Consider the following 61,414-nt stretch of genomic DNA (forward strand, 5'->3'; position numbering starts at 1 on the left):
CAGAAAGTACAGTATCTATAATCCTTTCCATTGGTATTTCATCCAAAAAGCTTATACTTACATTATATTTAGAGGTTATAGTGCTTCTGCCATTCAAATTGTATCCATCCTTACCTAGCACTGTACAGGTTTACAATTTAGGTATTTGAAGCAGTTATGTTGAATAAGACTGACAGACTTTTTTTTCAGATGAGTTTTCCAGCTGCCAGATATTTCTAGCCATGGGAGCTTTACCACAAATGGGAGGAAATACAGCCAAGGAGAACAGTAACCTGTTTACCATACTGACAAAAGCTTCATTGTGGTCGGCATGGGAAAACATGAGCGGTCACATTCTGGTTTTGCAGGAAAGAAGATTTACCCCAGATTTTTAAAGTACATTCAAACAACTTCACTTTGGGAGATGAAGCATGCTCCAATTGCAGTTTCTATTTTCAGTGCTGAAAAAATACAGTAAAAGAATCTGTTTTATATCCAGGCAAACTATTAATCAAAATACGGTAGTCTTTGTCTAGACTAAAATGTGGATGACTTCTTTGGGGCTGAGAGTGTTGTATGAACTTAACCTCTGAAGATAGCTGCCTATCCCCGCTCTACCATCTACAGTATTAAGAAGAGCATCTGGTCATACTATTTTTACCACTAGGTGGCACTTTGTCAAAGGCAAAAAGAAAGTCAGGAGGCAGGTATTTTCAAGGTATAATTGCCACATGTGTAACACACATAAAGATTCATTGTGTCAAGCTTTGATTACACTGTTAGAGTCACTATCTTGACATTTTTACCTTACCCTGCAACCACTCCTGCCAAGGGAACAGAGCTGTCCATGTGGGTGGGATGACACAAAAAAGTGAAAATGGCAGTCATAACGATGTAACTGAAATCCCACTCATGTTGACTTCTGGGGAGGTTTGGAGAACTGTTGCAGAGCTGATGACCATGGCAAAGATCAAGGAACTATTGAAGAGTTCCCTGGAGTTTCTCTGGATAAAGAAAAGACAGGAGATTACCCCCATGTGCTCTGGACAGCTGCTTTTCAAGAGGAGATTGCAGAACAGCTGATTTGCATGGATTTGAACTCAAGGAGAGGAAGAGATTAGCCATTTTGCTTGCAACCATAGCAGTCTTTTTAAGGACACTAAGTTCACAAACCTCACTTTCTAATCTCTTACAGAAATTGCCTATTAACCATTTTAAAGCTACTGGAGACCTTCAGAATGACAAGTTTTTAAAAAGCTTCAGCAAATTAATTTCTTCAACTCTGAACAAAAGAAAACTTAATTATAAGCCTAAGAATTAAAGCATATGAAAGAAATAGCAAAAAGCCAACTATTTTTTTATCTTAGAAAGTTATAAACAAACTAAGGATCCAGATAAATTTGGAATATCGAACATTTTACAATAAACTTTTTTTATTAATTATAAAGAACAGCTTATAGTGGGGAATAGAACTGTTTTGGGTTTTGGAAAATGTAACAGAGATAAGTAATTTCATGATTTAAAAACTGGACACTAGAGATGACTAAAGATTTTAGATAGAGGAAATATTTACAAGCTGTAAAATACTACAAAATGTTCCCTTTCTTGGTTTCAGGCTGTCCTATTTGGACCATTGTTACCATAGGCAGTAGAACTGACTTGTGTATTCTTCTGGTGCTTGACCCAAATGACCAGGACCAGGAAAGCAAGAAGCAAACCTTATCTTTCTCATGGCAGATCTTTGAGGACATGTGGTTTCACCTAATAGATCTTCATCAGTGCTCCTTGGTTGACACTTTTGCATTCCTTCCCTTCTGATGCATCTACTGATAGATCAGTTAGAGAAGGGAATGGTGGTGGTGGGTTGCTAATTTTTTTACTACTGGTTCAAGTATGCTCCTGCATGCGCACAGAAGCATCAGGGCAGGTGGTGGAGCCTCCCACCACCATTACTACCGGTTTGCCTGATCCAGGCTGAACTGGGAGCAACCCACCTCTGGAAGGGAAGGGACACTTGGTTTACCATTCTTCCTGTCACTTGAGCTAGGAGGGAAAACAGACAGCACTCTGTTTAATTCTACCTGTTTTTTTTAAAAAAATAGTCCATTGTTTACCACTCCATAAGTGAATTTGTTAAGAAAAAAAAATAAGCCCAGTCTTTCATCATTCCAGCAGCCCAAATCACTCTCTCGGTCTTTGGCTCCTTTTCCACCCAAACTCATAATTAATCACTGGGGATGCAAACTTACTGCAAGCAGATGGCTGAATGGAGCAGAAGTGAGGGGGAGAGAAGGCAGGCATAGGAAAAAAAAGCTGAAAGGCTCACCATCTCACTGGTGAAACGCAGATTTTTTTTAAAAAAAATCCATCAGGTTTGGTGATCAAGGTCCCTTTGGAAAGGGGCAGAAAGCCTAGCAACACCCCAGGAGAGAACAAGCATGGAGGACAATGACAATGATTGGGATAAGGGGCTTTTCTACCACAGTAATCAATTTGAGTGGAAATGTTTGGTTTCCAATGAAATGAAGCATTGTAGATGACCAAACAATACCATTTATACAGGCAAAATCATTTAATGTTCAGCAGAAAAAAATGGGTAGAGGTGGCATTGCATGTGGGCTAGGAATGTGGAGAGATAATGTTCCTCTGTTCTTGGAAAATGGTTAATGGCCTGGGATTGCACTGGCACAACCAGATAAAACAGACACGCCTTAAAGCCTTTCCTGTCTTTTCACACAGGAAAAGGAAGGAAAGCTAGAAGATGTGGAAAGCAGGTGGCCATGATCCTCGGGGAAGCTACCACTCTCTCTAAGGGCTCAGCTTTCAGTGAATGTTGCTGCTGCTAAGAAGAATGGCAGCAGAAGAGGTGCTACCAGCCACAGTGACAACAACTATTGTCTTGCTTGCTCATTCCTTCCTTTTGAACTGCTTTTTAGTTATGGCTCCTCTTGCCCACTACATGAATGTATCTAAGTTGCAAACAAAAAACAAAAAACCCACCACTTTTTAGCTGCAAACCCAGAAATCTTATGCTGTTTCCTTCCTTCCTGTGGTTATGGGAACATCTGCAGCCCAGGTGCAAAAGCTCATTTGGTGTGATCAGGTATGTTGAGAGCATACATAAGGAGTGGGCAGTAAGAGGGACTAAACATGATCCCTGTGTCTGCAAAACCCAAAGCAGTTGTCTTTATATCAATGGGCTTCATCTATAGTGCAAATATGGCCTTTACTAAAAAAAAAAAAAAAAGTATGGGGGAAATAATACATCCTAGCTTTACCGTATTGTATGGTATCTAGAGGCTCTCCATATTTTCATTGTTCAGATGTGATTCTTCTATCTTATTCCTTGATTTGGTGTTCAGGTAAGTATCATTTTGGAGATTTGGCCTGAAGTTCAGTTGTCGTGATTCCACAAACAATTCCCAATACTACTTCCAGTAACACCTGCTCTTGCTGTTACCAAAAACAGCTCAGCCTTGTCAGGGAAATCAAGGAAACTGTGTTGTCAGCCATTTGTTACTAAAAAAAATCTATTTGTGGTGAGAATTCATTAAAGGAAATACAGACGGTTTCTAGGCCCCTGCCTCTTAATCTGGCAGCAAAAGCTCTTCGTTTCAACAGCACAGTCCACTAGGGCCTCTTCATGAATACCACCATCAATGGTTTTCTGATTGGGGGTAATCCTAGGATTATACTCCTTGCCAGAATCCTCTAGCAAAGAAGCAAATAAATCTACAGGGAAATAAGTGATTCTCACGATATTTTTCTGATTATGTACAGAATACATAATAAGCTTGATGTAGTACGAATTAAGCTTGTTCTGGGAAAAAGAAATCTTATAGTCTCTTTTAGATTTGAGAATTAACAGTGGCTGTTCCCATGCCTCTAAGTCCAACATGGTTTGTCCTGTTTCCATGTAGGCAAAAGCTTGCTGCCATCTGGTAAAAGTTTGATTTTATCGGGTCGCATGGAGTCTGCTACAACTAATATGCTAGTCTGGTGCTATCCAAATGTCCAAGACCATAACTTCCTGCACATCTGGATACCTGTTTTTTTCTGTAGACTACATTTTCATTAATGTCTACAGTTACATTGGTTCATCTTTATCAGCATTTAATTCCCATAACAAAATGAATTTTTCAATCCTGACTGGAACTAGTTTGAAATAAACAACCAGCCATATATCTTTCATTCTCTTTAAAGCTACATAAGCTACTAGCTACCATCAGAATGAAACTGGCAAGTTCTAGAGAGACATAGCATTGGCCTGTTTACGAGGCAAGAATCAATTTGCTTATACAATAGGCTGCCCTCCATGGAAGACCTTACCTATTATTTCACTTTAGGTACTCAAGTCTTTTCCACTCTAGGGCAGACCCCACTTTTTAAGCCAAATGAGGCAACCATCTTAAGCAGTAAATGCAGGGAGATTAAAGAAAACAATGATGCAGCTCTCTCCTTATTTCCCATGCACTGGACTGGAGGCAGTATAGCACATTCTGGGCAGTCTGCTTTGCATCCCTGCCACTCTCAAGCATGATGAATGAAGCTGTTTGATTGCCAGAGCCGAAGTTAGACTCAATGGGTAGACAACTAGTGAAAACAACACTTTTTCAAAAAGCTTTCCATGATTAATCACACTCCCTAATTTTAGGATTCATATTTATTGCAATACACATATTTGGGTGTCACTCTCCCAAACTTGTTGTGTTTTATTTTACTTTTTGTATTTTTAGGGTAGGGATCCTCGTGCTTTTAGAAATGGAAAGATGATTCAGAAATACATTAAATAATACACTTGAGTCAGCATTATTCATATTAAATGCATATTGCATATAGGAATGGCTGTGAGTTTGCAGTGGAAAACAATTTTATGAATGGTTTAGTCATTGTTTTCGAGCTTCCTAGAGAGGGGAACATGTCAGGCATTCAGCAGTAGGCACCCCAGCAAAGTAAATAAACATTCCTTTTTCAGGTGGAGCTTCAAATTAATGTTTTGGCATAATAGAAAAGGAACAAGGAAAAGGAACATTATGATCAGAAGGAATCTTTCAAAAAAACAAAAAACTTGTGTTGCCGGAAAGCTGTTGATGAGAAGCTGCAGTCTTCAAAGATATGACTGTCTAGTAATCCTTCACACCTCAGCAGGGAGTTTAGGTCATAAAAATTGTGCCCACATATGTTGTGGCAAGCACTAGAAGACTAGCTTTCGCTCCAAAACAGATGTAAAAGGGTCAGAAGAAGAGCTGGCATGAACTATGTAGGGAAACAGAAAACAAATGGTTTTGAGAAACAAGAAAAGTTTTTAAGGAAAATGTGCTGGGACTCACAAGAAGACAGCAACTATAGGGTAGACTAGAGCAGTGTTTTTCAACCTTTTTTGTGCAAAGGCACACTTTTTTCATGAAAAAAATCACGAGGCACACCACCATTAGAAAATGTTTTAAAAAATTAACTCTGTGCCTGTATTGACTATAGGCAGGTGTTTTTCCCACGGCACACCTTACACTATGTCACGGCACACTAGTGTGCCGCGGCACAGTGGTTGAAAAACACTGGACTAGAGATAATAGACTTCTACGCTTTCTAGATCAGCTCCAGTCACCGTGTCCAATAGCAGGGCTGTAAGATGTTGTCTTCAAACTGGGAAGGCTGCTCAGAACATTGATATTAAGAAGTTTACAATAGTAAAAAACAGACGTGAATAATATAGACCGGTTATCTCAAGAATTGCTGGAAAATTGCTCCATCGGCCTAAAGCAGCTTATTCCAGCTCCTCCAAGCAGAGGTGGTTTTAATTCAGATGGCAAGACACTGAACCACAAACTAGCCAATCACATGTAAATAGGGCTGTCATGTCTATATCTCAAAACTCCCAGCAACTAGGAAATAAAGCAAAGTTTATTTTATGTTCTATTCCTAAAGGTAATTTTACTAAATCTGGAACCAGAAGCCTTGAAAAGATTGCTTCAGCCTAAAACTCAAAGGAGGTAAAATATCTTTCAGAGGCTGTAATGGAATGTATGGATGACCTGGACGAATGAGGGGAAGAGAAACTGCCTAGGTCTAGGAAACCATCAGACAAAAGAGGCAAGATCCCCCAGTAGTTTAACAGACAGAGAAAGAAACTTAGACCTAATTGCTGTTAATTGCCATGTGACTGGGGTATTATGGGAATTGAAGTCCACCCATCTTAAAGTTGCCAAGTTTAAAAAACACTAGACTAAAGGCTGCAGCTGGTCTTATATAATACAATAGCAGAGTTGGAAGGGACCTTGGAGGTCTTCTAGTCCAACCCTCTGCCTAGGCAGGAAACCCTATACCGTTTCAGACAAATGGCTATCCAACATCTTCTTAAAGACTTCCAGTGTTGGGGCATTCACAGCTTCTGGACGCAAGCTGTTTTGGAGGAACATCCCAGAAGTTGGCTCCAATCTAACAGAGTGGCACAGGGAAACAACCAATAACTCTATTAAATGGAATAAATAATATTCCTTCTGTCAGACTGAATGGCAATTTTGGAGGAACCTTGGAACCATAATGCAGCACAGCATCTGCTCCAAAGACCCCATTGGTCTTGTTTTTTTTAAAAACACATTTTGATTGAGTTGTTTCTCGTGAGATTTGACACTTCAGACAGAATATTCATTTTTTCCCATCTGATTATAGTGTAATTAAAAATTATAAAGGATTATGGTGACCTGAGATTGTCCGGATTCTGGTAGCCTAGATATATTAGTTCTAGATTCATATGACATGTTACATCTAAAATTAACTGAATAAGCCATGCAAATTTGTCTACTGGGTTTTTTTTTTGCAATCCCTTGCAGAAATGTACAGATTGAATAATTTCTTCTAAACTGCACAGTGCCTTTATTAAAACAATAGATTTAACTTGGTTTGCTAAATTAAACTCTTTTCTGGGTTTGCATAATAAGCAAAATTCCCATCAAGTCTTGCTATTGCATAGATCTATCTACATGGTTATCTTAATATAATCAGAACAGGTTTGCTATTTTATTCAACTTTCCAGATGAGCCTACAGTACTGGACTTCTCAAAATGCCCCATCCGAGTATTAATCAAGGTTGACCCTGCTTAGCTTTCCAGATTAGCCAGGTTTGGCTAGTGTTGTAGAATAACAATTTCCTGATCAATGAGTAAAGGCAAAAGCTAAAACAAAAAATGCATTCAACAATCATTGTCAGATCTGATCCACAGTGGCAGATAGAATGCTTACAGTGCTTTTAATCATACGTAACATGATGTGTTCATTTCTCATTGATTTAATGTATGCTTTTTACCTTTTTATGATCAAACTTTACATTTTTGCATTTACAAAGGTACTTTATTCTCTGTACGATCTTTTAAAATACTGATTGGTCCCTTCTCCCAGAATGTCCTTACATATCCATTGATGTTATGACCTTCATTTCCTTGTCTGTGACCTGTCATTCAGAGGTAATGGAGAAGAACCTTTTTTGTTGTTGTTGTTGTGACACAAAATGCTGTTCCTAATTAGGCCCTAAACTCAACAAATGGCTGGATTCACACAGCACAATAATTCTTCCAAGAGGTAATTATAGTTAAGAGTAACCAGCATGTGAAAATAAGCCATTATGCTATTGTGTATAATTATTAAGTGCTTCTGTGAACAAAACCAAGTCAAATACAGGAAAGATTGTAGCCCCTTTTAGCTATTATTAATCTTTGCATTGGTCAGCCCTTTTTTCCAGCCACTGAACATATGAAATGGCTGCTTCTAAATTTGCTGTTTCCTATAAACATCCAGGATACCAGAAAACCAATCCTATTTCTGTAAAGGTCACTGGTGTCTTAGTGGAGTCCTTTGTATCTTTTGAAAAGAAGGTTTTTTAAAAAAACTAATATGGGAAAAAAGGTTTTACTTAGCAATTGGTCAGTAACTTTTCATCATCGTTTTGTTTAGTTAATTTTCCTGCAGTAACAAGTTCAGAAGAGAATTTTTAAAGGAACAAAATCTGGTAAACAGTTACTGACTTGCAGCAGGATGAGCTGTTCTGTTTATGCAATTATAACTGCGCCTCTATAAAGAGAGCAATTCTATCTTCTGTCAAGAGAGCTCAAAATAAATAAGATTATGCCCAGGTTCTTCTATTTTCGCACAGCTTCAGTTTCCAGATTGCCTCGGCTGCACCCTGTGCTCAAGCAAACTTCAAAGGCTATATGGAGATGCAATCCTATACATGCACTTGCACTTCTCCTAGAAAATAAGTTCCCTTGAACAATGCAACCACAAAACATTCCTTTTTCAATAAATATAGAAAGAGTTCCACTTGATGAAGTTGATCAGCAACATAATTTACTTCAATATAAGGCATTTAAGGCATTATTTCTATTAATATACAGTAGAACTGTGTCCCACTTCTCTGTTTTAAATGAAGAATTGTATCGAAAAAAATTAAAATGTAGATATTACACCTTGATTTGCATATTGGTTCAAAAGCTAAACATTAGACAGATTTGTATTAAAATGATAAGAAAACTAACTTTCCTCCCCATTTCTACTAATCGTCCCACTTTTTCCCCAAGAAAAAAATACTAGTGATACTAGATTATTCTAGCTTCACTACACTATAGGTAGTACTTGACACAGCTATTCATTTTGTGACCAAAGTTATAATGGCACTGAAAAAAGGGACCTATGACTGGTTCTCACACAACAGTCACAACATTCCCGGTCACATGTACAAAATTCAGGTACTTGGTAACCAGCATGTTACTGTATGAAGAATAATACTATATGATACTGTATGAAGAAGAACATATGCAGAAACGGTTGCAGGAATTGGGCATGTCTAGTCTAGAGAAAAGAAGGACTAGAGGAGACATGATAGTAATGTTCCAATATCTAAGAGGCTGCTTAGAAGAAGATGGGGGGGACAACCTATTTTCCAAAGCACCAGAAGGCAAGGCATGAAACAATGGATGGAAACTAATCAAGGAGAGAAGCAACCTGGAATTAAGAAGAAACTTCCTAACAATGAGAACAATTACAGTAACTGGTGGGATGACTTACCTTCAGAAGTTGTTCAGTCACTGAAGGTTTTTAAGAAGAGACTAGACAGCCACTTGTCTGGAATGGTATAGGGCTGTGATGGCGAACCTTTGGCACGCATGCCAGATGTGGCACGCAGAGCCCTCTCTGCTGGCACGTGTGCTGTCGCCTCAGGTCTCCAGGGAATTTCTTTTGTGAGCTTCTGTTTCCCTGCAAATGATGAAACAGAAGCTCACAAAAGAAAAAGATCTCACCTCTTGCTGCGCTGCCGGTGTTGGGATGCCCCGCCTCCCACCAGCCAGCTGGTCTTCGGGTCTCTGCTGTGCAGATGCACATGTTCGTGGATGTGCACATTCGCGCATGTCCGTGCATCCACACGTTTGCACACACACGCACACCTTTCAGTTTGGGCATGCACATGTGGAGTTTGGGCACTTGGTCTAAAAGGTTCGCCATCACGGGTATAGGGGCTCCTGTTTGAGCAGGGGCTTGGACTAGATGACCTCCAAGGTACCTTCCAATTCTGTTATTCTGTATGTTTGTGCTAGGAGGGAGGTTTAAAAAGTCAAGAGAGTGTCCATGACCACATGACAGAACCCTCACCTCTTTTTGTTTAGTGAAAGGCAAAAAATGTTAAAGGGTGGCTTTCTGTTTTTGCAAATATCATCTTAATTTTTTGATCCTCCTATGGATGCCCTTGCTGCACACTACACTAAAATGTACATGACATTCATATTTCTCATAACCCTGTGGTAATTTTCCTCATCTTGAAATTATTCTGCGTCAAAACACTTGACCACAGAGATTAATTGAAAGGCAAAAAGAAATCTGATTTTTTATTCATGGTTGCAGTTCTATTACAAAAGCTATAGGATTACAATTAGCTACCCATATAGAGACTATAGGATGAGTCTCAATATGAGTAACTAATTGTAATTAATCTAATTGGACATAACAAGATCCTCAGCAGTGTAGTGGCTAGATAAACTTCGTGCCTCTATTAATTTGGATTACTGTTTTATAAAATCCAGCCAGCATGGGCAATAATCCAAAATATTTGCTGAGCCTCAGAATTCTTGTTTCTTAGAGTTTCAGCTTTGCATTGTGCAAAAGCTTATCAAATGACCTTGTTCCTGTTTGCTACTTTTCAGTCAGAGCAACATCTTGAGGTTCGTGTAAGATTAAGATGGGAGGGAATTCCCATGTACACTTTAAGCTTCTAGGAGAAGGAGGAGGAAGAGATGGAGGAAGAGATGGAGGAGGAGGAGGAGGAGGAGGAGGAGGAGGAGGAGGAGGAGGAGGAGGAGGAGGAGGAGGAGGAGGAGGAGGAGGAGGAGGAGGAGAGAAATATAATGGGGATAAATATTCAACGACTGGATTGGCTCAGCAGTATCTTTAGGATCTTATCACTATTGTCAAAATAATGAAAGTGGTGTAGCAACGTTGTGCTGCAAAATCTACACTTTTGAGTGGATGTTATATGTAGAAAAGGGTGAAACTTGTGTTGTAACACTATGGTCACATCTCTATGAACACTCGTGTGCGTCCCCCAGACATCACCGGACTGGCTTTTACTAATAGTGTAATCAGTAGGCAGCAGCAACATAAACATGTGGTAGGAGCAATCATTACAAATGGCAGGAATTATGCAACACATGCCATGTGCATGATGAGACTATGATGCACATGACATCATTTGTTATGCCCAGCTGCATCTTCCTCCACTGTTTTCTTTTCTCCTTCTCCCATTAACGTCTGGCAAAGAAACGGGTGACTTGCACTTTTTAAAATTTTGTTTCTTGCTAGAGTCCAAAGCTGCTGCTCTGCATAATCCAACTTCTCATTTGCCGACCAATTCTGTAGGTTGCTTTGCTACTTGTTTACACAGCCATATGGTTTGTTCATTTCAGCTAATATGAAACAGAAGCTTCCATTGGGATTCAGATCAGGAACTTCTGGGTTGGCAGTACATCTTCCAAGATGGATAATAGGAGTGGATATTTTTTGCTAGTTATATCATAGCAATTGTATAATAATAAAAAAAAAAACAAATCTGGGCAGGGAAAATCTTAGTAGCAATCATGGAACAAAAATCAAATGTCTAGATTTTGTTTTCTTTAAAAATATTTTCATTACTTCTGTCTGAATTTAGGGAATGTAGTATGTCTATAATGGTTTGAGCTCCAGCCTCTTGGTGATATATAAACAGCTTTCATGTCAGCTTCAGACAAAGAACTCGTCCTTATGTATGCATTTATGTATATTCCTGCACTTCTTGATTAGCAAAAAAAACCCTCCACATGCTGATGTATATTGTGCTGTTCTGATGGCTAAGCCCTACTCTATCAAAATGATGGGGCAGGAGGCTGATGCTGTCCTTAGTTCAATGCAAGCCAATTTATGGGCAACAACTGATGGATTTCCATGGCTGCATCATATCCCTTTCTGCCCATCATCACTTGCCTATGGAGAAAACAATTGTTAATTGCTATCTTTATGTTGAGTGAATGTGGTTGGGTGTCTAAGATGGAAGCTTTCAAGTTACTTCAACACTAAGTCACTTATCTGCTAACTTATCAGTTGGACTTTTTTTTTTAAAGAGGCCTATCATTCTTCAAAAGCAGAGGTGTCAAATTCACATCATCACGGTGGCTTCACACGACGTATCAGGATTTCCCCCCCCTTTGCTAAACCAGGCATGGGCGTGGCCTGAGCATGACACATCTGGCCTGCGGGCTGGGAGTTTGACAGCCCTGTTCTAAAGGATTGGCAACCCTGCTAAACAAGAGCTTGGTGGACAAATGATGGAGAAGAGAAAGAGATGACTGTAGAAAAAATAGAGCTTACTGAACACATCTGGTAATGTTCCCCTCAACACACACACACACACACACACACACACACACACACACACACACACATCATTTCATTTCCAGGGAAATAGATAGAACTCTTATTAATTTCACTGAAGCAAAATATAACTAAAATTGATAAGTACTTAAGGGAATCCCAAAAGTGCTTTTACCTGGATGACTGAGAATCTCCATAGACCCTTAAGGAAATGGTGGTGGTGACAAGGGATCACTTTGGGTAGAGCACCCAGTATGCTTCTTAAAAATGAAGGCTAGCAAAAGTTTAAAAATTTAGAGCCAAATCAGGTTCTTGACCCAAGATGCCTAATGCCCTATAGCTTTTGCAGGAGAGAAATATATCTCTTAATTATAATTAAAGTTAATCTGTAGCTAGCCTCAGTCTTGGGATATAAAAAGAAAGTACATGTTCAACGTACATGTTCTGAATTTTAAATTGGAATTGTATGTTAATTAAAACAGAGCTCACCAAGGTGACCCATATTAGTGGATTTAATTGCTGGGATAGTCCAGCTTTGAAAACCCTTTTAAAATATTTTAAAATATTTAATTAGTAGTTTAAAATATTTAATCTGATACCACAACCATGATTCCTGAATACAAATAACATAAAATTTACAACAACAAAAATAACATTGTCCATATTTCTGTCCAAGAACTATCCTGCCATATCCAGATCAAGAAGAATAAAACAGTTCTGGAAAGGGTTTGTTTATTTGTTTGTTGCATTTTTAAATTACTCTTTTACAGAGGCAGAAAATAGTTAACAGGAAAGAGAAAATCCTAAACCTGGCCTGGTATTGTTTTATGAATAGGATTTAAATCTGTCCTGAAGATTAAAAGGACCAATATCCCTAGCTAGCTAGTTTGGGAGATTTGCCTCCTTCTAGGTAAGAGACTCATTGTTCAGGGGGTTATTGTCCTGAATATATAATTCTGGTAAGATTGTGTACACTTTGATACAAAAATTAAAATCTTTTGGATTAGAATCAGCAGATTGTGATGCTGTTAAGACCAACTGTACTCCATGATGTCTCTGTTGGGCCAGCACTTAAGGCCAGTTCTTCTTGGTTTGATAAAGCCTATTATCTATCTTGCTGAATGTAATCCTATGTTTGTATATAGGTAGTCCTCGACTTACAACAGTTCATTTAGTGACCATTTGAAGTTACAATAGCATTGAAAAAAGTGACTTAGGACCATTTTTCACACTTATGACCATTATAGCATCCACACGGTCATGTGAATAAAATTCAGATGCATGGCAACTGATTCATATTTATGACAGTTGCAATGTCCCAGAGTCAAGTGATCCTGTTTTGCAAGCTTTGACAAGCAAAGATTCACTTAACAACCCTACTACTAATTTAACAACTGCAGTGATTCACTTAACAAATGTGGCAATTTGTAAAATGGGGCAAAACTCACTTAACAAATTTCTCACTTAACAACATAAATTTGGGGTTCACTTGTGGTCCTGTATTGTTTTGCTCTGCTTATTTTTTAGTATAATTTGACTTCAGTTTTGTAGTCTGGTTTGTTACAGCATAAGTGCTACATGCAAACATTTTTAAACCAAGCTGAATTGGGATAGGAAATTACGCCCCCCAAAATAAAAATAGTAAAACATATAGCCACACAAAACTCGTTCTCAGCAAAAACAGTGACAAATACGCAACGTGCTAATTTGGGACAGAAGTTACAGTGGTTGGGAAAACAAAAGGAAGTATTTCAAAGTAAGACAAAGAAAGATCAGATTGAGGTTTCAATCTTATTTGGCAGGATTTGTCAACCTTGGCAACTTTAAGATTTGTGGACTTCAACTCTCAAAATTCCCCAGCTAGCCTTTGATAAAATTCAGGCAAGTAATTTGGGGAAAGAAAGTTCAAACCATTCATAGAACTCCAGTATAATAAGATCATAAGTAAATGAAGGCTGAAGTTTTAGTTATTTAATTTATAAGATTTTTTTTTAATCCCAACTCCTTTTTTTCTGGGATTAAACTGATTCAAGCAATTCAGTGCAAATTTTCCGTGATGCGTTGCTATCATGGGCTTGTCTAACAAGTTTATTTTTCTGGCAAAATCCAAACCTTTCCTAATTTAACTTGACCTTCTGAGCCACTGCTCTATCCAAAGGTTTAGTCTTATTTCTTAAATACAGGGTTAGTGACCTTTCAACATGCAGTTAGATGCTCTTTCAAAAAAGTGATAACCTTCTATATACAAGAAGCAGTGCAAGACACAGCGCACAGCAAGATTACAGTATGTAAGGAGAAAAGGGAAAAACTACAGAACTTTGAAACTGGGATACCTAAAAGTAAAATTGAGTTGCAACCACAATGGGCTGCGATGTCAGTAGGTGGTATCCTTTAAAAATGTTTGGAGAAGCATCTTCATGCCCCAGTGAGCAAAATGTGAATATCAGCCGAAAACCACTGTGTCTTCTTAGAAGCAAACTTTCAAAGTAGATGTGGTGCATCTTTTAGCACAATAGAAAATCTGCGGGTTTATTTAATGTAGTAGAGACTACATGACCACTGCAAGGAATGGAAACATGAAAATAGAAATTGATGATGAAGAAATAGAATTCACTTTCCTAGGTCACAGATCTCTCAAAGTGGTGAATGCAACTCAGAAATAAAATGAGGGATTGCACTAGGTCAAACAGCAGTGATGAACTTGAGGCGAATATGGAAAAGCAAGAACATCAGCCTGGCAACCAAATGCAGGTTAGTCTGCTCTATTATGTTCCCCATAGCTACTGTGGTTGTAAAAGTTGGATCTTAAAAAAGCAAGACAGGAAAAAAATCAACTCATTTGGTGCTGAACAAGGCTCCTGCGCATTCCTTGAACAGCAAAAGGAACCAATCAGCAAGTGTTGAAGCTCACCGGAATGTTGAAACATGTCACCGGAATGAAAAATCACAAAACTACGTCTCACTTATTTTGCCCTTTTGGCCATGTTGTGCGGGGGAATTCATTAGATAAAGAAATTATGTTAGGAAGAGTTAGTGGCAAAAGAAAACCAGGCTGCCAAAAAACACAGTGGCTGGACACCACAAAAGCTTACACCAGCCATTGCATAGATTCTATGCCAGAGAACAACTTAAAGAAGCAGTGGAAGATCTGAAGAAGTAGAGAGATCGGGCCCACATAATCGCCAAGAGTCAAACACGCTGAATGGATAACTTCATCTCCAGAGGCTGAGAAAAACGTATTTCTCATGTCTCAATACCCAAGATAAAGTTTCCGATAAAAAACCTAGAATTTTAAACTTTAGCAGGACATATGTATATGTATATGTATATGTATATGTATATGTACATGTATATGTACAGTTGCAAGAAAAAGTATGTGAACCCCTTGGGATTATGTGGAGTTTTGCATGAATTGGTCATAAAATGTGCCCTAAACTTCATCTAAGTCACAACAATAGAAAAACACAGTCTGCTGAAAATAATACTACACAAACATTAGATGTTGCCATGGTTTAATTGCACATAACATGTAAAGATTCACAGTGCAGGGAGGAAAAAGTATGTGAACCCTTGGACTTAATAACCCTCCTTTGGCAGCAATAACCTCAATCAAACATTTCTTGTAGTTGCAGATCAAATCTGCACAATGATCTGGAGTAATTGTGGACCACTCCTCTTTACAAAACTGCTTCAGTGTAGCAATATTCTTGGGATGTCTGGTGTGAATTGCTCTCTTAAGGTCATGCCACAGCATTTCAATCGGATTGAGGTCAGGACTCTGACTAGGTCACTCCAGAGGGCGTATTCTGTGCTGTTGAAGCCATTTTTGTGTTGACTTACTTGTATGCTTTGGGTCATTGTCCTGTTGCATCACCCATCCCCTGCGGAGCTTCAGTTGGCAGGCAGATGGCCGTAAGTTTTCCTGCAAAATGTCTTGATAAACTCTGGAATTCATTTTCCCATCAATGACAACAATCCGTCCAGGCCCTGAGGCAGCAAAGCAGCCCCAAAACATGATGCTCTTTCCGCCATGTTTTACAGTGGGGATGAGGTTTTGATGTTGGTATGCTGTGCCTTTTTTTCTCCACACATAGTATTGTGTGTTTTTCCCAAACAACTCAATTTTGGTTTCATCTGTCCACAGTATATTTTGCCAGTAGTGCTGTGGAACATCCAGGTGCTCTTTTGCAAACTTCAAACGTGCTGCAATATTTTTTTTGGGACAGCAATGGCTTCCTCTGTGGTGTCCTCCAATGTACTCCATTCTTGTTTAATGTTTTTCCTATTGTAGATGTGTCAACAAAAATGTTAGCATGTGCCAGAGATTTCTGTAGGTCTTTAGCTGACACTCTAGGATTCTTCTTTACCTCATGAAGCATTCTGCACTGTGCTCTTGCAGTCATTTTTACAGGATGACCACACCTAGGGAGAGTAGCAAGAGTGCTAAACTTTCTCTTTGTAGACAGTCTGTCTTACCGTGGACACATGAACATCAAGGCTTTTGGAGATACTTTTGTAACCCTTTCCAGCTTCATGCAAGTCAACAATTCTTGATCGTAGGTCTTCTGAGAGCTCTTTTCTGCGAGGCATTGTTCACATCAGACAGTGCTTCTTGAAACCAGTAAACCCACAACAGGTGTGTGTTTTTAAAGGGCAGAACAGCTGTCAGCAACACATCCAATATCATCACACTGATTGGAGTCAAGATTGGCTCACTCCTGGCTCCAATTAGCTCTTGGAGACGTCATTAGGCTAGGGGCTCACATACTTTTTCCTCCTTGCATGTTTACATGTTATGTGCAATTAAACTATGGCAACATCTAATGTTTGTGTAGTATTATTTTCAGCAGACTGTGTTTGTCTATTGTTGTGACTTAGATGAAGTTCAGAGCATATTTTATGACCAATTCATGCAAAACTCCATGTAATCCCAAGGGGTTCACATATTTTTTCTTACAAATGTATATGTATATGTATATGTATATGTATATGTATATGTATATGTATATGTATATGTATATGTATATGTATATGTATTCAATATATCAGAGTTCATGAGATGAACAAAAGATGGGATGTTCATTTTTTTTTCAACTATTCACACCCAGCCCTGCCCCAACTTTGCCCTCTCTTGTACAGATTCACTGGTGGTCTACAACTTCTTTAAAATTCCCTCATGGTTCTATTTATCAAATTAATTGCTGAGATTATGATTTTTACTTCTTGGAAAAACAAATAAAATAGTCTTCATGAATATTTCAACCAACATCTGTTTTTTAATGACAAACATATTTATTACTTTCCTGGGGCTTTTATGCCACTCCCATCCAACAGGAATGTAAATCATTTACATTCTCTTTGATAGTAAAAGCATTAAAATACAATAACATTATAAAAATGAAATAATAACATAAAGTGATAACTACCCAAAAATACAACCCCAGCAGTTCCCCTAATGTGCATGTTTTACCGGGAAATAAAAAGGATAAGAAGGACATATATTCTATTGTACCTTCTCCCGGCACTGTAATGGTGAAGTGTGTGACTAGAGAGATCAGAGATCAGGTGGGTTGCTACCTGTTCAGGCAAACCGGTAGTTGAAATTGCGACTGGGTCTCTGAACCGGTAGGGACGGCAGGCTCACCATGCCCCCGAACCGGTTCCCCGGTCGCCGCAACATGGTTTTTTTGTGTTTTTAATCTTCTGCGCATGCTCAGACCTATTTATAGGCAACTGCGCATACGCGCACATGAGCGAAGTGAGCGTGAATGCGCAAATCGTGCACCAACCAGCAATAATACCAGCAGCAACCCACCCCTGGATCAGCCCTTCCTCTGCCACCTCCTTTGTGGGGAGAGAAACTAATGTATTAACCCTTTCAGATAGGCCAGATCAGGAAACAGACAACACAAGGGTTAGACTAGAGGAATGTTACTTTATTTTGTAAAATATATGAACAGAACTGAAAATCTGCTAAACAAGCACAAAATAAAGTTTCTAAAGATTTTCCTCTTCTCTTCCCCTTTCCTAAGACTGAGTTGAAACATTTGTAACACTTCTTGTGCATTTTCTGAATGAAATTTCTTGCTTCAGGTTCCTTTCCTTTTCGGAATATGTGCGCCTAAACTTGCATAGGAAGATTATTATTTGATACATTAGTATGTGATAGAATTTTGATGTATTTGCATGGTAGACAGGATAGGACATTATATGTGAAAATGCAGTTTTAATAAATTTATATTTTTGAGGCACACCAGATTAGTTGATCAAATGGATAGATTAATTGCTGAAAAGAATATTTTGATAGATTAAGATGTTTAAAATTTTACACTAAATACAAAGTTAATACATTATGTGTAATATAGGTATGTGTATTCATCTTAGAGGGAAATTATATTAATGCCATTTTGGAGAACTCTCTCAGTGTCTTTATTAATGTCCTGGATGAAATGATTGACAGGATGACTATCAAACTTGCAAATAACACAAAACTAGGAGAGGCTAACATGTTGGAAAAGAAAGAGAAGATCCCAAAAGATCTAATTTCAACAGCAGGCTGATACAACAGGATAAAATCTAAGAAATAAATAAATGCTGAATGTAAAATGCTGCATCTGGGAATAAAAAGAAAATCAAAGGCGCAAGGATTGGAGAGACCCGGCTTGGCAATTGTACAGGTAGGTCTTTAACCAGGAAGCAGCGGGAATCCTATGTAGGGCGCATGGGACTGCCAGGGGGAGTGTGGGAGGCCCAACACAAAGCATATACAAGGTCATGGAAATTACTGCAGCAACTTGCGACCTTCCCTGCTGGCTTCCCCTTTGACTTATGGGAAGTCGGCAGAAAAGGTCACAAATGGTGATCAAGTGACCACGGGGCAGTACAACCATCATGTGAAGCTGCTTGCCAAGCACCCAAATCATGATCATATGACAATGGGGTGGTGGTGGTGGTATGGCCAGAATTTTGAGAAGCAGCTCCAAGTACCATTCCACTCAGCATCACTGTAACTTCAAGCAGTTGCTGAATGAGTGGTCAGTAAGCAAGGACTACCCACATAACAGAAAAAGATCTGGATGTTCCAATCAATCACAGACTGAATATAAGCCAACAATGTGATGTAGCTTCTAAAAAGGGCAAATGCTATTTGGGGATGTATTAGCAAGAAATGATAGTAAGTAGAAAGTAGGAAGTAATTATCCCATTATTTTTTGCCTTGGTGAGAACCCACTTGGAATATCATATTTGGTAATAATAATAATGAAGGAGGGGAGGAGGAGGAGGAGGAGGAGGAGGAGGAGGAGGAGGAGGAAGAAGAAGAAGAAGAAGAAGAAGAAGAAGAAGAAGAAGAAGAAGAAGAAGAAGAAGAAGAAGAAGAAGAAGAAGAAGAAGAAGAAGAAGAAGAAGAAGAAGAAGAACAACCTGGAGCCAATTTAGAGCATTTACTCTGCAGAAGAGAAAACTGAGCAGAGATACGATAGCACTCTTCAATATTTAGCGTTATTTTAAATTACAGCATTTCTTCCTTTCCTTTGAACTAAAAAACGCATGATGGATTAAGAGCAGCAAAGCTACCTAACGTGGAAATGCATTTCGAAATATTGACATGCTAAAAGCAAGAAGAGAAACCTTCGCTTTCTTACATTTACCTTCTTCTGATTGGCCAGAGCTGCCAGCCGTGATCGCCTGGACTTCTCTGTCACATCGGCCCTTGAGACTCAGATCTGCGGCAGCTATTCACGCCCCCCACGTGGGGGCGCTGTCCTCTGCTCCGCGACCGCTTAAGCTCCGGAAGACGGCGCTCCTCTTGCCTCTGTAACAGGCAATAATTGTAGAATTTCTCTGTCCCGCTCGTACGGCAGGAAGAGGCGGAGATTGAGGGGAGGGAGCCACGTTTGAATAACAAGCCTTCCTATTAGTGGTAACTCTTGAGCTTACCCAATAGGAGAATCCCTTGCTTGAATGTGGGTCGTCTAAAAGCGCCATCTTACTTCTTGTTCAGAGTGCTGAGCTGTACGTTCCCGGTCCGAGTGAGAGGGACCCAGCTATGCCGCTTTATCAGACCTGGGAAGAGTTCACTCGTGCAGCGGAGAAACTCTACTTGTCCGACCCTATGAAGGTACTTGGGCATGGAGGTGATTTGAAGCGTGGAGGGTCGGTGGAGGAGAAGTCGGCGAGAATTCGCTCAAAAATTGAGCAGAAGGAAGAGGGGTTACTGGGTGTTCGAGTCTCTGGACTTGCATGGGTTAGGGGGTGGCGGTATTTATTATCATTTTAGTCACTAAAACAGTCTTCCAGCTCTGGTGGTGCCGAAGTAGTAATAATTATGTTGGCAACCATAGAAAAGCTATAATCTCGCTCAGAGTAGAAAGGCATTAACCAAAAGTTTTGATTTATTTGTTTTATTTATTTATTTATTGTCATGAATTTATTTGTGACAGTTGAATGTATTGCAAATCTACGGATCTCACTTTATCATGTTTCCTGGCTGGAGTAAATTTGGAAATAACTCTTCTGGTAGCGTTATAGTAAATAGGTTTCAGTGATAGGAAGTCTTCCGAACTTCTAGTGTTTGGGGTATTTGAATATCAATATTTCACTATTGAATTAACATACCTTATTTGGTAGTGGCTGTTGCAATGAGTTGTACAAAACCTGGACAATCAGCTCCTGTATGCTTATGCAGGATTGTGTAAAGGAGATACATTGGTTTTGTTCATTTCAAGTGTGCCTTGGTTGGGAGCTCTCATCAGATGAAAAAGGGCTAAAGGTTGAAATGCTGTGTGTAACTGGCATTAAGGCAGTTTTGTAAATAACTAGATTTTTTTAACTTGTGAAAGTGTATCTATATTGATGCTATTTTATTTTTTTTATAAAATGATTTTTCGTGTCATTTCAGGTCCGAGTTGTACTCAAGTACCGACATTGTGATGGGAATCTGTGTATTAAAGTAACAGATGATGTTGTTGTAAGTAAAACTTAGGTGATGTGATTTACAATTTTAAATTCTCAGAGTCCAAACCATATTTTCAATATTGTTTTAGCAGGAAAATTGGTTGATGTATTAGCTGATTTACTTAATACTTCTCAAAGAAGCAGTTGTGTAAAACTAGAGGCATTCAAATCATTTTTATAAGATGTGGTGTTTTTAGAGTTAATGCTTTGGCATTTTTAAATTCTAAAACAGTACCTCAGAATAAATATGAATTTTTAGAATCCTAATGTCCAGAGTTATGTATGGTGGGCAGTCATACAAATCTTTTAAATAAGTACATAAATAAAAAAGCTTTTACCTACTGTTTTAATAAAAGGCTCTGTCTTAGGCCCAGTACTGTTCAACAGCTTCATAAACCGATTTAGATGAGGAGGTAGAAGGGAAACTCATCAAATTTGCAGACAACACCAACCTGGTGAGAATAGCCAACACCCCAGAAGACATTAGCTGGATTTTCACAGACTTGAATACTGGGCCCTATCCAACAAAATGAAATTCAATGGTGAGAAAAGTAAGATTCTACACTTAGGCAATAAAAGCCAAATGTCGGGTATCAAATAGGTGGTAACTGGCTCAACGGTAGTAACTGTGAGAGGAATTTTGCAGTCCTAGTGAACAATTTCTTAAATATGAACCAGCAGTGTGCTTCAGCCAACAAAAAGGCTAACATATAAAAAAGATGTTGAGATTCTAGAAAGAGTCCAGAGAAGCGCAACAAAGATGAATAGGAAATTGGAGTCTAAAATATGACGAACAGTTGCGGGAATTGGGTATGTCCAGTTTAATTTAAAAGGACTAGGAGTGACATAGCAGTATCCCAATATTTAAGAGGCTGCCACAAAAAAGAGGGAGTTAATCTAATTCCCCAAAGCACTTGAAGACACAACAAGAAGCAGTGGATGGAAATTAATCAAGGAGAAAGCTTATTTCGCTTTAGAAATAAGGAGAAATTTCCTAACAGAACAATCAGTCAGTGGAATGACTTGCCTTCAGAAGCGGTGGGTGCTCCATTGCTGGAGGTTTTTAAGAAGAGATTGAACATTAGAGTTGTCTGAAATGATATAGGTTCTCCGGCTTGAGAAGTGGTTGGACTAGAGCAGTGATGGCTAACCTTTTTGTCGAGGCGTGCCAAAAACGTGGGGAGCCTGGGGGGATCACACACATGCGGACCCACATCCATAATGCAATGCCCTCCCCTGCACATGCACATACAACCCAACCCCTCGTTGCATGTGTGCTTGCCTCACTGAAGCCTCCGGACTTCCAGGAGGTGTGTTGGGTCGTTTATTGCCCTCTTGAAGCCTCTGGAGGGCGAAAAATGGCCAAAAATCAGCTTGCCAGCGTGCACATACACACACGAGCTGACAGAGCAACATCTTGCATGCTCTCAGAAATGGCTCCACATGCAACCTGTGGCAGTTCTGTTACTTGTTAAGGAAGTGCAACCTTTGTATATATTTTATATATATATATTTAACTCTTGGGAGCGTTAGTTTTTTAGATATCCTGATTAGAAGTAGCTGATTCTGCTTTAACTTTGCACTAAAGAATGATTTTTAATTAGATAGTCCTCAACTTACGACTGCAACTGAGCCCAACATTTCTGTTGCTAAGTTAAACATTAAGTTTTGCCCCATTTTATGACCTTTCTTGCCATAGTAGTTAAGTGAACCACTGCAGTTAAAATAGTAACACAGTTGTTAAGTGAATCTATCTTTCCCAGTGATTTTGCTTGTCAGAAGTTCGCAAAAGGGATCACATAACTAAAAAAAATAATTTGGTCTTTTCTTTCTTTATATTTTTTTTTCCTTGGTTTATTTTACTTTTTATCAGATTAAACAACACTTGAATAAAGGCATACACCAAGGAGGGAGGTAGAGGGAAAGAAGAGGGAGGAGTAAGGAAGGAGTAAGGGGAATGTAAGGAGGGCGTGTTGGGAGTAAGGGGAGAAGGAAGGTTTGAGGGGAAAGGGAAGTAGGAGGGGAGTGTTAGAGGGAGGAAAGGAAAGTTGGAGGGGGTAGATGGGGTGTATGGAGGATGGAAGTGTCAGGTGGGGTTGTGAATGATGAGTTGTGTTTTCTTTTTTATTTTGTTTTATTTATTTATTTTCTTTTTTTTTCTTATAGCAAATACCCTGTATATAAGTGATTGTAAAATGGAATGTGAAAATGAATAAAATATATTTAAAATAATAATAATAATAATTTGGTCAATTGCACTTTCTTTTTATATATTTTGTCCTCATAATCGCTGCTTCTCCTTTGTTAGGTCTTTCTGTCATAACAGCTTAATTTGCATTCTAAAACTACATTGTAACAGCTGTTTTATGTCCTCATGATATGAGGATAAAGAGCAAAGTATGTGTTTTAGACTTTTAAAAACCATTTTGCCATCAAATCAATGTTATCTCTGGGTGATCACATGGATAGACCTCTCTTCTAATCTGACTCCAACCTGGCCCTTCAGGTCTCCTAACAGTGCACCTATTGCTGTAGTAATCAAGGGCACTCACCTTGCTCTTGGTTATCTTCCCCCCCCCCCTTTTTTTTCTTTCTCAATGTTACGGACATCTGAATAGAGTACAGTCTGCAGAATGTATCCAAAATATGATTACTTGAACCATGTGTTCAAATGTCATTTGTGCCTTGTGCCATAAGAATTATGATCATGGCATCTGAATATCTTTTTCAAGATTGTCATAACCACTGTACCAAATTCTCTGTTGACAGCTGGTCCTTTTATTGTTGATGATTGATTCTGAAATGCATTAGTTATCCACCAGATCACTGTCTTTGTTGTCAATTCTGATTGTTCTCCCTGTTATCATTTGTTTGGTCTTTATATTTATTTGTAGGGCCATTTTTTCATTGTCATCATTGACTTGCACTACTAGAACTTTGAGATCACTTACCTCTATCAGACTAATGACATCAGCATGAGTGTAGTGCAGGTTGTGATATTTCTTCTTATAATTTTAAATGCTCATCTTCTTCCAGTCCAGCCTTACTCAATATATTTTCCACATGTAGGTTGAATAAATAAGGGAGAATATATAGTCTTGTCTCATTCCTTTGCAACTGTAAAATAAGTTTTTATTATGTTTTGTGTAGACTGTAGCTTTCCTACCTTTGTCATATGGGCTTTGTACGAAGAAGTTGAGATGTTTTGGGATTCTCATTTTCCTAAGGACATTCCATAACGTGCTTGACATAATTGAAGGCCTTTCTATAATCAGTAAAGCATATATTGACTTCTTTTTGGTATTATTTGGCTTTTTCAATTAACCAGGATGCATCAGAAATTATACCTATTCTTCCTGTCTATTGTTTTTTTCTAAAACCAGCTTCATCATTCCACATTTCCAGGGCTATAATCTTCAGAGAAAGTTAGTTTGCTAACATGTGATAATTTCCACATTCTGTTAAGTCTTCTTTGATTGTGGTATGTAGACTAAGCTCCAATAGGGTTGACCACACTGTCAGTCTCCAGATTTGCTGGTATAGTTGAATTAGAACTGATTTGTCTTCTGTTACTTATTACATTTGTGTAGATATTCCATCAATACCTGCAGCCTTCTCAATTAGTAATGACCAGTGTACTCATCTAATTGCATTTGATTGTACTAAGAATTTGTGTGAATTCTTCTTAAGGAGTATCTTCGTAAGTCTCTTGGTTGTCTCAAATATGTACAGAATTTCAGTACTGTATAGAGTAGTCCCCAAATTGACAGTCGTAACTTGAGCTTGGCAATTAGAGTTATAAATTGTGACTGTCATAAAGTAGGTCACTACGTGACCAGAGCCGATTCTACAATTTTTTCACGGTGGCTGTTATAGAAACTGCAGTCATTAAGCAAATGCTGCAATTGTTCATTGTTTGCTATGGACCAGTTTTGGCTGGAAACAGGAAGTAAATACTGGTTTCCAGCAAAACCGTTGTAAATCGTAATCATATGACCACTGGGCATTGCAAACGTCTGTAAATATGGACTGCTTGCTGAATGCTCAAAATGTGATCGGGTGGGAAGGGGAGATGATGTTGGAACTGTATCATAAATAGCTTTTGAGAGGAGATCCATTGAAACTTCAAATGGTTGTTAAGTGATCAGTTGTAAATCAAGGACTTCTGTATTCCTTCTGTATATGTTTGACTTCTTTGAGTCTGTTATTACGCATCTATTGATAGCCTTGAGCAGATCAGTGTGAGATTGGAATCTCCTGAGTTTGCGGAACTTTTGGAAGACTTTTCTTGTTTATCACATTACTATCTTTATAGATGTCATTTGTAGTATGGTTTCTTGTTTTTTTAAAACAACGGTTCTCTGAAATTGTTTGTTAAATATGTTCTTAAGATCTTTGATATTCTTAGCTTTAACTTCAGTTCTTGGCAATTTCTCTTATCTATTGTGATATCCATTTTGATTTCTTCTGTTTCTTGGTTCTTGGTAATTTATTTTCATATTAACTTATTTATTTCATTTTGCTTATCATATTTAAGATCCATTTCCATCACAGAGGGATTCTGGGCAGTATACAATAAGATTTAATTCCACAGTTCCTCTTGAGGTTCAGAGTTTTAAAATGATTCCTGATGTTCTCCTTGAAATGGTGGATATGTTTTTAAGACCATAATATAGAAAGTGGTTGGCTTTATTCATCTGGCATTTTGGATGCAATCAAACCTGAGAGCTTATCACACAGCACTGGATCATCAATCACTTATTATTATTTATCCAGGTGGTTTTTATTTTTGACAAAATACAGGAGTGTTTTTATCATTGCTTTTTCCAGCATAGTATTGAAATGGTGCTTTTGCTAAACTGTTCTTATACTTCCAGCATCTTCCTACATTGCTGTAACTGTTGCCCTAAAAGGTGCCTCTTTTGGGAGGGGGGGGGGGAATGGAAGCTCTTAATGTCACAGATGACCCTGCTGGGAAAATGTAGTTTTGACATAATCCTGGCATTCTTTGTATATCCCTCCCAGAAACATTCCCCCACTGCCACACTGAAGCAGCATAGCAGGCGTGTATGTGTGAAATTATGTTCAGAGAAATCCTGATGAGTCTTTTCCCTATGCTTTTTTTTCTTTCAGTGTCTACTCTATAGGACAGATCAGGCTCAAGATGTAAAGAAAATTGAGAAATTCCACAGTCAATTAATGCGACTGATGGTAGCCAAAGAATCCCGCAGTGTTGCCATGGAAACAGACTGAATATGTGGAAATAAAATGAATGTTCCAGTCACGTATCGCGGGAGGAATGTATCTATTGGATTTGGGCATATTTGGAATGGACACACGATGGCATCAAGTGGACTATTAAAATTGAGTTTTGTAAGGATTTGGGGGCTCCACTTCAGAGTGGCTTGGTAGACTATATGCTTTCATTGAAAGCTTCTATTTATTTTTCTTTCAATTTGAGTGAGGAAATATATATATGTTCTTTTCTGGAATTCTTAAAGGTTAAAGTATACTCAGCCAGATTTATAACTTCCTTTCTTAAATCTTTAGGACATTGCCTAAAGATTTCTCTGATGGGTTGAAGAATGCTGTTATATAGACGGGGGTGGGGGGTGGGGTTGTGGAATTTTATGTTCTGTTAAATTAGCGATGCATAATCTTTATATATTGATGTATTATTTAGTTGGCAAATAACATCTGATAAAATGTTCTACTGGAAAAACAAGGATGCTTGTGAATCAATTCATGTGTCTAGATTTAAAGATTCAGAACTGATTCTTGCTTCATAATCATATAAACTGAAAAAGATGTTCTAATTGTTAACAGACGAATGCTAAAAACAGCTATTTCTGTACTGTATTTAAGATTGCTGGCAAAGCCACCTTCGGTGAGATGGGCAGCATACAAGTTTGATGAATAAATAATTCAAACTGGCATTGATTTTGAATGATAGAAAGGAGTAAAGATGTGCAGAACATTTGATCTTGAACTGTTCCAGATGTGAAATTTCAGGAGTCATCACGCTTCTAGTACAAAACTGAAACTCGCAGTGTTTGAAACACCTGTTTCACACTTGAATGAGACATTTTGCAAAATATCATGTTAAAATGGTTTGAAACCAAATGTTTACTTGTAGAAACACCTGAGGCATATGAATAAAATTGTATGTAGAACTTTTAAATAACTGCTACTGAAACCAGCCTTAAAGTGTCTTATAATTTCTTTTCATATGAAGTTCTCACTTTCAAATGTTAAATTAAGTAGTGATAGAAAGCTTCACAATCACCTGAAGTATAAAATGGTAGGCATAGCTTGCCAATAATAAAATAAAATTCATTTTAGATTGTTTTTCTGAAACTAGGAAATGTTCACTAAGAAAATAATGCTTAAATGTTTTATTGAATTATCAGCTTCTCTAGGGAATTGCAATGATCAGAGATGTGTAAAGCAGATTGTTCCAGGGATGAAATGTTTTAGGAAATCTGGAATTTTTAAAAATCTGAATTATATCAATCCAGCCTTCTTTGTGGTCATCGGACTTGCATGTGTGCTATAACCCAGAAGCTTAGCTTTTCCAGAGTACGGCCCTGAGGAGCGCGCAGGCGCACACGTGCAGCATTTCCATGCAACCTTTTTGGGACACGGTGCAGAAAAAGTTTGCCATCAGGGATCTATGGTGTCCCAGTATTTTATTTCTCTGTGACTTCCAATTGCAAACAAAACCTACAACACAAGTGCAGTACCAACCTCTTCCTACTCAGGATCCCAAAAACTAATGCTGAGAGAATTGCTGTTTTCAGTACACAGAAGGAAGTTATATAAAGATACCAAAACGAACGCTTCTCATAACTATACCAGAAATGTCAAGCACACCCACAGCTGGATCCTGCCTGCGCAGGCCATGCCTATCCCAGCCCTGTAAGGGCAAAAAAATCCCAATATGTCACAATAAGGCCCGCAATGCAATCAGGTTTGAAACCCCTGCTTCATACCATTTGTTTAATTACTTTGAAGACTATCATTGTATGGGGCAGGGCTTAGTTTATTATATGAAGGTTGATCATGTTATAAGAAACTATTTCTCCCTTTACTTGAGCTAGTTGGCTGTGAAATCAATTTTGTAATTTCAGGACATGTAAGTAAGTGAGCCCCTGTGGTGTTTTCTTTAATAGATGCTGTTACAATCTTATGAAGAAATATAATCTAGAAAAGCACTCTTCATACTTGAACTAATAAACTGCCCTTTAGAAACTAAATTAAAATTGGAAAATGAACAGGGGTATATTAGTTTCAATTACCTTTTCCACTTGGAAAAAAAAATCTCATAGCTTCACAGCTGTTAAAAGTATTTCTTTACCATATTTTTCGGAGTATAAGACACACCTTAGATTTTGGGGAGGAAAATAAAAAAATTCTGCCTACCAGCATCCATGGTATTCATAGCATCCTATCAGTGTGTGAGAAAGTTGAGGGCTGTTTGGAAACACAGTATTTGCTGTGTGAGCAACAAAGAAGGAGACAGCAAGGAGCCAGGGCATGCCTTGTTCTGTACTACTGTAAAGGTGCATGCTGTGCTGATATCTAAAAGTTAAAGTGAAACTTCTCTGTTGAACTACCATATTGGAAAACCTGCTTTTGATATTGTATGTTTACTTAATGTGTTCTATATAAAGAGAAGTTATTGAATCCTGCTTAATCAATTACTTGTGTGTGCTTTCTGAATGTGATTGCTGCTGCAAACTCTGACACATCCTTGCAGCAAATAGCAAACAACCATGTCAGATTCAGCACATTATTGCAGCCTGATTCAGGGTGAGCATCTTATTGGTGCGTGGATCGGCCTCCCAGAATACCCCCAATCAGCTATTCCAGGCTGCAGGGATTGCCACAGACCATCGCCTCCTGTGCCCCGCGTTTTTGGCTACATTCGGTGTATAAGACACACCCAAATTTTCACCCTCTTTTAGGAAGGGAGTAGCGTGTCTTATACTCTGAAAAATATGGTAGTTTGTTTTAGTGTTTAGATACTGCACTAATTTTAAAAACTTCCAGTAAGTGGAACCTACAGTATGTAATGCTTGTAATCGGTATCACCCATGCTATCTCCCAGAACACTCCATTCACCTTTATTTCCTCCCTTGCCTGTCAGTCGGCATTCCGTGCCCGCTCAGGATGCTTTAAAAATCCTGGAGCATTCTTAAGAGCAATGTTCCTCAACTTTAAGGCAAGTGGACATCAACTTCCAATGCTGGCTGGAGAATTCTGGGAATTGAAGTTCACTTGTCTTACAGTTGCTAAGGTTGAAAAGCACTGCTCTAGCCTAGAGTGTTCCCAACAACAACAACAAGAAAAGTTACTTTCTAGCTGGGAATTTGGAATGTTTATTATAATTTATAGGCCGCCCTTTTCCCTGAGGGGACTCAGGGCGGCTTACAAAACACGGGAAAGGGGGTACAAAGACAAAAGACATAAAACAATACATAATATTAAAAAATAGAACACATCATTCATTCATCATTCGGAAGGGGACAAACTAAGATTTTTTATCCCCAGGCCTGATGGGATAGCCAGATCTTAAGGGCCGTGCGGAAGGCCTGGGCGGTGGTGAGGGTGCGGATCTCCACGGGGAGATTGTTCCATAGCGTCGGAGCTGCAACTGAGAAGGCTCTCCTCCGTGTAGTCGCCAGTCGGCACTGACTGGCGGATGGGATTCGGAGGAGGCCTACCCTGTGCGATCTGATGGGACGCAGGGAGGTAATTGGCAGAAGGCGGTCTCTCAAATAGCCAGATCCACTACCAGATCCACTACCAGGAATTTCCAGGATTGGTTTCCACACACACATTCTATACACAAGCCTCAATCCTTTTTATGGATTTTGGCACCCAAAATTGACCACTTTTGCTGAAATTCAATGCATCTAGAAAGCAACAAATTTGAGAAACCTGATAAGAATAGTCTTCTGACAACTCTGGATGACCATGAAATCAGTTTATTTTGTCGATGAATACTCATTTCATGTGATTACTTCTAACAAAATACAATTTTGGAAAAAAAATCTGCCCACTTTTCCAAAAAGCAGACACACTTCTATAGAGATATGGTATGAGAATACTAATATATCTAATTTCCTTCCTTACTGAAGTAATGATAAGTCACACTTCTGGAACACATCTCCCATTCAGGCATTCTTGTCTCCCTCCCACCATCTTGCATAATATAAAGTATATTATTCATAGTTTTCCAATGTAATTTATAAGTCAAGATTGGAATATTGGAAACATGTAAATGTCATTCTTTACTTTTTCTTATATCTGCACAAGGTTATGACTTAGGGCCCAATGCTGAATTAGTATTTATAAGATTAAACAAACGCAAGATCCATTTTAGATCTCTTGTTTTGCCTCTTCCCAGTCCTTGCATTTTTTATCCTTCTTTTTTCCATCTTTTCATCAGAACTGCCCCAAGATATTTGGCTGCCTGCGGTAAAGGATAAAATGGTACTAATTTATGATACTAATTTCCTGCTTCACGTACAGATGTGTGAACCGAACAGTCGTTCTGAAAGTACTGCGCCATAATATAGGGAGCCGCAGTCCAAAGCCTTCCACCTCAGGGAGTTTAGGGGAAACGAATACAAGTGAAGACCTGGGCTGCCCTCTATAACGCGGACCGAAGCAGGGGTTTCTTTAAGAACTACATTTCCCAGGTTTCCTTAGGTTTAAGTTTCGATTCCCCGCCTTGACCGCGCCGGGCTTGGGTTGGAGGTGCTGGGGGTGGGCGGGGAGTTCTGACCTGTTTTTGGAAGGATGACGGGTCGATGTGATTGCGGGTTTTTAGACTTTGTAATGAAAATGTAAGCTTTCCATATATTGTGCATTCTCTCTTCTGTGTTGATTCCTTCCTCACTGACAACATTCACACCGCTCGTCAACCGCTAAGCAGCCGCAGGGAAATCTTTTCGATCGTGGAAATGAGCTTCATATCTTGCTCAGGCAAGGGGGTCGGGGGGGTAAACTTGGGCATACGGGTGGGATAGTCCCTCTCCCGCTAGCGTTTCCTAACGCGGTACTCTAACTGGGAGAAAACCAAGCGTGGCATAGGTATCTGAGCCGTGCCACGATCCGTCTGAAAAGATTATCTTTTTCCTCCCGGTACGTGTTTCTGCATCTACACGATTTTGTGTTTCAGTTTATGTTCTCGAGTCCTACAGCATACTCTATTGTATGCAATTTGTAAAGTAACGACAGCAGAACCTAGGGGTTGAAAAGTCGCAGCCTCCTCTACGATCATTGAGATTTAAGATTCGCTTAAGAAATTTTAGGGTGCGGAGACGAATGCTTTTTAAAAAACAAAACAGCAAAACAAGATGTAGGTTCCAAAAATTTTTCAAAAAGGGTCCCTCACTTATAATTGCATGATTTCAGCTGGGAAAACCTTTGGTTTTTTACTTGGACTCAAATAAGAAAATGGATTTTGAGTTTACTTCCCATATTCCATGATATAACCAGACTTGGATGACAGCATCTTCTTCCAAAGACAACTTGATTCGGACAATCAAAACCTGAGAACAGAGAATAGAACAGATCAATCTGGATTACAACCTTCATTAGACATCTATATTTTCTGGGACCTGCTAAGGCTCTGGTGGCACCTGAGTACAATTAATTTTGGCACTTTTGCTTTTGTGTATTTTCCGTAAGACTTTAGGCTGAGCTTTTGCATTTTTTAATTCTTGGACTTGGCTGATGGCAACCTCCTTCTCCATGAGTTTCTGAAACTACTGTCCTAAGATGACTTGTATGGGATAGGAATTAAGAGTGTCAGTTTAAGACTGAGAGATTCAGAGGCCATGAAATTCATTGAGAAACTGTGGTGTTCATTACTTTTCAACCTAACTTGCCTTGTAAATTTGCTTGGAAAATGAAATGGGGAATGGGCACCTACTGCTTTAGTTGTTCAGAGAGGGCAGAGATCAAGCGGCAACAACAAGAAGGATCATCAAAGCTTGTGACTCCAGGTGGCAACGGAGGCTTAGCAACTCCTAGAAAATAAAGATGTCTATCTGTTGAAGGTTGTAATCCAGATTGATCTGTTCCATCCTGTGTTCTCAGGTTTTGATTATCTGAGTCAAGTTGTCTCTGGAATAAGATGCAGGCGTTCAGTTTCCATAGAAACTGACAACAGTCCCTTGTCTGCAACTGTAAGACATTTAGAGAAAATGAAAGGAAATATTTGAAATAACGTTTTGGCTGTTATTTGGGATCTTATATATGTTATTGAATAATTTATTCTGTTGCAAAAATGATTTATATTATATGCAATACTGGCTACTCTCTCAATACAAACATTAAAGTAAACAAATCAATAATTATCAAAATATAAAAATGCAATTTTGAAAAATTATCCTATCTTTATCATATTAATAAATAATTCAAGGTGATGAACATACCTAATACTCCTACCTCTTCCTATTTTTCCCACAACAACAACCCTTTGGGGTAAGTTGGGCTGAAAAAAAAGTGACTGGCCCAAGGTCACCCAGTTGGCTTTCATGCCTAAGGCAGGAATAGAACTCATAGTCTCCTGGTTTCTAGCTGGGTACATTAATCACTAGACTAAACTGGCTCCAAATACTTATTCAGCTAAAAATCTAAAATCATATATATGGGTAAATTATCTACACAAGGACATACACTCTTAACCTTGTAAACTGCCCTGAAACTTTTATGAAAATCTGTATTGTACTTTACATAAATAAATGCAGCTTGTACAGAATATATATATGCAGTTTGGCCATTGTTTGAAAGAACAAAGAAAACTTTAATGCTGTGAATTCCTTTTTTTTTATTTTTTATTTATTTTAATTGAACAAAAATACAAAAAAAGAATCATCCTTCATTACATCTTGTAGAAAGCATGTTGATTGGTTACAGATAATTTTCGTGCATTTCTTCCACAGTCATTACTTATAGTTCATATTAGATTATACACTTTAAGTCAAAAATCTTTGTATATCTTACTTTCAATGTACCACAATTCTCATTTGACTACAATTATTTGAACATGCTTTTACCTCATATTATTCACTCAATGCCACATAATGGCATTCATTAGCTATTTCAAAAAATCCTCCAATAACATTACACCTTTATAACATTTTTTAAGTAAAAGTCAATTAATAAAGTTTCTAAGCCTTTCTCCCCCTTTTTTTCCAACTCACTGACTAAAATTTATATCCAAGTTACTTTAGCCAATACCATAGAATGTATATATGTTAAACAATTGAATGAATGAATGGGTTTATTTATAGGCCGCCCTTTTCCCTGAGGGGACTCAGGGCGGCTAACAACTCATAGGAAGGGGGATACAGACAATAACATATAACATTACATATAATTAAAGAGTAAACAACATTCATCCAACATGTCCATTAACATTTCCTTGTTGTTATTATAATTGGCTAAAAATCATTTACTATTTATGCCCCATCTCCTCTCATCAGGGCCCCCACCCCAAAAAAACCCCAAACCCTTACACCTTTATAACAAGATCTAAATGAAAATTTGTTAATAAAATTTATAGGTCTTTTTCCCAAGTCACAATTTACAATTTATATCCAAATTTCTTTTAGTAAATTGTCAATACATGTATATATCATTACGCTGTATTCATTATCATTTCATTATTATTATTATTTATAGTTAATTAATTGTGAGTAAACATTTAATAGCAATCGAAAACAATCTAGGAGTTACAAAATTCCTACTTATTAATCACCAATAATAAAAAAACTATTTTTTTTAATTATCAACTTTCATTGTCAGCCTGTATCTTTCAAGTAACAAAACAGTCTTATCTCTCTTGCCAATTGTGGAGTCAGTCTTCTTTTTATCTCCTTTATAAGCTTTTTATAGGCTTCTCTCTGCACTTTGTTCCTTGCAGGGTCTCTCAGATAATCTACTTGCTCACCAGTTGCTACTAAAGTTAACTTGTCTTTGTCAATCTTGCTTCTGAAAAAATTTCTCTTCTTATGTCTATCATCCTTAGTATTTTTTTCTCTTCTGTGTCCTGGAATCTGGGGTAGAGCTCCAATTCGTCGAATTCCCTTTTCCATATTTCCTTCTTTCCATTTTCACCGACATTTGCTCCATTAATAAATTCATCTATTCTCTTATCTTTATCTTCTATATCTTCATTCTCCCCTTTAATTTTTTGGGCTCCAACCCCATCATCTTTTGCTGTGAGGAAGACTAGTCTTTCCAACTTCTTCTCAATTCTCCCATAGCCTTCCAATAGATTTTGAATTCCAGCCAAGATATTTTGGAATTTTAAGGTTTCCTCATCTGAATATTGATCCATGTTTCCAAAAAAGAAAGAGGAAAGGAAAAAAACCTAATAGTCACTGCCATTCTAGCCTTCCAGGCCTCTTTTATTTTTTATTTTAGGTTGACTTGAACACAAGTTCTTTTATTCTTTTTACAAGTTCTCTTCAAAGGGGAAGGGTTCTGTTCCCCCTTTCTTTCTTTCTTTCTTTCTTTCTTTCTTTCTTTCTTTCTTTCTTTCTTTCTCTCTCTCTCTCTCTCTCTCTCACTCACTCACTCTCTCACTCTCTCTCTCTCTCTCTTTCTTTCTTTCCCTGCCAAAATAATTCTCAGAAAACAATTGTGTCCTTGGTTCTTTATCAGTTCTTTACTTGTTCTGTAAACAAGTTGCAAACTCTTCAGCTGCAAAGTTAGTGGAGTCAAATAAAAAAGATACATTGTTTAAAAAAACTCTGAGTGCCAGTTATTTTTCACCTTCTGTAGGAAACAAAGTTCTTTACATTTCTTTTAGTGTGGTTTAATAACAAGTAGTAGGAAGAATTGTTAAAATAAAAAGAAAGGTTTTAATCCAGGTCAAAAAATAAAGCAACAAGAAGCAGAAGGAAAAAAATCAATCCGTTCACTTTAAGAGGAGAGATGAAGAACGTTACGAGCATTTCAAACCACAAAAAATAGTTAGAAAGACAAAGGAAAAAAAACTTTCCACAGCGATCCCATTAGGATTATTTTCGCCGCTCAGTTCTTTTGTTTAAGGATCTAACTTGGCTTTAAAGAAACATTTCTTTGGGCAATCTTTAGCAAAATAGAAAAAATACCTCACCAGATGGACTCACTTTCTCTTTTCACTTCCTTCCAGAACGTCCCAATTTCATCAGCCTAGGGGCTGCCTCTTTACCGCGGGCTTGATGCACTTCCCTTGGGTCTATCAGAGATTTTGCGATATCCCTGAGACCAGCAAGGCTTTGTCTTCCTGATCACTGTCTTTACGGGACAGTTTAGGTCTCAAAGGACTCCCCAGTGGCAAAAGTATCAATGGTGGTCTCAGAGTATCGAGACCGCATGTTGTAACATCACGACGTGGATCCTCCTTCTCCAATGCTGTGAATTCTTATCTTGGAGTAATCTCCAATGAATATATAGGGAGTTATCTAAGTAGAACATTATAAGATTGCTTTGCATCTGAAATTTAAAGCAATGATAAGGTTCCACATGTTTTTTAGGAAGAAAACTGAAATGTAACTCAAACCTTCAGAAATGGGCTTCTGAAGCCAAGATCGTAGCTAAGATTATCTGTATCATTTATCTTCTAGCAGAAGTTTTAATTCTGTGTTTGACTGGATTTGCAACTGCTGTTCTTTCATTATTGGTTCAGTGTCCATGTATATTTCTCCAAAGTGAATATATGACCATGTGTCATTTGTCACCATTACATATCAAGAACCACCAATCCAACTTGCATGAAAGTTGGAAGCTGTCCATCAATTTCTTCTGATTCTGTTACACAAACCCTTGATTTCAATAGTAATTCTGTTGACATCATCAAGGCATGATGTGTGTGGAAATTACTTTCCCTTTCCCAAGACTGTTCCCTTTCCCAAGACTGAATAATTAAATAGTTGTGGGTTTTCTCCCATTTCTTTCTGCCTCAAGTGCTACTATGAGGACAACACAAGAGGCTAAGCTAAATATATTTTTATGTATAACATTCAGGGAATTGATAGGGTGCATTCAAAGACTGAAACAGAATATGTGAATAGCATTGAGTTTGTTTTTTCTATTGTGCATGTCTTAAATTAAAGAGTTTTTTGTACTTGGATTCAGCTGATGGCAATGGCAATGGCAACCTAGCTTTTCTCCTCCATGTGTTTTTGTACCTACTGTCTAAAGATGACTTTCTCAATCTTGGCAACTTTAGGATGTCTGGACTTCAAGTTTCAGAATTCCAGTCCTGACATCTTAAGCATATCGAAGTTGAGTAACACTGATAAAATAATGTGGTTTTCTCACATTCTTTCTGCCTCAAATGCTATTATGATGATATCAGTTATACTAATTAATTATATCAATTATTTTGATATCACCCTAACCAATTGCAACACAGTGATAACATCACATTGAATTGTGAGAACAGATAATAGAAGATCCACTTGATCTCATTGATACCTCATTTTGGGCTTGGTCAATCTGGAATAGCATCGCCTGCGGTTCGATGTAAGCATAGTACACAAAATTGTCTGCTATAACGTCTTGCCTGTCAATGACTTCTTCAGCTTCAACCACAATAATACACATGCAAACAATTGATGCAAACTCAAGGTAAACTGCTTCAAACTCGATTGCAGAAAATATGACTTCAGCAACAGAGTGGTCAACACCTGGAATGGTCTACCGGTATCCTTTCTTACAGCCTCAAATCCTCACAGCTTTAAACTCAAACTGTCTACTGTGGACATCACCCTATTCTTAAGAGGTCCGTAAAGGGGACGTGCATAAGCGCACCAGCATACCTACCATCCTTGTCCTCTGTCCCCATTTCCTTTATTCATGTTTATGTTCATACTTATATTTGTTATCTTGTACATATTTGATAATTAAATAAATATAGGAGTATAGCAGAATTATTTTTTTTCATGAGCTACGTACGTGCCACAGGTTTGCCATCACGATCCTATATTAAGTCTTTGCATGCCTGACACAAATATCCCCAGCGTGTTGCTTTTCATTACTTTCTGGTTAACATCCATACGAAGAATGCAAATGGATTTTCTCAGAACTGGCTAAAGACTGTCCTTCCCCATTTATCCACATCACCTAACACCATATACCACTTTCTAGGTTTCAGTATTTCCTTCCACATTGCCTATCTTTTCCAGAGGACCCTTGAACCTAGGGGTATTGAATTCTACTTTTTAGTCAAAGGAAATAATGGGAAGTGGGCACTCCTTGACTTCACATAGTATTTTATAATATTTTAATTAATCTCCTCAGGAACAAGTGTCTGGAACCTCTGCAAAAAAGTAAGATTTTGCCTACAATTAAAAAGTACAATCTTAAAAATAAGATTTTACCTAAAATAAAATCTTAAAAGTAAGATTTTACTTAAAAGCCAGTGTAGTCCTAAGCTTCATTAACAGAGGAATAAAAACCAAGATCACATGAAATGTTAGTACTATTTTATAATGCCTTGGTAAGACCCCCACTTGCGTCCAGTTTTGGTCGTCATGATATAAAAAAGATGTTGAGACTCTAGAAAAAGAATGCAGAGAAGAGCCACAGAGATGATTAGGCAACCGAAGGCTAAAGCATATGAGGAACGGTTGCAGGAACTAGGTATGTCTAGTTTAATGAAAAGAAGGACTAGGGTGACATGATAGCAGTGTTACAATATCTCAGGGGTTGCCACAAAGAAGAGGGAGTCAAACTATTCTCCAAGAACCTGAAGGCAGCAAAAGAAGAGGGAATGGGTAGAAACTAATCAAGGAGAGAACCAACCTAGAACTAAGAAGTAATTTCCTGACAATTGGAACAATTAATCAGTAGAACGACTTGCCTCCAGAAGCTGTGGGTGCTGATTGGACAAGCATTTGTGTGAAATATTATAGGATTTCCTGTTTGAGCAAGCGGTTGGACTAGAAGACCTCCAGAGTCCTTCCACTCCCTTATTCTGATAAGATGGATGCTGAACTTGAAGTGTATTGCAAGCCCAACAGGTTGGCTATCCCTGAGCTACAGTCCCTGCCTCTTTTTTCATGTTATGAGAACACACAGGAAACTTACATCAAGTCCAACAAGCTGAGTATTTCTCTCTTGTGTACTGAATTTGTCCAACCTAGCAACTTTCAGAGTGCCGACACAACAATTTCGACTATTACACTGCTATAATATCTGGAGTGTTCCTGACCAGATAGAAAATGTGATTTTCCAAATGTGTTTTGCACAAGCCATAAAACAGATTAACTCAATTGTTTCTGTTGCTTCCTTGGGACTTAGAACAGGCTGCGGATATCTTCAAGAGTCCTCACCTTTGTTTTTAAAGTCTGCAATCTGCGTTCTACATCAGTGAGCTTACGAGAAGAAGAGGATCAGGGTCGTGGACATCCTCATGACTGGGATTTCGGGTTTCATGGCAGTACTTTTATGTGTGTAATGTTCCAAAAGATGATCCGTGACATTCCCAAGAACACAGTTCTGCTTTATTGGAAGAGGTCATCCGATCGTGGCTTGCACAGGAATAAAACACTGAAATAAGTCGAGGTGGCACAGTGATTAGAGTGCAGTACTGCAGCTATCAGGCAGCTGACTGATAGCTGCGTTTCGGCAGTTCAAATCTCACCAGGCTCAAGGTTGACTCAGCCTTCCATCCTTCCGAGGTGGGTAAAATGAGGACCCAGATTGTTGGGGGCCATATGCTGACTCTGTAAACCGCTTACAGAGGGCTGTAAAGCACTGTAAATCAGTATATAAGTCTAAGTGCTAAGTGCTAATAAACAAGGACATATATTCGATTTTGCAGCTACTAAGATTGTTGGATGAGCAGGCACAAAAACAGCCAAGGAAATGATTGAAGCCTGGAAACGGGCCCCTTGTGAATCAACAGGAGTGCTGCTTTAACCCCAGCTTATCAAGTATTTATAAGGCAGGGGCTTGGCAGCACAAGGAAATAACAGCCAAGGATTTAATAGCCAGCCATCAACATCCCAATTTTCATCTAAAAAGCTACATGCAACAGGCAACATATATATACTACACACAGAACAGCCTAAAGCATACAGAAGTTCTCTGAGGATGGGCTCCAGCAAGTGTCTGAAAGCTTGGAAAACAAATCTCTAGTCCCGATGACCAACCCAGATTAGCTCTTGCAACTTTATCCTGGGAGATATATGTTCGCCTTCATTCATGAATAAAACATGGCTCCTTTTGTGACCCAATATAGGTAATCCTTGACCTATTGCCACAATTGGGGCCAGAATTTTCATTGCTAAGCAAAGGGGCTGTTAAGTGAATTGTGCCTGATTTTATGACCTTTTTGGTTGTTAGGCATAGTCACTGCAGTGCAGTTGGTAAGTGAATCACATTGTTGTTAAGTAAATCCAATTTCCCCCATTGACACTGCTTGTTGGAAGCCAGTTGTGAAGGTTGCACATGGTGATCGCATGACTCTAGGACACTGCAACCATCATAAATAGGTGCCAGTTCCCAAGTGCCCCATATTTTGATCACGTGACTGTGGGAATGTTGCTATGCTTGTATATGTGAGGAATAGTCATAAATCACTTTTTTTCTTGCTGTTATAACTTTGAACAACTGCTAACAAATGGTTGTATGTCAAGATTTGCGTATACAAATAGACTCCATTTCACTAATAGCGGAAGCAACAGAATTAAAAGCACCATTTAAAGCATGATGATGGACTCAATAAAACAGAAGCACCTAAAAAAACATCCTTCATCCCACATCTTCAGCAGCCCCTCTATATAAATGGCCTGTCTTAACACAGATAGTCCTCAAGTTACAACCACAATTGAGCCCAAAATTTATGTTGCTAAGTGAGAAACTTGTTATGTGAATTTGTCCCCATTTTATGACTTTTCTTGGCACATTTGTTAAGTGAATCATTACAGTTGTTAAATAGTAACATGGTTGTTAAGTGAATCTGGCTTCCCCATTGACTCTGCTTGTCAGAAAGTTGCAAAAGATGATCACATAATTCCGGGACTGTGTACAACAATTGGCATACATTAAAATGAAATTGCGTTGCATACACTCTCAGGGAGTCACTACTCCAATATACACTACATAAGCATGACAATAGGTAGGTAGGTAGGTAGGTAGGTAGGTAGGTAGGTAGGTAGGTAGATACTGTGTTTTCCCAAAAATAAGACAGGGTCTTATTTTCTTTTGACCCCCCCCAAATAAGCACTTGGCCTTATTTTCAGGGAGGTCTTATTATTTTTGAGGTGCAAGAGGAAGCAAGCATGGTCATCTCGTGGCTGCTGCTGTGTTGCAATATTTTTGGGAGGGCTTATTTTGAGGGGAGGGTTTATTTTAGTGCATGCACACAAAAGGGCGATTGGGCTTATTATCCAGGGAAGTCTTATTTTCAGGGAAACAGGGTATTAAAGGCAGGCATTTTTACCCAAGATCAAAAAGTCCTTGGTTCAAAGAGCAGTGCTGTGTATGGAATGGAAGAAGTTAGTATTAACACCTCTTCTCAGTCTAATCCACTTCACTGAGTTTTTATTAGAACATAATTATGGAAGAACTATGTACTTCACTCTGTAGACAAAAAAGCAAAATAAATAGTCTTTGTAATGGATTGCATGAGCTAAATTACTAGAACTGAAATCTCATTTAAATCAATGTGCAAAACTAATCTGAATTTGTTAATTCCATTAAATGGAAACATTTCATTCAAATCCATGACTTGAATTGCAACCCTTCCTTCCTCCCTTCCTCCCTCTCTCCCTTTTTAATTTTAATTTTATGATTGAATAAATCCTTAAGAGCAATTCAAGCAAAAAATGCTAGCTTTCAGAAAGCTCAGCACATGTTATTGGACATACCCAATTACTTCAGTGAACAGGCTCCTACATGCCGCTGTTAATTCTTCTCATCATTTTGTTGTAACAATTGACACACGAAGTGTAACAGATTCTTAAGAGTTGGCATTTTCCAGCATTGTCTGCCTATGACATATAGCAAGGAGGCTTTAAAAAGAGTTTCGATATTGCATGAGTTCAATGAAGAGGAAAACGACAAAGAGGTAGGTCTGGTCTTCAGCTCATTTTGTTCTCTGGTTTTCTGAATATATTGTTTGTTTATGTGATTACTATGTGCAGTGTTAGCTTACATAGGATTGTTTTGATAGAAAACAAGACATATTAAAAAAAGAAGAAAATAATTTTGGTTTTCCACTTTCTAGCTTCCACTTCTAGGTGCAACTAATTTTGTCTTTTCATTTTTCTCCTTTCTTGGGAAGACGGGTTCTGTTATTAATGTCTTGAATAGCAGCATTGTAAAAAGGAGGGAGGAATCAATCCATAAAATGCTATAGATAAGCTCCAACACTGGGAAGACTTAAGAGATACTAATTTCTCAAGGAGAAATGCTGGTTAGGCTTCTGGAGTTCCTATTGACAGTTGCCTTCTAAAAACCAGAATGTGAGATCTGAGCGCAAAAAGGAGGAAGATAATATTTTGAGAAAAGAAAAGTAGAAAATTGCAAATTTGATGAGTTGGAGAAGGAGAAGGAAAAGGGGCCAAGCTAGAGGGTTTAACTGTTGAGATATGTAAGAATAAGGGATTTTATTTGTATGAAGATGGGAACACAGGGATAATTTCCTATGGGACTAAAAAAAACAAGCTCTTTTAAAAAATGGGAATGGAACAGTCCAGGAGGACATTATGCCACGAGCAAAGTTAATAAAGTTTTTAAGGTTAGGTTTTAAGAAAATGATCCACAATACCATTGGATCAGAGATAAAATTCAGCAGATTCTGACAGGTTCTGGAGAACTGATAGCCAAAAAATTGAGTAGTTCAGAGAACTGGCAAATACCACCTCTGGCTGGCCCCAGAGTGGCATATCCTTCTCCCAGGAATGAGGAGGGAATGGGGATTTCGCAGTATCCTTCCCCTGCCATGCCCACCAAATCACACCCACAGAACTGGTAGTAAAAATAATTGAATTTACCACTGCATTGGATATATTTTCTCCTTTAATGTTTTTCCTGGTTGGGTGGGGGGAACAGTGTATCAGAGAAAGCAAACACCAAACATAACATACATGCTCCTGTTAAACCCAAAAATACACTAAGGCAGAAGCTTGTCCACCCGAAGGAAAAAACACTCAGACACAAACTAAGCAATGTGATATATGCAGTACAATGCAGTGAGGCATGCAGATCTATGCATTGGAGAAACAAAACAACCACTTCATGAACACATGTCACAACATAGGAGAAGAAACCCGTCAAGACAAGATTCAACAGTCCATCTGCATTTGAAAAACAAAGGTCACTCTTATTATAAAAAAGCAAAAAATTGTGATTTGATATTAATGCCTTATTTTAGTCTAACAGAGTTGGAAGTCAATGTTTCTTTTTCTTTTTTCTTATCCTTTCTCACTTCTCTTCCCGGAATTCCTCCCCACCATTTTCCTATTTACTTCTGTATTTTATATCTTATTTTATTTTATAATTCAATGCAAAAACAAAGGTCACTCTTTTGAAGACAGCAAAGTTCACATTCTGGACTCAGAGAGGACTTCTAGAATGAAAGGTCAAAGAGGTCATCTACCTAAAAATTGAACAGCCTTCTCAACAGAGGGGAAGGAATACAATACTACTTACCTTCTGTTTATAAGACAGTCCTTTCAGCAGTTCCAAGAAGGTTCCATACACATGTGCACTATTCAGGTGACCCTCAGGGCACAGATAAACCTTCAAGTGGCTTCAACGACTCTCAGAGAGAGTGCTAATGACCAGATGACTGCAAGGAATATAAAGCCTTCTATTCTCCACCATTCAGTCAGCACTGAAGAAGCTTTTTGGATAAGATGTAAAACGTTTTCAAGGAAAAAACAAAGTCCAGCTGCCTTTTGAAAAAGCAGCTTTGGGACAAACATGATGTGGATGACTTGAATCTACAGACACACAACAAACTTTGTCCTTTGCATCCAGGTGGAAGACTCAATGGCACCACATTTATTGGAAGAAAAACAGCAACTTGGCAGAAAGAATTGCTTAGAGCTCCTTGGGTCAGCCCAATTCCCAAATAACCAGGGATGGGCACTCCAGATTTCTCTGGAAGAGAGGGTTTATACTTGGTGATTTCCATATGGAAAATGGAATTACTTTCCTTTTTATTGATGTATTATTCATAATAGTTGATCCAATCTGGGACCAGATCTGTTATATTTCCTGCAGTGAAAAGCAAAAGCAAGTTGAAGTTCCTTTTTCATTAACCTTTCTGCTTGAGTTCTTAAATTTGCTAGCACTGACTTTTCTTAAGCTGTCTAAAGTGCAAAGCTGGCCATATTTTGACCATGAGTACAAAAAAGAGTAAAAACAAAAAGTTGGTATTCTTTAAAACAGTAAAAAATGCAGCATTGTGATTTTATTTTCTTTTTTTTAGATCATCATATAACAACAGTGCAAAAACAAACCACTCTGTTTATTCTGTGACACAATTCTGGGAAGACTAACTCAAGAGAGCCTGTACACCAAAATACCTTTTGAATAATAACTTCCTTAAAGAATATATGTTTGAAATTTGAAATGCTAATAATTCATAATTCCTAAGATAGTAGTGATTATTTAAATACAAAATTCTTTAAAATATAATGTTCACTTTGCTTATATTTTAAAAATCTCAGAACAATTAATATTAAGAAATCATTATTTGTGCATATATTAAAGGTGATTGTGGAATATATTTACATAATCGCAGAACATTCCAGTGTTTTCTTGGATTGCTACTGCAATTGCATTATATTTGTTTGCTATTTCTAATCCTCCCTGTTTATTTCCCACACTGTTCTAATGTACAAACACCTGAAGTTTTCAGTATTACCATCTCCTGGCATCTCTGTTATAGTGTCTTGCCAAACTCTCATTTTTATGATTTTTTTTCATCACTGCAGTTTGTTCAAAATATCTGTGAACAAATATATTTATGTTTTTGTGTGCCCAGTAATCAGTAATCGGTACAGATTTTAAGGCAGCCTGTACTCTGTTTTAATGTACGAAAAATCACCAACTAATTTTTCTCTGTTTTCTATTCAACAATAAGGAACAAAAAGGGTGTCTTAATGTTTTTCTAAGCCTGTTGTATCCATATCACTGTTTTAAATGCTAAAGCTTCAAAAGAGGAGAGTGGGTGTGCGTGTGCGCATATTGAATAAACTTTCTCTGGTTACTCATTATGTTGTTGACCATATTCTTATCATGGTTTTCACTTGGCCAGTGCATAGTGTAACTGCTGTGATGATTATTACAGATATTGCCCGGAAGGCAGATTGGTAAAGCTATTCCCTTTGGACTCCTCTATCAAGAATCTGTGTGGGTAGATGTGGTGTGGGTTCTGTGATTTGTAATTATGTGATTTCTGTTAGATATTAACTTTATATTTCAGTTCAGTCCTTTTTTGTATTTATTTTTTGTATTTCATTTGTTATATTTACAACTTGTTTTTATTCACAATTTTGAAACATCTAACAGAAATAAAGCTACAGTAATAAAGCAACTGATAATATGTAGCATCTTACATGAAAACAAAATAGTTTTAATGTTGTATGTATTTATGAAACACCCAAAAGACCAGAAACAATGGCAAACAATAACAGAGAAGTCCAGTGTCCTATTTAAATTAAACACTAGGGTAAATAAGATTATTTCATTTTATTTGCAATATTTTATTTACAATATTTTATTTTATCATACAAACATCTGTATGATTCCTTGATTCACAAGACTGGTACTTTAAGCAGTATTAGGTTTTTAGCACAAATTCTATAGTGCTGCCATTGAAAGATCTGACTTTCTCCCATAACAAATGACTTCTTATAAAATGGTGTGTAACTTGAAATTACAAAAAAAGGCTTTGTCTTGCTTGATGAATTCTGACTTATCTGTGTTAGTATTAAGTCTCATCATTCACAGTATACATGGGATTAAATTGATAAAGACTGTGATAAATAAATAATCCCTAGTTAATTATGAGTGTTCCTACCCTTACCAGCAATTCAAATGGCTACATGCACTATACATGTGTATATATGAGGCAGAGAGCCAGTTTGGTCTAATTGTTAAGGCGCCAGACAAAAGCCAGGAGACTATGAGTTCTAATCCTGCTTTAGTCATGAAAGCCAGCTGGGTGACTTGGGCTAATCACTGTCTCTTAGCCCAATTCATCTCATAGGGCTGTTGTTATGGGAGAAAAAGGAGGGGGGGAAATATTAGATATATTTGCCTCTTTGAGTTGTTTATACAAATAATAAAGGTGGGATATAAATAAAATAAACAAATAATGTACTAATGTACTATGGATAATTGCAAATATATTCCAAAATCTTAGTTGATTGTTCCTTGCATAGAGGATATGTTTCAATCCCATTTCAGATAATCCTGTAATATTACTGAGCTTCATGTTCAGATTAAAATTATATAAGCCTTGTTCTTAAAACTGGAAAAAATTATTATTTGCTCCTTTCTGGGGGAAAAAGTCAGTCTTTTCTCTGATGAAAATGTTCTTTAATCTGATTATGGCTCTGTAGTCAAGATGTTGCTTGAAATGATACTGGCTGCTGTTTTGGGGACCATTATCTACTTGTTCCTGACTAAGAAAAAAAAGGAAGATCTACCTATGGGAGATGGATGGTGGGCTGCAGGACAGAAGCCTGACTCTGAAGATACAATGATACGTCCTTTTAAAGTGGTCACCTCAGAGGAAGAGATCAAGGTAAGATACTCTTTCATATTGAAGTACAGTAGAACATGGGGGCTAGTTGTACTGATCTGCTCATGCTTTCTGAGAGATAATGCAGTAGCACGTCTATTCAAATACTTGTTAGAATTGCAGGCAAAACATTAAAGTACTTGTAAAGTACTTCAGATAAACCTCACTATTACCTCTTGACTTTAATTTGAATAACTGATATAAGAAGCATAGAAAGTTGCTTTCTTCACAGAGAAAGAAATGAGACTATGCAAGATCCTTGTTTAATAGCAATAGTGTTTAGACTTGCCCATGTTTCCATGAAAATAAGACCCTGTTTTATTTGTTTTTTTGCCATCAAAAAAAAGGCACCAGGTCTTATTTTCAAGGGATTGGGATGTCATCCACTGACTAACCTCACTTGTGTGCGTACCCCCGCGTACCCCGCCTCTTTTTCGCTATCAGAAGCCTTCAGGAACTTCTTCATCTGGCAAGGCCAACAAGGCTTTCCTGAAGGCCTCTGCAGCTGATAACAGAGCTCCAGATCCATCCAAAGCTCTCTTATTAGCCACAGAGACCTTCAGGAAAAGCTTGCCAGCTGCAGCAAAAGAAAAGAAAAGTGGAGAAAAAAATAAAAGCGTACCAACATTAATCAAGCAATAAGGTGAGAATGGGCAATGTCCTTATTGAATGTACTAATAATAAATGTTGAGATTTGTTGGTTGGGATGATATTAAAGATGCTTCAGTTGCAGTAATGGTTTTCTCTTACCTTTGCTACCGCTTCAGAACTAGGAGCGTGTGTACTTACTTCGCTCGCATGTGGCACTTCTGCACATGCGCAGAGCGTCTGTGATGATGTCTGGGTGGGTGGACGGAGCCTCCCGCCACTGCCACTACCGGTTTGCTTGAACCAGGATGAACCGGCAGAATACCACGTCTGCTCAGTTGAGCATATGATATGCAGATAATGGCATATTGTTGACAGAAACAGCAACTTTTAACAAAAGCTTTTTAGTAAGATTATATATAATCTATAACTTTTTTTAAAAAAGTAAATAACTCTTTATTCATGATTATTTCCATGTGTAGAATAAAGTTGTACCCCATCAAAATACATAGTAGTGGTATTTTTTCAAGTTCTCAGGAAGGGAGTAAATTGAAGAATGGGGACAATATCAATCAGAAGCTAGATACAGTATGTTTGATTTGGTTTGGTTTATGGCCCATTTCTCATTAGGAATAGTCTCAGTGTAGGATTTTATAATATATTTATTATAATTGTACCTCAGTTTTTATCCAGCAGCTGAGAGTAACTTACATGGAGATCTTTTTTTTTTTCATTTTGTCCCCACCTTAATGATGGTATATGCACGGCTGGCTTTATGTTAAGGCCAAGTAGACACTGGCTGATGACACCAAAGGGCGCTAATACCATCCCTTCTTCTGAAAATGAAGGCTATTGTAAAAATGTTAAATGCTCACACCAGCAGGAGGCAGTGCCAGCAGTTAGTGGGCTCAGACACCATACAACCTTGAGCCAGCAGTGGTGTAGAAAAAATAGGGCTGCCACAGCTGAAGTAAAAACTACCGAAAGTCTTGTCATTTTATTCATTCAGTCTCCAGGCCAAGAGGGATTTAGCAATAGCAATAGCAGTTAGACTTATATACCTCTTCATAGGGCTTTCAGCCCTCTCTAAGCGGTTTACAGAGTCAGCATATTGCCCCAACAACAATCCAGGTTCTCATTTTACCCACCTCGGAAGGATGGAAGGCTGAGTCAACCTTGAGCCGGTGAGATTAGAACCGCTGAACTGCAGATAACAGTCAGCTGAAGTGGCCTGCAGTACTGCACCCTAACCACTGCGCCACCTCGGCTCTCTTTCTTGATTACACTACCCAATCTGAAAAGATTATAATCTCTAGCTAGGTTACAGCAGCTTTGTGAAGATTTGTATCTCGTTTGTGGCTCACTGTGTTCCTTTTCCACGTTTTATATATAGCTTGCAATACGTGATATATTTACTTAACTTCATTGCAGTCATTAAGAGGACATTACATGGTATCCCAATTAGCTTTTTAAATTTTATCTTCTTTTTCCTGTACATACTTTGCTTGCGTTCTAGGATTTACATCAAAGACTTGACAAAGCAAGATTTGTAGAGCCATTAGAGGACAGTTGTTTTCATTATGGGTTTAATGCAATTTACCTTAAGAAAATTGTCTCTTATTGGAGAAATGAGTTCAACTGGGAGAAACAAGTGGAAATTCTCAACCAATTCCCACAATTCAAAACAAAGATTGAAGGTTTGCCACTAATAATTACTATAGTATGTCTGATCTGAGTATTTTAAGCCATTTGTGTTCTTAGCATTTGTGCCTGAACTTTGCCATACCTTATTTGCCAGTCAGTGCACTCTGGTACTTCTTTTAGTTATGAGTGAACACACAACAGTTAGAGTCTTCTTTACCTAAACCTTTATTATATTTCCCTGATACAAGAGTCTCCTCCTCTTGTTCTCTGAATTGTCAACATTCCCCTCTTTGTTATCTTTCCCTTCTCTGTACCAAGGACATGGAGAGAACAAGATGTAGTAACCTGGATAACCATGGATATCAGCACGTCCTTGAAAAAGGACACAATCAGCTGTAAATGTTGTAATGCTCATCAGCAAACTAAGTGTGGCCAACTGGCTATCTGAAACAATGGTCTGGATTTATGTGTGGTGAATGGGGCCTATCAGTTTGCCTCTTTGCAGATTGGGAAGATTGAGAACTCTCTCTGAGCTTCCTGGCAACTCTTACATCCCTTTTTGGATGGTGGGGGAAGTGAACTGAACTTGGCTTAAGGCACTAGTATTTTGCCTAGTCATAGCCATGCTAATCAGGCAGTTTCGGTGTTGTTTCTCTTGCACAGAGGGATACTTTCAATTACATGGCTCTTTTCCTGCATATAAGTTCAGATAAAACATTTTCTTCAGAATATCCCCAATAAACATACACAAGGAAGATGTGTTTATTTTAATGTTTTTTTTTTGCATACACTGAAGTGGATATCCTCAACTCCCCCTTTTTGCTGGATCGGTAAATTGAAATTACTTTTAAAAATAAGGCAAAAGAAACTCAAACCACATTTTTGCTCTCCAGCAACCTTTGAGAGCAAGAGGCCATTGCTTCAGGCTACAATCCATTTCATTTTGAGAATACAGATACTAATTTGAAATCCACAGGGCACAATCCAGGATCCTATTGACTCTCAGAAAATTATATTATGTTGACCTATCTATTTAGTTATTTTCTGAAGATTCTGTGTCTATATTTTCTTCCTGTAGGAATCAATGTCCATTTTCTTCATATAAAACCTCCGCACTTGTCTGAAGGGCAGTCTGCTAAGCCTTTATTGATGATCCATGGTTGGCCTGGCTCAGTGTATGAACTGTACAAAATTATCCCTCTTTTGACTGACCCTACAAACCATGGCCTGAATGGTGACCATGTTTTTGAAATGATTTGCCCTTCGATCCCTGGCTTTGGCTTCTCAGAGGCTCCTCACAAACAAGGTATCTGGTTTGGGAGGGGGGAGTAAAAATAAAAGGCCCAAGGTATAGATCATCTTTGACTTATGACCACAATTGAATCCAAAATTTATGTTACTAAGTGAGACATTTGTTAAATGAGTTTTGCCTCATTTTACGACCTTTCTTGCCATAGTTGTTAAGTAAATCACAGCACTTGTTAAATTAATAACACAGTTGTTAAGTGAATCTGGATTCCCATTGACTTTGCTTTTCAGAAAGTCACAAACAGTGCTCACATGACCTCAGGACACTGCAATTGTCATGAGTCAGTTGCCAAGCGTCTGAATTTTGATCATGTGACCATGGGGCTGCTGTAATGGTTGTAAATGTGAAAAGCAGTCATAAGTCACTTTTTCAGTGATGTAACTTCAACCAGTCATTAAAAGAACTGTTGTAAATCGAGGATTACCTGTATTCTAGTCAGCCTTGTAGTGTCTGAGTGGGATTTGAACAACATGTCTCTTGTCCATATCCAAGATGCTGTGAATTGCACCACCCTTATTCAATACAGGCCACCAATCACATGTAACAGCCTCCCTCCTGAGTTCAATGAACATCCTGTGTTGTTATCTGCATGTTATTAAAAAAAGAGGAGGGGTCTATTTTGGGCAAGTCTTTAGACAACTCTTCCAGAGTTTATTGAGACTTCTGGCAAGATTTAACATAGAGAATGATTTTCTAGTGAAATACTGTATTGGTAATTGTGATCTCATTGTTTTGGTAAAATATTTGCTGGGGAAAATGTTAACAGTCTTAAATATGAATAAAAGAACATTTGCAAGAACTGCTTATATCTGAATTTAGAAAACAAATCTTACTTTTTTTTCCTTTCTTCCTCTAGGCTTTAATATTATGTGTGCTGCTCGTGTCTTCTATAAGTTAATGCTCAAATTGGGATTTCATAAATTCTACATTCAGGGAGGCGACTATGGGTCTCTGATATGCACAATTCTGGCTCAGATTGCTCCGCGGTGAGATTTTATCTTTCTAATGGTTAAATTCAAATCAGATTTATCTAAGCAGTGCTTAAAGAGGAAGTGTCTTTATTCTGCTTTAGATTATTGAGTAGCACTGTATCAATCTACTGTAGACGAATTCATTTTACAGAGCCCCCACTGGAAAAAAACAATACATTTTTAGTCATCAAGAGGTTTCAACTTATTTTTCTTATTAAAAATGAATGTGAAAAAAGAGTCTTACCAGAACAAATTTTGGATCATGAAATGTAAAAGCCATGTTTCTTGGATTATTACTACAGAAGTAGGACTGGATTGATTATTGGAATCTTTCACAAGTTACACTTTATATCTTACTGAATAAGTTTATGGAAAGTTTTCTCCTGTTTTCTTTTCTAATTAACAGCTGCTGTTAAAATTATTCTTAATCTTATTCTTTATATTATTTCCATCTAAATGGTACTTGATCTTTTAATACTATACTCATGCTGCACTATAATGGTTATATTCAGAGGCCACATTCACAAGCAATCAATTTTCTTCCTCCCAAAGGTAATTCGGAATAAAAAAAAAAAGCTAACCCTCTCAATACATAGTACAGCTACTCATCAACTGATGACCATAATGGAGCCTGGCTATTATAATCAAGTCATGATGGTCATTAAGTAAAGCATCCACATGATCACCTCACTTATGACTCGACCTTCCTTGCTCTTCCCAGTGTGGTTTTTAAACATGCAGGTCATTAAGCAGAGCACAGGGTGCTTCAGGGACCCTGGGGAAGTTCCTGGGAGGTCTAGTGCAACTTCTGCCCCAGGCCTCCAAAGACCTCCCACACTTCCTAAGATAGCCTGTGCTCTGCTTCCCATCACTTGTTTGGGCCCTGCACCTTCCTCCTCACCCCACTTCACCTATTGTGCACTTACCTTTTGAAGACTTCTGGAGGTTAGGAAAGGAGAGCTGGACACTCTGTTCCTCGGTCACATGGTGCAATCCCAGAAGTGGCTGCCATTTTCATGGCAGCTTCATTGAATTGTGGGCACTCCAAAAATAGCAGCTGCTTCTGGGATCATGTCACATAGCCCAGGAATAGAGGGACTAGCTCTGCCTCCTTAAAGTGAGCTTCAAGAAGCTCTGGAACTCTGCAAACCACTGTGGATTTTTCCAGAGCTCATGTTAGGGAAACAGAGTAGGCCTCTTCAATCCTGGGCTGCCATTATCAAAACAACCACAATTCAATGATAAGTGACTGGTCATAAGTCAAGGATTATCTGTATGTTAAAAAAACAACCAAAGAAATATTAGTTCCTTTATTGTCTTTGCTTTCTTTTTGACCATGGATGGATGTCTACTGGCATTGTATTTTTAATATTCCTTAAGCCAGGGGTGGGTTCCGGCAATCACTATTGCCAGTTTGCTTGTATGCACGCTTTTCGCACATGCTTGATGTGCACTGCCTGCACATGATGCGCACTGCACATGCATGCACAGGGCAATTAAAATTGTTCTACGCATGCACAGAACTGGAAAACAAGATGAACTAGTTTGAAGAACTAGTTTGGGGTGTGTGGCAGGCCTGGGTCGCTGCCATCAAACTGCCGGTTTGGCCGAACTGGTCCGAACCAGTAGGAACCCACCACTGCCTTAAGCTGACTTCTGAAAAACTTAACTGTCAGTGATTGTATAAATACAAGAATACACAGAGGATAGAATTTGTCAGATTTTGCACTGGAGGGATGTGGTCAATAATGAGAACAGAAACCAAAATACCCATGGGGCTTCTTACCTCATCCCCATCTTAACACTCTAGCATACAGCTGGCAGCCCAAGAGGTCCCTGCACAGTAAGAGAGCCTCTTTTCTCTGGGATATATTTTTGACTAAAGGAAGGAGTTGTCCATAGAGGCAGTGACCTATCAATGGATGTGGTCTGGGAAAAAGAATTACTGAGAACAATAATGGCCTGCCAAAAAACTAAACATCTGATTTCTTAAACTGAACTAGTCTTTCCAAGTTATCATCTCAAGCTTTTGAATTGCAGAGACCATCTTCTTCAGCCAGTGGACATGCTATGTAGAGTTGCTAGATATTGTAATTTATCCCATCTGGATGTACCACTCTAAAGCAGGATGGCTGAGTCACATGACTATGATCCCAAAACTTCTGTTGCAGAAGATTTATTTTACATCTGTAATATCCTAAAGAATCAAGTGTGTTATTTTTACTCTGACTAATAAGACATAAATATACAAATTTGAACAAATCACAATGTTATTGTTAAAGTGCCTGACTTCTTTCTAAACAATTGTTTTAGCCACGTGAAAGGCATTCACTTAAATGTAGTATTCCTGACCACTATCAGCTTCAAGCAGAAACTCTCCATTCTACTGGGACAATATTTCCCAAGACTATTTGGCTTCCAGGCAGAAGATATTAAACAGATCTTTCCTTTCAAAAAAGCGATCTCTAAATTTATTCTGGAGTCTGGCTATATGCACCTTCAAGCTACAAAGCCAGACACTGTAGGTAAGAGAAGCTTTTGCTTTGAGCATTTCATGTGCTTGTTTTTGCAGATAAGTATTTGTAGAATCAGGAAATGCACCTTTGGGGTTTTTTTTAGTTACAGTTAGGTGTGGTAAGAAGCATCTAATCTAGCCGACCTTGGCTGAACCAAAAAGCTAAACCGGGTCAAAGCTAGTTAGAAGGTAGGTGAAATCTCAGGTGTGTAGTTTAGACTGAGGCAAATTCAAATGCATTGTTGGGTCTGCTACATGAATGTTTTGACCTTCTCTGTAGATGAATCTGTTCTAAGGACTTCACAAAAGGGGGCTATGGAACCTCCAGTAGTCACTAAGCTCTGTGGACACTTATTGGGGTTTCCAGTGGTTAGTAAGCCATGAGTTGTGTAACCTGTACTAGTATATATGAGTAAAAGTACTGCCATCTATCCAATAGAAGCATTCTTTGAAACATGAGAAACACAATGAGCTTTTCTTTACGGTAGTAGTTCTGCCTTCAAGGGAAAACTGGTGGGCCGACAAGGCAAGAACAAGTCTTAACTTAGCCTCATAGTTAATATGATACAAGGGGATTGCAAGAAACATTCTTAAACTTCTGGTTTTCCCTTTATTAAAACATTGGATTAAATGGTGAACTGCTAGTGTTGGTAAACAGTATGCAGTGTCTTAATTCTTTTGAAATGTTTAATACATGCTGTTTTTCCCATAATGTTCCTTGTCATGAATCTGTTTATTAAATGTCATCTGGGAATAGTAATTTGTTATGTATCCATCAGCCTCCCAAGTAGATTAAATAAGAAACACGACAAGATGATTTTATTTCTAATTCTGCTTAAGTAATGAAATCAGGTGATAAAAATAGACAGTGGGAAATGAGTACTTTCAGACTTGTAAGATTCTTACATAGTCTTACATTAACAGAATCTTACAAGTCTGAAAGTAGAAATCTCACTGTCTCTTTTTACCACATAATAAGTTAGAGCAGATCCTTTCCAAGTTCCTTTTTCTGCCAGTTACAGGCTTCTCACTCTTTTACACAGTTGTAGACTTCTCACTCTTTTATCTAATAGTTCCCTGGGCAGCAATGAACAATTCCCTCCCCCCACTTCAAAAGAAAACATTCCATTATAAAAGTAGCATCTGAAAGTTATCTAAATTGAAACTCGCCACTTTCTCTTTTTTTCCTAGGCTGTGGCTTGTATGACTCTCCTGTGGGATTGGCTGCATACATCTTGGAGAAGTTTTCTACATGGACTGATCACAGTTTTAAAAAACTAGAAGATGGAGGATTAGAAAAGTAGGTGTTATTTACCCCATCCCGAGCGTAATTTAGCTGACTTTAATTGTCCCAAATTATATTGTATCTATTCGTTTTATGATGTTCTGCGATATGTTCATATGCTTAAACACTGATGGGTTAGGAGCTCCGCATTGCTCTTCAGAGGATTAATCATCAATGAGTTCTGCTGATGATTGTAATTTTATTGAACTAGAAAAAAAGAACTTCTATAGAACAGATCTCTCATATTCCAACTTAATTCTTAGTTCAATGTGACTCTTACAGTGTGCAAAACCTATTTTTCATTTATGGGGCATCTTTCCTGGGGCATAAGTTGTGGAGTCAGGGATATCTATAAGATATCTTATACTTTATCACTGTTCTACTTGACTAATTTTTAAAATATGGTTAATTATAAATAATGAATGAATAGGAAGCATTGCTTCAGCAGCTTCCAAGTTGATGCCCCATGAAATTCAATAAGAGACATTGATTGTGTTGAGACTACTATCGATTGCTCATCCCTACTATAAAGCTGTTTACAAATTGTGCACTTGCTTGCAAATTGCAGAGCTAATACATTATGGCATTGTGAGAGAGACAGATGAAGCTTTGGTTTAGCAATAGATCTGTAATTGCACAAAATCCTCATGGAATCTCTCTGCTAAAATCTTCTTGAAAAGGAGAAGGACTATGATAATTTAAAAATATTTTAAAACATAATTTTAACAAAATAAGGTAATTGAGATACTACAATCTGTGATATATCAAATTATAGGTCCATATAATCTAGTGCTCCATTTTATTCTGGTCAACTACATGCTCACAGAAAGGGAATGAGTCCATTAGTTCCCTCTGACCTGCATTCTACAACCTCTAAATTTAGGATTCAGTTTTATTCATTTAAAGCCGAGTTCCCCAACCTTTCTGGCTTTGTGGACCAGTGGAGGTGGGGGAGGAAAGAGGAGATGGTTCTAGGTGAGTGGCGGTCAAGGGTTCACACAGCTCGGTTTGCATGAAAGATGGGCATGGTGCAAATGGAGCACACGCACATCCTCACCCACTACTCTCACAAATGAGGATGTGCGCGTATGTTCACCCTCCACTTTCATAGCCCAGTTTCAAATGGCTCAAAGCCTGGTAGTGGGATGTGTTGGGGACCCTTGATTTAAAGTAAAGAGATTTGCTGATGATAGGGTTGAAAGCTATACAAAAAATCATGAAAAAATAATGTTTGCTCCTAGGATATAGGTTATGTTCCCTGATCAATTGGTTTTATTCATTATCACAACTTCATATTAATGTGTTATTATTGGTGCTAGAACCCACCCAGAGCACTTGAGAGATTATGACTCTGTTTTTAAAATCTTATGATTTCCTTCCAAATGAATTGATTTGAATGAAGTGAAATCAAATAATTTCATTTCAGTCAAACCTTGATTTTAAAAAAAATGTTTGGAATGGTATCAGCTTGTAGCTTGCCTTGAAAGCAATGGTATACTGGGCAATGAGGTTTATTAGGTGTTTCTTAATAGTGAGTTCACTTCAGAAATATTTGATACATTTTCCTTGCATTGAATGAGAGATGCAGCATTAATAGGCAGTAATTGCTCGTGTTTTTACCATCTTCTTAGCTAATATATTATTAATTGCATATGGTGAGATTCAGTTCATGAATAATAAATATCACAAACTACTCATTTACTCTTACCATTCTGGAGAGAAAACAGTAGTAATTAAAATGATGTTGCAAATCACAGCCAAAAAGAATAATGTGTTTGTCAAAGTCACTGTAAGTGACATTTCTGCCCTCTCTCATTTTCTTTATACGAAACGTTATGGACATCTACATCTGAAATAAAATCACTGGGATTTATTCCCAGTTAGGTTTGCATAGCAGCCACTCCAGGGCTCCATAGATGCATTGGAATACAATAGCTAGTTGCCAGTTAGTGGTCTTAAGTATGGATGATGGGAGCTGTATTCCTGCCCATCTAGAGGAAGCTAAGTTAAGATATATTTTGTTGGCATGTAAGATCAAGTAGGAAATTGGAATACGAAGTTGTCAGAGAATAAACAGGTGGGAGAAGGCATTCCAGCTACGGGCATAGCCATATAACAATTTTACTTAATCAGGCAAGATAATTTTTAAAAATTACAGTTGAATGAAGTGATGAAATTTGCAAGCAAGATAAATGTAACACCTAGGTGGGAAGCTGAAGAAGTCTTCTCCATTGAACACAACTGCTAGGCTAATGTAAAAGGCAACAAGCCCCAAATAGATTCCAGAAACATAAAAGCAGCCTTAGGATATTTAGAAATAGAAGTCCTCAGCATGTTTCATTTTCAGATTGAAAATGCCATTTCCAATATAGGGGTGCTCCAGTAATTTTGGGCTTCACCTCCATTAGTATATTGGCCTGAAATTATGGGAGCTGAAATCTAACACCTCTTTTCCTGTTGGCATATTATGTTTATTAGTTTATAATATAAAATACAAAAATACAAAAGAAAATAGTAGGGAAAAGGGAAGTAGGCAGGGGAAAGGAAAGGGAAAAGTGTGGGGCAAAGGGATAAAAGAAAGAAAAGGTGTTGACTTCCGACTCCCTTTGGTGCAGTAGAATAAGATAATAGCACAAAACCTCATTTTTTTACTTTTGCATAATATAAACTAGCCATTTCTATAACAACAAACCTATTAATCAGTAAATCCCCAAATCAAAATTTTAGGATTCAGTTTTATTCATTTAATTTTTTCCCACATCAAGCACAAAGTCCAAGCAGAAACAAAAATAATTGTATTTTTTTCTTTGATCAAAGAAGTCAATTTGGCCATCTCTGCTAAATCTAACAACAGTTGAGGAAGAGTGCAATGGGTAGTGGTGCTTTGGATGCCAGGAGGGGAAGAGGAATATCAATTGAGCTGCCTGAAAAGGCTGGCAAAACCCAATAGGAGCCCTTTATTATGAGTCAAAGTCAGAAGGCAACTGGCTTACATTCCTTGTGAGCTGCACTAGCTACAGTTTGTAAAAATAGATTAATTGCAATATATCAATTGTACTTTTTCAGGAAGTTCACTCTGGATGACCTTCTCACAAATGTGATGATCTATTGGACTTCAGGTTGTGTGGTTTCTTCAATGCGCTTCTACAAAGAACTTTTGGGGAAGGGTATTGGCGTAGAAAAACATGACACGTAAGTGATTGCCATATTTCTATTTTGGAGTTCTTGCTCTAGAATGGTCTGTATCTCTAGGATGGTCCGTGTTATACCTCTGTTCTGCAAGCTGTATTGGCTGTCAGTTTGCCTCTAGGTGTAATTCAGTAATTGTTGTTCTCTTCTTTGTCTGTTATGGAGTAGCTTCTGCTGGATCTTTTTTTGGATTTGATGTAGACCAAATGGGATAGCGATGGGTTCTGAGGGCCTCCTTGATGTGTTTTAGGTTTTTTTTTCCATCTTTGCTGGTAGGCAAACTTTCAGCCTGGTGGTATAAGGTTCTCTCTTCAATCCCATTTTGTGCTCCAGTAAGTGGTGAGTCTTAGCAGGAGGTCCTCCATAACAGACAAAGAAGAGAAAAACCAATGAAGCAATGTTATCATTCCATATTTTGCAGGAATTTCTGAAAAACCCAGGAGTATTTTCAATCAACACAATACACACACACACACACACACACACACACACACACACTTTAAACCCCAAAATACACTAGCAATGGCAGTTAGACTTATATACCGCTTCATAGGGCTTTCAGCCCTCTCTAAGCGGTTTACAGAGTCAGCATATTGCCCCCAACAATCCGGGTCCTCATTTTACCCACCTCGGAAGGATGGAAGGCTGAGTCAACCTTTGAGCCGGTGAGATTTGAACCGCCGAACTGCAGAACTGCAGTCAGCTGAAGTAGCCTGCAGTGCTGCATTTTAACCACTGCGCCACCTCGGCTCTAAGGCAGAAGCTTGGCCATCCAAAAGATAACACTCCCAGACATAAACTGAGCGATGTGATATATGCAATACAGTTCAGTGAGACATGTAGAGATCTCTACATTGGAGAAACAAAACAAATACTTCATAAAAGAACAAACCCATCAGGACAAGATTCAGCATTTCATCTGCATTTGAAAGATAAATGTCATTCTTTTGAAGACAGTGAAGTTCACATTCTTGACCAACTGTTTGAAAGAGGGGTCAAAGAGTCCATCAACATCAAAACTTAATAACCTTCTCTCAACAGAAGGGACAGGATACAACACCAGCTATCTTCTGTTTACAATACAGTCCTTTCAGCAGTTCCAAGGAGGTTCCATACTCATTCGCACTATTCAGGTGACCTTCAGGACACAGATAAACCTCCAAGTGGCCTCAATGACTCTCAGTGAGGATGCTAATAATCAGATGATTGCAATGAATATAAATCTTTCCATCCTCCACCATTCAGTCAGAATTGAAAAGGCTGCTTGGATGAGAAGCAAAATATCTTCAAAGAAAAACAAAGTCCAATTGTCTTTTGAAAAAGCACCTTTGGGACAACCATGATCTGAATGACTGAGAATTTCCATAGGCACACTTGTAACTAATGCAGGAGTAGTGTTACATGTGCCATGTAACTGGCACCATTTACTACCTGTGCAGCCAAATTCTGCAACAGTTGGAGCTTCAATATGGTCTTCAAGGGCAGCCCCATGTAAAGCATATCATAGTAGTCTAACCTGGAGGCTACAAGGGTGTGAGTTACTGTGCAAAGGCCCTTCTAGCTATGGCCACCACTTGCTCCTTGAGCCAGAGCAACAAGTCCAGAAGGAGCCCAAGATTGTATACCAAGTCTGCAATCCCATCCAGGACCAGAGGTAAAAGAACCTTGTCTTGGGTGTGTGTGTGCATGTCCAAATACAGCCACTCTGTTATCTCATTCAGTTCCCAACAGTCTTCAGACACTAAATAAATAATAAATACAGATTCAATAAATAATAATAACAAACTCCAAATTCCATTTTACAGTATAATCAGGACTGAGACCCAATAATATCTAGAGGACTTCAGTTTGATCACTTCCTACCTACTCTTAACTCTGAGGCACATATTTCCTGGAAATAAATCCTACTGATTTATGTTCAATTGTCTTTGTGTAGGCAGGATTATGTTTGTGCCTCTTTACCTTTTGCTTGTGGCTCAAGAAAGGAATATTGTTGGGAGAAGAGCATGCCTTTCATTATGCAATTATATCATTGCTTTGCAGGTTCCCTGTGGAAGTTCCCACAGGAATTGCTGTATTTCCCAAAGAAATGATGTACATTCCTCGTTCATGGGCTCAAAAGAAATATCTTAACATCGTTTCATTCAACTTCATGCCTCAAGGAGGTCATTTTGCAGCTTTTGAGGAACCAAAGCTCCTTGCAGCAGACATCATACAGTTTGTAGATAAAGTAGAAAAAGCCGCCTTTGTCCAATGAAGAAGAAGAAAGGTTTTGATGGGGTGATGGGAATAGTTTTACCTTCAGTGCAGGATTATTGAGATTAAATATGGGAAAAGGTGATTTGGGTTAAACTACTACCAATTGTTCTTAGATACTTTGTAGCTCTGTTTTTTCTTATGCAAGTTGATGAAAATCAGATCGTCCATTCAAGCTGAACCCATGATGAGCTAGTACAATGCTATGACTGAATGACTGAACTGCTAATGAAGACTTTGCCTTATTTTTTTTGCATCGTTATTGTACATCACCCATCTAAATGGGCTAGTTAAATAGTAAGAGGACAAATCCTTGCTAACAATCTAGAAACAGACACAAAAGAGAAAGCAGAACAAGTGAAAGGAAATCTCATTTGTATGAGCTCACTGAGTAGCTCTTCCGTAGTCACTCTTCCCTCTTTTTTTAAACTCTTGAAACAGAGGGATGATAACACTGGCCTACCTTACAATACCTTATTCAGATAATATGGATGCTACTCACTGGATATGCAAAATGCAGCATTCCAGGAGCACATATTTCAGGATGAGCAGGGGTATCAAGAGGGTGTCAAAAAATATCAAGGTGGCAGGCATGACCATACAGTCAAAATCCCATTGCTTTTTAATGCATGTGTGATGCACGTTAAGGGTCGTCTTTGACTGTGCAGTCACACCTGCCATTATGACTTTTTTGAGCTCTCTTTGGATGCCCCTGCTCTAAGCCACACTTAATGGCCTGCCTGCACTGTGCTCTCAAAAGGTAGGCAGGGGCTGAGCAAAGTCATTGAACTTAAAACTTTATGTAGATAAATAAAATACAGTTAATATAATTATTTCTCTTGTAATTCCTAATAATTTCTCTTTTGTCACATTAATAAATCATAATTTAGCTGGATCTGTTAAAAGGAATTGCATGATGTACATCCTTGCTTTGCATAAAACACTAAGAACAATTAAGGTTGTTAAACCAATTGTCTGATACTTTTGTCAGTTATTTAAAGTGCCTCCCAGCTGATAAACCGAAGGCATGAAAGACTGATGAAATAACTCTCATATCCTCAGCTTTGATTTAATTATTCTGTGCTTTGTCAAAAATTATATGAACTGAAAGCCAACAAGATACATTTGTGCATTTTTAAAGGCATATAAAATCAATCTTATGATCCACAGTTTCACTTCTGGCCCCAGAATAAATTATTCAAATGAATGTAAATTGTGTTTACTGACTTCGGGGGATAAATTACATCTCTCTGGAACAATTCTGACCTCCAAGAGAAGGTTTTCAATGGTTATTAAAAAAAAAAAACATGATGGAAGAGGGCAATGACAAACCACTTTTTCACTGTTATCCAAAAAATTGAAGCCTGATATCACCAGGAGTTGAGTCTTTTTTTTAAAAAAAAAAAGTCAAAGATAGAGGCAGTGAAGAATGAGCTTAGTAGAGAATGGAGGAACTAAAAGGGTGATTGTAAGGATGGAGTAGTAGAATTGTACAATACTCAAAGCTTTAAAAATATTTTTCAGTCTCAAACCATATCTTCTAGAACTTCTGTCTTGCTTCTGACAGAGATCAAATGCTACCAAAGTATTTCTGATTTTATGTTAATTGATGAGTGCTGCTCACTGTTCACACATGTATCTTTTTGTTTAGAATTCAATTCTTTTACGAAGCACCTCTGACTTAGGCTATTTAGTCATCAAATGCAGCCGATATAGCCTTTTGCTGACTGACTTGGATCTCATTTATTTTTCACTAGTCAGGAGCATTGCCCAATTACAATTCCACTCAGAAAGCTCCCCAGTAGAAAAGTGTATCTTACTAGCACCTTCACACATTTCCAAAAGTTCTTCAAACAATAAAACAGATTTGATGATAATAAGGGGAATTGAAGGATGAGGGAAGAATCAGTGCAGGCCATTGCGTTATTACAGTTAGAGTGTATATTGAAATATACTAGCTAAAAAAAGAAATGGCAGAAGAAGCTATCAGTCTCCAAATCAGTTTGTTAGCTTCCTGAATATATTTGTTCCTTTCTCGCAGTAAAAAGAAAGAAAACTT

At 38.1% G+C, this 61,414-nt stretch overlaps 2 protein-coding genes across 5 annotated transcripts; both read left to right on the forward strand.

The window, feature by feature from the left end:
* Positions 1 to 19,842: 19,842 nt before the first annotated feature.
* Positions 19,843 to 28,516, forward strand: SRP9 (signal recognition particle 9). Its single transcript, XM_014058634.2, has 3 exons — positions 19,843 to 19,984; positions 20,765 to 20,833; positions 25,954 to 28,516. Exons 1-3 carry the CDS (start codon positions 19,913 to 19,915, stop codon positions 26,071 to 26,073), a joined length of 261 nt encoding a protein of 86 aa, XP_013914109.1. The 5' UTR covers positions 19,843 to 19,912; the 3' UTR covers positions 26,074 to 28,516.
* Positions 28,517 to 30,621: 2,105 nt separating this feature from the next.
* Positions 30,622 to 60,746, forward strand: EPHX1 (epoxide hydrolase 1). Of its 4 annotated transcripts, none has more exons than XM_087717856.1 (9): positions 30,622 to 30,674; positions 45,417 to 45,601; positions 47,703 to 47,883; positions 48,909 to 49,136; positions 49,996 to 50,125; positions 52,424 to 52,635; positions 53,817 to 53,925; positions 56,977 to 57,102; positions 59,143 to 60,746. In XM_087717856.1, exons 2-9 carry the CDS (start codon positions 45,422 to 45,424, stop codon positions 59,354 to 59,356), a joined length of 1,380 nt encoding a protein of 459 aa, XP_087573982.1. In that variant the 5' UTR covers positions 30,622 to 30,674; positions 45,417 to 45,421; the 3' UTR covers positions 59,357 to 60,746. The 4 variants fall into 4 exon arrangements, with proteins under 4 accessions (XP_087573982.1, XP_087573981.1, XP_087573983.1 ...); XM_087717855.1 differs by lacking the exon at positions 30,622 to 30,674 and adding an exon at positions 30,687 to 30,813; XM_087717857.1 differs by lacking the exon at positions 30,622 to 30,674 and adding an exon at positions 30,822 to 31,189 and having other exon boundaries at positions 52,472 to 52,635.
* The last annotated feature ends 668 nt before the right edge of the window (positions 60,747 to 61,414 follow it).

The sequence above is a fragment of the Thamnophis sirtalis genome, unplaced genomic scaffold (genome assembly GCF_051295495.1).
Source record: "Thamnophis sirtalis isolate CommonGarterSnake01/CBP01778 unplaced genomic scaffold, rThaSir2_p1.2 scaffold_6, whole genome shotgun sequence".
Classification (NCBI taxonomy): domain Eukaryota; kingdom Metazoa; phylum Chordata; class Lepidosauria; order Squamata; family Natricidae; genus Thamnophis; species Thamnophis sirtalis.

Coding starts and splice junctions, on each gene's coding strand:
- SRP9 (XM_014058634.2), top strand. CDS start 19,913: ATGCCGCTTTATCAGACCTGGGAAGAGTTCACTCGTGCAGCGGAGAAA. Junction 19,985..20,764: donor ACTTGTCCGACCCTATGAAG/GTACTTGGGCAT, acceptor GTGTCATTTCAG/GTCCGAGTTGTACTCAAGTA. Junction 20,834..25,953: donor AAGTAACAGATGATGTTGTT/GTAAGTAAAACT, acceptor TTTTTCTTTCAG/TGTCTACTCTATAGGACAGA.
- EPHX1 (XM_087717854.1), top strand. CDS start 31,156: ATGCTTTTTAAAAAACAAAACAGCAAAACAAGAT. Junction 45,602..47,702: donor CCTCAGAGGAAGAGATCAAG/GTAAGATACTCT, acceptor CTTGCGTTCTAG/GATTTACATCAAAGACTTGA. Junction 57,103..59,142: donor GGCGTAGAAAAACATGACAC/GTAAGTGATTGC, acceptor ATTGCTTTGCAG/GTTCCCTGTGGAAGTTCCCA.